This window comes from Hippopotamus amphibius, chromosome 2, assembly GCF_030028045.1.
Source record: "Hippopotamus amphibius kiboko isolate mHipAmp2 chromosome 2, mHipAmp2.hap2, whole genome shotgun sequence".
Taxonomy (NCBI): domain Eukaryota; kingdom Metazoa; phylum Chordata; class Mammalia; order Artiodactyla; family Hippopotamidae; genus Hippopotamus; species Hippopotamus amphibius.
Window position 1 is genome coordinate 113,852,531 of NC_080187.1, and position 72,089 is coordinate 113,924,619.

Genomic DNA, 72,089 nt, shown 5'->3' on the forward strand with positions numbered 1-72,089 from the left:
AATAAAAGGGAATCACCTATAACAACACCATCAAAATGGGTAGGCTCCCTCCCTCTCTCCTTCCTTCCCTCCTTCCTTCCTCTTTTTTCTTCCTTGCCTTTCATGTCTATTCATAAATTTAAATTTGTAATTTGATTAAAAATTAAGATATTGCTGTACATGTATTAAAAACCATTTCTTTATACACCTTTGTGGTTTATTTTACTTTCCTTTTTGATAAATACAAATAGTTACTAAGATCTACTCTTTTGATGATTTCCCAGCTCTCTAACTAATGTGCTATCTTAAACCTAACAGGCCCAAACAATTCATCCTCTAACACCCCACCCCTAGGACTACGTACCATCTTGTCCATTTACAGAGTTCATTTACTAAGCCACTGGCACAGCTAGGAGGTGGATCTGCTCTGGGAGAAGTTTTAGGCACAGGTCAAGGAAAAAAAGAGCTGGAACTGAAGCAGCCAAGAGAGATGCACATGTTTAATGAATGTTACAGGGACATCCCAGGAGTGGACCGACTGCTTGGAATCATCAGAACAGCTGGCCATGCTCAGCCCACTGCTGCCCCCACCCTGGATGCAGGAGTCAGGACTTTTCTGTTAAAGGGAAGCTAACAAGTTGGCATCGGCTGTGTTCTGTCTCAAGGTTTGGGAAAGCAAGACATCCAGATTCCAAAGACAAATGAAGCAGCCCTGCAGAGGGAAGCAGAGGCTTGGGGGCTCCTAGCTGAGGTTTCTGCCCTGTTTTCCAATGGATGGTCTACCTCCTCTGCTTCCTTACAGTGACTTGGCCCTTTCCTCTGGCTATCTCCATTTTGTCCCTTATAACCAAGAGTCCTAAGCATGCCATATTTTAATAAGGCAAAATATCCGCCCATTGGATATACCTAATCATGTAGTAGAGACTGCCCATCAGGAGGGAAGGACTGGCTTTCAAATCCTTTCATCTAATACAGGGTGTTTCACACTTTTATCTTTCAACAAGCCACAGAAAGGAAAAAAAAAATACATTTACACTGGGGTCCATTTTGTATACATACACGACACATGAACAGATGAAACACTGTAATGAAAGTTTGTTAAGACAGTAGGTACCTTTACTGTACGTGATACATCTCAGCTCCCTTCCCTTCTCTTCAATTTACTCTCTCCTGTTAGATTCAAATAGAAAAGGTAGTTGTTAACCTACTAAATTAATTTTAGGATCTGTGGTTGGTTGTGCCCTGTAGACTGAAAAATACTGCTTTGATCATCTCATCTATGCTTACCATCCAATGCGCTGAGTCCAATACCGTGTCTCATAAGGTTTTCTTACATAGCGAGGCAGAAAAGGAACCAACAACCAGTATGAGTATGTCTGCTTGTTTGGGGTCTATTTCCCATCATAGAAGATCAGACTGGGCCTGACTGTGAGCTCATGGCCTCTGTCAGTTTAGTGGTAGAAAGCTCCCCAGGAGACTGGGCATTTACAAAAGTGAATTTCTGACTCTGCAAACCTGAGGGTCCAGCCCTAGACTTGGCATCCTCTCTCAGTCTGGGGACATGCAACCACCAGTACTGTCAATGCTTCATTTTAATATCACCTTCTCTGGGAACTTTCTGTTAGGGGCTGAATTACGTCCCCTCAAATTCATATGTTGAAGTCCTAACCCCTGCCCCCAGCACCCCAGAAAGTTACTGTATTTGGAGGTAAGGCCTTTACAGCCCAGTGCCCTTCTGTCCTCACAGGCAAGTGCCCTTTCATGGTTCCACAGGGTGTTTGGAGGGTGAAGCTGGGATAGTTGGGTCCAGGAATATGGGGTGGGGGCACACTGACAGTGGCCAGTGCAGGACCCTGTCTCAAAATAATGCTTAAACACTTAGGATTATGAGAAAAATCTATTTCATTGAAAATCCTGGTTAGAACGTAAGAAATGAATTTTCGATGTAGTAATATTGATGCTTCTTTATTAACACTGTAAAGAAGCCCTAGAAGTGGGTCTAATGGTCACTGTAATTTTATTTTATTTATTTAACTTATTTTTTTTAATTAATTAATTAATTTATTTAATTTATTGGCTGCATTGGGTCTTCGTTGCTGCAGGCTTTCTCTGGTTGTAGGGCGCAGGGGCCACTCTTCGTTGCTGTGTCCAGGCTTCCCATTGCGGTGGCTTCTCTTGTTGCAGAGCATGGGCTCTAGGCACGTGGGCTTCAGTAGTTGCAGCACGTGGGCTTCAGTAGTCGTGGTGCGTTGGCTCTAGAGCGCAGGCTCAGTAGTCACGGCACACGGGCCTAGCTGCTCCGCGGCATATGGGATCTTCCCGGCCCAGGGCTAGAACCCATGTCCCCTGCATTAGCAGACGGATTCTTAACCACTGCACCACCAGGGAAGCCCAGTCACTGTAATTGTAAATAGTGATGAGCTCAAACAGTAATCCAGGGTGAGACGAGACATCGGAGATTTCTGTTATTGACAAAGCCACTGTGTTGCACGGATGCTGCTGTGGGTTGCTACCGGCATTCATAGTAGAAGGAAATGCTAACTTGTAGTTAGAAGCTAGTGAAAATGAGTGAGTTAGTTAGCTGGTTAGTTAGCTAGTAATTTTTTTCCATCCACATTCTCGGTCCCCTGAATTTTGCCCATGGACTGCATGGTAGAGCCTCTGGCCCACGCAGACATGATCGTACAATGCAAGACACAGCTTACAAGTGGCAGCTTCCCAACACACTTCCCTGCTGGGGAGGGCGTCCCCCAGGGCAGGTGCACCCTTGATGTTTCTCCTGAAGACACAGTTTCCTCCTGACGTCCTACTGGCACCCTCGCCATCTAACCCCTGGACCAAGGTCTCCAGCTTTGATCAAACACACAGATGCCTGGGTCTGCAGAGTCCAGGCTGCATTACATACTGCAGGACAGAAGGAACAGCTCACCGGGCTGAAACCCGGATGGATTGGAAACAGCTGGTTGGAACAGCGTGAGAAGTACCAGGGCGCCGTGGTTGGCCTCACACGCACAGATGCATGCATAATCAAGAATTCCAGAATAGTGGGAAACACTCGCTCTTCAGGCAGCGGCAGCAGCCCACATGGCCAGGGGGCAGAGGGGCCTTCCCTCCACACAGCACAGTTGTGTAGACAAGGCCCCGCTGGGCAGAGGAGGAGTGTGGGGAGGAGCAGTACCTCGGTTCAATCCTGAAAAATGATGGGAAATGACTCAGTCAAGTTCAGAAGAACACATTGACCGCTGCTTGACTGGGGCTCAAGGCAGGACTCACATTTCTAGCAAAGTCTGCAAAAGCATATGAAGTGAAATAATGGAGAACAGATTGAAAACCGGCCCGAGACGAGGGGGAGTGCCAGGGGTCAGAGTTCAGGCAGCGTTTCTGGAAAGAGAATAAAGAGCATGTTTCTCGGTTCTAATTTTCACATGCCTGAACTATGCAACCAGACAAATATTTGTGGATGTCCTCCAGCGTTGCAGAGCCTGTCATGGGAGCCCGAGGAGGAATGCTCCTGCATACCAGTCTCCCTGCCGGCCCCAGATTGCCCTGAGGTTCACCCTAGCTCTCAGGAACCCCAATTTCCCAAAGGAAGCAGCAGTGCAGCCCAGACTGTCTGCTTCCCTGGGTTAGGCTCCTCCCACCTCCCACCACCTCTGAGCCCTCAGCGTGTGCTCCGAGCTGCGGGTCACTAGGCTTTGGGGGAGGGGACATGGGGTCTGGACACTCAGTTAAGGGCTCAGCAGACTCAGGGGGAAGATGGGGGATGAGCACACATTTGCCCACAGTGCATCTGGCTGTCACAGTGCGAGGCTGAGCCTGAGAGAGCTAGCACAGCTGGGCAGATGGCTCACTTTCCTGCCATACGATGTCTGCAGTTGTGTAAACCCAGGAACGTGGGAATTCCACGGACCTGACTTTGGCCCAAAGGGCAGAAGCCCAATATGACGTATCCGTCTATGACTTGATTCAAATAGCTGCTTAATAAAGACACCAGAGAGGCTGCTGCATCCTCCTGGCTATCTACTGATTGGACCACACTGTCCACTCTAAGACACACAATTTTTCACAATCTGACATTTCTGAAACCCAAATGCTGCCACCAGCCAGGAGGTGAATTGTGGCATCATTGAAGGAGCAATAGCTCTGTCATTTGTGTTGGTGATGGCACTAATAGCTAAGGTTTAATTAAATCTGGGTGTCTCTGGTTTTTACTGAAAAGTCACATCGCCATGCACGTTGAAAGGAAAATTTGTTTTCAGCATATAAGGTCACCTGAGGGGTACACTGCCCAACAATGCAATTGAAATTAGAGGACAGAGGCACATCTCTTAGGCCTGACTCTTGTACACTACCTAAGGGTGGAAACTCCCTCTTTAGAAACCTCCAGGGGCTTCCCTGGTGGCGCAGTGGTTAAGAATCCACCTGCCAATTCAAGAGGTACAGGTTCAATCCCTGGTCCAGGAGGATCCCACATGCCATGGAGCAACTAAGCCCATGAGCCGCAACTACTTAGTCTGTGCTCTAGAGCCCATGAGCCACAACTACTGAGCCCTGTGCTGCAGCTAGTGAAGCCCACATGCCTAGAGCCCGTGCTCCACAACAAGAGAAGCCACTACAATAAAAAGCCCACGCACTGCAATGAAAAGTAGCCCCCACTCTCCGCAACTACAGAAAATATACAGCAATGAAGACCCAATTCAGCCAATAATTAATTAAATAAATAAATAAAAGAAACCTCCAGATGATTTCTAGCGATAGCTAATTCAAACAAAAAGATAGCAAGACTTTGGACTCAACTAATCAGAGCTAATTTTCGCAGCCCCAATCAAAAAAATCCTCAGTGAAAAATACTGGATTACAAAATAACGTACAGTTAATGTGGAGTTTTCTTTTTCCCAAACAGATGTTCTTAAGTTGATAATGCACTGGACTTGTTAGAAACAAGGAAATGTCACAGTTCTGGAAGACATGTTTTGAGATATGTTGCATAGCTTCCGGGTGGTTCCTGCTCTGCTTTCTCTCCCAGAGACCTGCCCTCCACTCCACCACCTGGAAAGTGGTTCTGAAGTAAGCATCTGATCATCTCACTCTGGTGTGAATTCCAGCAATGGGTCTGCAGATTTCCAAGTCAGGGGTTCTTTTCTTCACACCCCAGTGCCCTGAAGATGCTTTGAAATTGTAGACACAATTGTATTTTTTAAAAGGTATATTTATTTATTTATTTATTTAATTTATTAGCTGCATTTGGGTCTTCGTTGCTGCACATGGGCTTTCTCTAGTTGCTGAGAATGGGGGTTACTCTTCATTGTGGTATGCGGGCTCCTCATTGCGATGGCTTCTCTTGTTGCGGAGCATGGGCTTCGATAGTTGCGGCTCATGGGCTCTAGAGCACAGTCTCAATTGTTGTGGCATATGGGCTTAGTTGCTCCATCCCCAGCATGTGGGATCTTCCTAGAGCAGGGCTCGAACTCATGTCCCCTGCATTGACAGAGAGATTCTTAACCACTGTGCCACCTAGGAAGTCTGACGCAATTGTATTTATGAACATCATTTCAAGGAATGTAGCCATAGCTTTGTTCAGATTCTCAAAGAGGTTTGGTCCCAGACCTCCAAATGAGGTGCAGAAAAGAATCCTCATTCCTTTACATGCATATGAGACCATCCACAACTTGGACCTTCTGCTGCCTGACTTTCTCCCTTGCATTCTATCAATCCAACCACCATGGAGCACTTGTAATTCTTTGAATGTGCTAGGGTATGTAATGGTTTCATATTACTGTACCTGCAGCACCTTCTGGAATGTTCTCCCCATACAGCTTGCTTGCCCTTGCCAGCTGGCACTCTTCTTCATCCTTCAACGCTCCCTCCAGGTATGACTCCCTCTGTGCAACTTTGGTCAACCGCCTGGAGAGAACCGGCTTCTCCCTGATAGAGCTTCAGCATCATCCACACAGATCTGTTACTGAGCAGGTCACGGCCCCAAAATCCTGCTCTGTCCACCACGACTGTATTTTTCCTCTCTGTGTCCCAGCACACTACTGGCCACACAGCCGGTCTCAATAAACACATGTAGGAGAAATGAATCTTTCCAGTAACTATGAATACTTTTCCCTCTGGAATTCCCAGATTACTTTCTCTTGACTTCATGAAGCCGGTATGATAGTTATTTGCATGCAGTTTTTACCTGTCTCTGCAGAGCAGAGGATATTTGAGGGCAGGCAGTACCTGTGGTCCAGCTTTGTAACCTGTACAGGTTCCCACACAGGATCAGGATCCGTTCTGAGTGGGATTTCTCATGCATCCCTGCACAATACTTCATTATGGTGCTGGAGATGTGTAGCCTACCTGGCTCGACTTTCAATTGCCTTAACCTGCTCGCATCAGAATTTTTTAAGAAAACATGAGGCTAATACATCATTTGTTTTCTGCTAAGATATTTGTTATAACATTTCTCAGCCTTCAGCCATTTCAGAATCAAAGATTTTCTGAAACCTCAAAAAGTTGAATATAAGTACCCATCCTGGCACAGGAAATCCTTGTTTTAAATCTTCATTTTAAAAAAGATCAACAGAAAAGCCAATGACAGGGGAAAGGCATATTTTAAGTTCAGAGACAACCTGCTGTGTTGCACAGCTATCGCTTTACTAATTGTGCCCCCAACAGACATGGCCATTGGACATTCCTTCTTCGAAAAAGGACCAGAAACACTTGAGGCATAAGACCTTAAAATTGCTTCTAGGTCTCCTGTGTTAATTAGCCCAAGACCTTTCCTCCACCCCTCTTAGCATGCCTGCAGAGCAAGACACAAAAAGGTGAGCTTCAGGTCAGACGATACCGGGCTTTGCTCTCAGCAGTCATGGCCAGGCTAGTCTGAAGGCTCGCTCCTGTAGTCAGAACCCTGGCTCCCAGGCTTGAGAGACCAGATGCCCTTTCCTGGAGGTGACCACTCACCAGTACTCACTGGGGTGGGGGTGGGCTGACCAGAAGGCTCTGGGGACCCTGAAGGATTCTCTGGTTCGGAAAATGCAGGGGTATTTCCATCATTTCTACACTGTTGGGAACATGGCTCTGGTAATAACTGATAAATTCTCCAGTCTGGGCAGGCAGCAGGCCACCACCAGAGAACTGGGGCTGATGATGAAGGAGCCACCAGGGTGAATGGTGACTTATGTCTGATTTGCAAAAGGGAGCAAACTCTGATTTTCCTTTACCACTAGCTGGTATACTCTACCTGTCCCTCTTAGCTGAGCATTTCTATGGTATTTGTGGTAGCCAGCTATCATGATGGTCCCCAATGAACCCTACCTCCTGGTTTTCACACCCTTGTCGAGTCGCCTCTAACAGGGTGCCAGGTAGGTCTCTGTGACCACGCATACAGTGTAAGTGATGACATGACACTGATGTGAAGAGGTCAGAGGAGAAACATGACTTCTGTCTTGGGGCTAGCCATCCTGCTGTCTCATCACTTGCACTGCGGGAAGCCAGTGATCATTTCGTGAGCAGCTCTATAGTCTGGCCTGTGTGGGATAGAACTGAAGCCTCGGGCCAACAGTCAGTGAGGAGCTGAGGCATGGGGGCAGCAGTTTACACTCGAATCCTCAGATGACACGGAGGCCTAGCTGGCAGCTGGCAGCATATGTAATTAAGGTCTCTGATCAGTTGACTTTGAATTAATGGAAGGAGATTATTCTGGGTGGGACTGACCTAATCAGGCAAGCCCTTTAGAAGAACTGGGTCCTCCCTGACCTCAGAGAGTTTCTCTGGCTGCCACATTGTGAGGAACCCTCTGGAAGGGTCCACAGGACCAAGCATGGAGTTCAGGATGCTGAAGAAAGTCCCCAGTCAACCGCCAGCAAGGAAACGGGGACCTTGGTCCTATAACTCCAAGGAGCTGAATTCTGGCAACAGCCAGTGAGCTTGGAAAGGGACTCCGAATTTCAGAAAGGCATGCAGCCAGGCGATGCCTAGGTTGCAGACCTGAGAGTAAGAGTGCCTGGCCACACGGTGCCCAGACTCCTGACCCAAGGAAGCTGTGAGATAAGGAACGTGTGCTGTTTTATGTTGCTAAGTTTGTGGCAATTTGTTACACAGTAGAAAATTAACATACCAACCAGGCCAAAGTGCAAGGAAGTTGTAGATGAACTCCTGATGAGCAGAGCATGATGGGGAAAAGTGGAGAGACACCTGGAGAACACCGAGTACAGCACCTTAGGGGACCTGGCTACCCCAAAGACAACACTGCCTACCCCCCTTTCCAAAGATTCCAAGCTGGGGAATCAAGTAGGTTCTATAGTACTTTGGTCACTTTGGTCTTGACCAAGGCCCGGAGGCAGGGCAGGGCATCTGCTAAGGCCACTAGGGTCAATGCCCCTCCTGATATTCTGGCATGTTCCGTCCAGCCCTGTAGATAAAGCCTCAGGAGATAAGTCCTGGAGCAATGTAAGGCTCTGCAGCATCTTGCCCCACTGCTGACTTATGGGGCACCCCTGCCCTTTCCCACCTGGATGTAGGCCTTCTTTATCTTAGGGTCGGTCTTGAGCCTCAGCTCACTCCAGGTACCAAACCCTGTGTGACTCATAACCCTTTCTGGTGACCCAGCTCAAAGCAGCTTACACAAATAAGTGATTCACTTGCTCATACATCTGGGAACATCCAGGGGTGGGTTGGCCCCAGGCCCACAGGCCCAGGGACAGAGGAGGTCTTGGAATGCTCTGTCCCATCTCTGCTTGGCTCTTCTTGGTTTCATTTCCTGACTTCATACAGTGGCGGGGATGTGGCTACAAGCAGATCCAGCATCACGTCCTTCCAACATTGATCTGACATGCAAGACAAAGGTCTTTTTCTCTGTCACCGTATTGAAAAATCCCAATGCTTTAGGTCACATACTGCCCCTGAACCAGGCACTGTGGCCAGGGCAGTGGGATATACAGCCCAGTTATGTACCACCAATATGGCCAGATGTTGAGAACATGTAATTGGCCGTTATCTAAACTCATCTGTCAGCATGGTGGAGGGGAGCTGTTCCCATAGAAACACAGATAACATACGCATTTCTCTGATATATTTTTTAACTTACTGATCTCAGTTTGTCAACATGTGCTCATCGTGCACATTTGCTATCAGTTGGAAGAAGAGCTTCTCTTCATCAGAGTGCTTGCTGGTACCAACGCCATGTACAGCACTCCATTTCTGCTGCCTTTCACTGGGGGTTTGGGATGGGTGTGCTTCTGGGCCTCGAGGAGTTAAGGGTGTATCTCAGTGCCATCCTCTCCTCACTCCTTCATGCCATCAGGCTTACTGCCATCCTTCCACTTGCCTGCCTCTGGGCAGCCCTCGGCCATACCTCATGGGCTCACCAATGCCAGATGCTTGTACGCTCAGTGGTACCCCCAGTGCTGCCCTCCTGTCTCTGTCACGACTTTTGTATGGTCTTCCTCTGACTGGAGCTCCTGTAATGTCTATGGCTCATTGCACCAGCTCCTTGGCAGTGATTATGTGCCAAGTGGCCAGCAGTGACATTGATTCATTTAAATTTTTTCAGTGCCAAGCAGAGTGACTTAAAAAAAAACACTCCTAATCTCCCAATCCATCCCACCTCCCCTTTCCCCTCTTGATGTCCATATGTTTGTCCTCTACATCTTTGTCTCTATTTCTGCTTTGCAAATGGTTCATCTGTACCATTTTTCTAGATTCTACATATATGCATTAATATATGATATTTGTTTTTCTCTTTCTGACTTACTTCACTCTGTATGACAGTCTGTAGGCCCATCCATGTCTCTACAAATGACCCAATTTCGTTCCTTTTTATGGCTGAGTAATATTCCATTGTATATATATATATACACCACATCCTCTTTATCCATTGGGATTGACATAAATACACTACTATGTGTAAAATAGATAACTAATGAGAACCTGCTGTGTAGCACAAGGAACTCTACTCAGTGCTCTGTGGTGACCTAAATGGGAAGGAAATCCAAAAAAGAGGGGATGTATGTATACTTATAGCTGATTTACTTTGCTGTAGAGCAGAAACTATACCCCAATTAAAGCAACTATAAAGCAACTATACCCCAATTTAAAAAACAACAAAAACAAAAACACTGGCAGAAGCCAACACCCACTTGTGAATCTGAATAGCTAAGATGAACGGGAATCTGAGAAACAACCCATAACGAGATCCCCTAAAGGGCAGAAGTCCAGCAAAACTTCTAATTCAGAACATGGTTTATTTCAAGGTTAAAACAATGAACTGTATCCATCTGTGCACAGCCTGCTCTGCCCTATCAGCAATAAGCATTTTCATGTATCATTTATTCAAAAGCTTTATACCTGCGATACAAGCAAAGACAAGTGCTGGTTAGCTGGGGCCTTGCCCACCTATCAAGTCACTCTCATCAGGAAGGCCGGTCCCCCATGCACGGTTTAATTGTCTCAGGGCCGAGGCCCCAGCCTTGCAGTTCTGAGGGCTCTGTAAAGTACACTGGAGTACAGTGGTGTGTTAGTCTGCTAGGGCTGTCCGCAGAAAGGGTGGCTCAAACCACAGATGCTCATTTTCTCATAGTTCTGAAGCCGGACGTCCAGGATCAACGTGCCGGTCTGGCTGGTTTCTTCCGAGGCCTTTTTCCTTGGTTCTTGGCCCATCATCGTCCCATGTTTGGGAACCACTGTCCTACACACCACACCTAGACCTTGTTACCAAAATGATTCAGGGCAATAGCAATGCTTGAAAAAATGATGTAGAAAAAAAAAAAATCCACGGAAAGAGAAGAGAATGGGAAGGAATGTTAATAGTAGATTCAGAAATTTCCATTTATTTTTTGAAGCTGGAGAATAAATCACAGGTTTTGTTGGAGGAGAAGGAGCTGACGGCTACAGGCCCAAATGCAAGTCCAGGGGCTGCATGCGGGGAACCTGCCCGGTGGAGCCCTGAGACTGCAGTGTGAAGGGAGGTGGCAGCAAAGGTAGGGATGGTGGTTAACATCTGGTGGGTGGCTGCAGCAGCTGCGCCCCCCCCATGCCACCCCACAGCTCTGCATCTGTGTGTACATGAGACCTGCAGGGGACCCCTAACATGGCCAGCAAAAGGAAAGTTGTCTATGATAGAAATAGCAACGAGGATATGATCCCAATTTTGAAAAATGAAATATGTGTGTGTACATGTATAGACATCTACACACAGAGATGGAAACATGTCATGTGATTATTTCAGTTTTGGTGGGGTTTCAGGGTTTTTTCTTATGCTTTTAAAAGTTGTTCGGAAATGCGTGATGGGAATATATCCATTGTATAATCAGAAAACAAAGATAAACATGTGACACTTTATGAACACACTGCCACAGGTCTGCAGATGGCCTCCTGGCTGTCTGGTCCACCTACCTGGCACGTCCTTGTCCGTGTAGCATCTCTGAAATCCTGCAGCCAGCACTGTGAGGACTCCGTCTGCATCCTCCCCTGTACTCCTCATCCTGGGATGCTCCCACCTGAGGCGGAAATGAAAGAAAGCCCTGGGCTGACTGGGGGCGCGTGACCACGAGCCCCTGAGATGCCGAATCCACACACTGGCAAGCCCTTAAAATGTTGGTTCTCCTGTAAAACAAACATTGGAATTTTCAAGTGTATTTCTCACTTGTGGCTTCTGGTTTATTTCCAGCCCCCACCTCCCCCCGCCCCCCAGCCTGTCTGCAGGCTTGCTGTCAGTAGGAGTATCTTGGTAGGAATCTTCGAGAAGTACCAAGTAGAATAAACTCATTAAGCCATTTAGGGGCTTCTTATTAGTGTCTGCCCAACCTTGCCTATTTCAGGATATACTCCACATGGCGAAATCATGGTGGCCGTAGATAGTGTATGGCCGTGGAGAGGTAGATGTGTTTCCTGGAATCTGGGCTGGTCTGTGAGTGCTTTGGCCTATAAAGGGTGAGTGAATTAACCCTGTGCCAGGTTGGCAGGGCCACCTCGGTCTCCAGGAGCCCTAAGCTGCACTGTGGGGAGCTACACCACCCTACTGGGGACCACACAACCTCAGGGAGAAGGACTCCACCTTCTAGCATGAGGCATGCAAGGGAGGCCATTTCACGCCCTCTGGACCAGCCCGTCCAGCAACTGGACTCTACCACACGGGCCATGTCAAGGCTGCAATGCAGATGGCCCCATTGAACCCCACCCCAAAGCCTGATGCACAAAATTACACTGTAATAAACTGATGATTGTTTTAAGCCTCTAAGTTTCAGGGTGGTTTGTTGCACAGCAGTAGGTGACCAGAGCACCTCTGTAAGGTGGGCATCCGTGCTGGCCAGGGCATCCCCTGGTGGCTGTGGGCCCATTCCCTGCACCATCCTCAACTGGGCCCATCCTCAGGTGGACCCCATCTGCAGCTCTATTTTTGGGTTCTTGACCCTGCCGATGCACCTTGATTCCAAAGGTCATAATATATTCCAGTGGGTTTAGCGAAGGCTACAGGCGATCCTGCAGCTTGAAAAGGCAAACACTAATCCTGCAGTTGTTACCCATGCTAAAAATACACAGCAATTTAAGAGAAAGCAACGTGCCTTAAATTTGGCGCTGTTTATTTTTTTAATGTTTTGTAGAAGCCAAGGAAAGAATTTCATTAGACACGGTGAACATTTGGATAGCTGAGAGCAGCTATGTACTTAATGCCTTTTTGGAGTAGTGAATCTAGTTAGCCAACAGGTGTTTCCTGAGACCCCACATGTCTGATTTTTGCCAGGAGTGGCACTGAGGAGTTGAGCAGGACATCACTCTGGCCTCAGAGGGCCTTGGTCCAGTGCCAGAGATATACCAAGCAACAAAGACTAAATCCCTTCATGGGTAGAGACGAAAGGCCTCACCGATAAAGAAGAAGACTTACTAGCTCGTGGAGTCAAAACTTCCAGGTGAAGCGCAGCAGATGCAGCTTGACTCACAGCCTTTGTGAACATCTCTGTTCACTACTTTGTTCATCTAGGTGACTTTTCCCCTCCAGGATAGATAAGACGACATGGGTGGCCAGTTAGAGAAGGCTCCCCTTTTCATTCTGATAGACAGCACACACTCTGCATCTAAAGCATTTATAGTTTACTAGTCATTGTATGCCCTCTACTGTGAATTTCCTATTCCCATGCTTCAACCATTTATCTTAGTCTGTCTTTTACTTATTGATTTGTAGAAGCAATTTTTATACTCACTGTTGTTAACTCTGTTTTTTTTAATTAATTAATTCATTGGCTGTGTTGGGTTTTCGTTGCTGTGCGTGGGCTTTCTCTAGTTGGGGTGAGCGGGGACTTCTCATTGCAGTGGCTTCTCTTGCTTCAGAGCATGGGCTCTAGGTGCGTGGGCTTCAGTAGTTGTGGTGCACTGGCTTTGTTGCTCCGCGACATGTGGGATCTTCCCGGTCCAGGGATCAAATCCGTGTTCCCTGCATTAGCAGGCAGATTCTTAACCACTGTGCCACCAGGGAAACACAACCCTTTGTTTTTTTTTTTTTTTGTTTTTGTTTTTTGTTTTTTTTTTTTTTTATTATTTTATTTTATTTTTTTGGGGGGTACACCAGGTTCAATCAACTGTTTTTATACACATATCCCCATATTCCCTCCCTTCCTTGACGCCCCCCCCTCGATTCCCCCCCACCCTCCCTGCCCCAGTCCTCTAAGGCATCTTCCATCCTCGAGTTGGACTCCCTTTGTTATACAACAACTTCCCACTGACTATTTTACAGTTGGTAGTATATATATGTCTGTACTACTCTCCCGCTTCTTCTCAGTTTCCCCTTCACCCCCCGCCCCCTCCCATACCTCGAGTTCTCCAGTCCATTCCCTGTATCTGCTTCCCTGTTCTTGTCACTGAGTTCATCAGTACCATTTTTAGATTCCGTATATGTGAGTTAGCATACAATATTTGTCCTTCTCTTTCTGACTTACTTCACTCTGTATGACAGATTGTAGTTCTATCCACCTCATTATATATAGCTCCATCTCATCCATTTTTACAGCTGAGTAATATTCCATTGTATATATATGCCACATCTTCTGTATCCATTCATTTGTTGATGGGCATTTAGGTTGCTTCCATGTCCTGGCTATTGTAAAGAGTGCTGCAATAAACATTATGGTACAAGTTTCTTTTGGGATTATGGTTTTCTTTGGGTATATGCCCAGGAGTGGGATTACTGGATCATATGGTAGTTCTATTTGTAGTTTTTTAAGGAACCTCCAAATTGTTTTCCATAGTGGCTGTACCAACTTACAGTCCCACCAACAGTGCAGGAGAGTTCCCTTTTCTCCACACCCTCTCCAACATTTGTTGTTTCCAGACTTTGTGATGATGGCCATTCTGATTGGTGTGAGGTGATACCTCATTGTGGCTTTGACTTGCATTTCTCTGATGATGAGTGATGTTGAGCATCTTTTCATGTGTTTGTTGGCCATCTGTATGTCTTCTTTGGAGAAATGTCTATTTAGGTCTTCTGCCCATTTGTGGATTGGGTTATTTGCTTTTTTGGTATGAAGCTGTATGAGCTGCTTGTATATTTTGGAGGTTAATCCTTTGTCCGTTGTTTCATAGGCAATTATTTTTTCCCATTCTGAGGGTTGCCTTTTAGTCTTGTTTATGGTTTCTTTTGCTGTGCAAAAGCTTTTAAGTTTCATGAGGTCCCATTGGTTTATTCTTGATTTTATTTCCATGATTCTAGGAGGTGGGTCAAAAAGGATGTTGCTTTGATGTATGTCAAAGAGTGTTCTGCCTATGTTTTCCTCTAGGAGTTTGATAGTGTCTGGCCTTATATGTAGGTCTTTAATCCATTTGGAGTTTATTTTTGTGTATGGTGTTAGGAAGTGTTCTAATTTCATTCTTTTACATGTTGCTGTCCAATTTTCCCAGCACCACTTATTGAAGAGGCTGTCTTTTTTCCATTGTATACTCGTGCCTCCTTTGTCAAAGATAAGGTGCCCATATGTGTTTGGGCTTACTTCTGAGTTCTCTATTCTGTTCCATTGATCTTCCTTTCTATTTTTGTGCCAGTACCATACTGTCTTGATCACTATGGCCTTGTAGTATAGTTTGAAGTCAGGAAGCCTGATTCCACCAACTCCATTTTTCCTTCTCAAGATTGCTTTGGCTATTCGGGGTCTTTTGCGTTTCCATACAAATCGTAAGATTTCTTGCTCTAGTTCTGTGAAAAATGCCATTGGTAATCTGATCGGGATTGCATTAAATCTGTAAATTGCTTTGGGTAGTACAGTCATTTTCACGATGTTGATTCTTCCAATCCAGGAACATGGTATGTCCCTCCATCTGTTTGTGTCATCTTTGATTTCTTTCATCAATGTCTTAAAGTTTTCTGCATACAGATCTTTTGCCTCCTTAGGCAGGTTTATTCCTAGGTATTTGATTCTTTTGGTTGCAATGGTGAATGGGAGAGTTTCCTTAATTTCTCTTTCTGCTCTTCCATTGTTAGTGTATAGGAATGCAAGAGATTTCTGTGCATTAATTTTGTATCCTGCTACTTTACTAAACTCATCAATGAGTGCTAGCAGTTTTCTGGTAGAGTCTTTAGGGTTTTCTATATATAGTATCATGTCATCTGCAAAGAGTGATAATTTTACTTCTTCTTTTCCAATTTGGATTCCTTTAATTTCTTTTTCTTCTCTGATTGCTGTGGCTAACACTTCCAAAACTATGTTGAATAACAGTGGTGAGAGTGGACACCCTTGTCTTGTTCCTGTTCTTAGAGGGAATTCTTCCAGTTTTTCTCCATTGAGAACAATGTTGGCTTTTGGTTTTGCATATATGGCTTTTATGATGTTGAGGTAATTTCCTTCTATGCCCATTTTCTGGAGAGCTTTTATCATAAATGGATGTTGAACTTTGTCAAAAGCTTTTTCTGCATCTATTGAAATGATCATATGGTTTTTATCCTTCAATTTGTTGATATGATGTATCACGTTGATTGATTTGCGTATATTGAAGAATCCTTGCATGCCAGGGATAAACCCCACTTGATCGTGGTGTATGATTTTTTTAATGTGCTGTTGCAGTCTGTTAGCTAGTATTTTGTTGAGGATTTTTGCATCTATATTCATCAGTGATATTGGTCTGTAGTTTTCTTTTTTTGTGACATCTTTGCCTGGTTTTGGTATCAGGGTGATGGTAGCCTCATAGAATGAGTTTGGGAGTGCTCCGCCTTCTGCAATATTTTGGAAGAGTTTGAGAAGGATAGGTGTTAACTCTTCTCGAAATGTTTGATAGAATTCGCCTGTGAATCCATCTGGTCCTGGGCTTTTGTGTGTTGGGAGATTTTTAATCACTGCCTCAATTTCTGTACTTGTGATTGGTCTGTTCATGGTTTCTATTTCTTCCTGGTTCAGTCTTGGAAGATTGTATTTTTCTAAGAATGTATCCATTTCTTCCAGGTTATCCAATTGATTGGCATATAGTTGCTTGTAGTAGTCTCTCATGATGTTTTGTATTTCTGAGGTGTCCGTTGTGACTTCTCCTTTTTCATTTCTAATTCTGTTGATTTGCATCTTCTCCCTTTTTTTTTTGATGAGTCTGGCTAATGGTTTATCAATTTTGTTAATCTTCTCAAAGAACCAGCTTTTAGTTTTATTTATTTTTCTTATGGTTTCTTTCCTTTCTTTTTCATTTATTTCTGCTCTGATCTTTACGATTTCTTTCCTTCTGCTCACTTTGGGGTTTCTTTGTTCTTCTTTCTCTAGTTGTTTGAGGTGTAAGGTTAGGTTGTTTATTCGATCATTTTCTTGTTTCTTAAGGTAGGACTGTATTGCTATAAACTTCCCTCTTAGAACTGCTTTTGCTGCGTCCCATAGGTTTTGGGTTGTTGTGTTTTCATTGTCATTTGTTTCTAGATACTTTTTGATTTCCTCTTTGATTTCTGTAGTGATTCCTTGGTTGTTTAATAGTGAATTGTTTAGCCTCCATGTGTTTGTATTTTTTGCAGTTTTTTTCCTGTAATTGATATCTAGTCTCATGGCTTTGTGGTCTGAGAAGATGCTTGATATGATTTCAATTTTCTTGAATTTGCTGAGGTTTGATTTGTGCCCCAAGATGTGATCTATCCTGGAAAATGTTCCGTGTGCACTTGAGAAGAACGTGTAGTCTGTCTTTTTTGGATGGAATGTCCTATAAATATCAATGAAGTCGAGATGGTCTAATGTGTCATTTAAAGCTTGTGTGTCTTTATTTATTTTCTGTTTGGATGATCTGTCCATTGATGTAAGTGGGGTGTTCAAGTCTCCCACTATAATTGTGTTACTGTCGATGTCCCCTTTTATAGCTGTTAGCATTTGCCTTATGTATTGAGGTGCTCCTATATTGGGGGCATAGATATTTACCATTGTGATATGTTCTTCTTGGATGGATCCCTTGATCATTATGTAGTGTCCTTCCTTGTCTCTTTTAATAGTCTTTACTTTCAAGTCTAATTTGTCTGATATGAGTATTGCTACTCCAGCTTTCTTTTGACTTCCATTTGCATGGAATATCTTTTTCCATCCCTTCACTTTCAGTCTATATGTATCCCTTGGTCTGAAGTGGGTTTCTTGTAGGCAGCATATAGAAGGGTCTTGTTTTTGTATCCATTCAGCCAGTCTGTGTCTTTTGGTTGGAGCATTTAATCCATTTACATTTAAAGTGATTATTGACATGTGTGTTCCAATTACCATTTTCTTAATTGTTTTGGGTTTGTATTTGTAGGTGTTTTCCTTTTCTTGTGTTTCCTACTTAGAGAAGTTCCTTTAGCACTTGTTGTAAGGCTGGTTTGGTGGTGCTGAATTCTCTTAACTTTTGCTTGTCTGGGAAGCTTTTGATTTCTCCCTCAAATCTGAATGAGATTCTTGCTGGGTAAAGTATTCTTGGCTGTAGGTTTCTCTCTTTCAGGACTTTCAGTATATCCTGCCATTCCCTTCTGGCCTGCAGAGTTTCTGTAGAGAGGTCAGCTGTTATCCTGATGGGTTTTCCCTTATATGTTGTTTGTTGCTTTTCTCTTGCTGCTTTTAATATTTTTTCTTTGTGTTGAATTGTCGTTAGTTTGATTAGTATGTGTCTTGGTGTATTTCTCCTTGGGTTTATTCTGTATGGGACTCTCTGTGCTTCTTGGACTTGGTTCATTATTTCCTTTCCCATGTTGGGGAAGTTTTCCACTAGAACCTCTTCAAATATTTTCTCAGACCCTTTCTTGTTTTCTTCTTCTTCTGGGATGCCTATAATTCGAATGTTGGTACGTTTAAGGTTATCACTGAGGTCTCTGAGGCTGTCTTCTAGTCTTTTTATTTTTTTATCTTTTTCCTGCTCTGTGGCGTTTATTTCTTCCATTCTATCTTCCAACTCACTTATTCGTTCTTCTGCCTCAGTCATTCTGCTGGTTAGAGCATCTAGAGTATTTTTAATTTCAGTTATTTTGTTATCCATTGCTGTTTGTTTTTCTGAGTTCTTATGAACTGTTTCTTGTACTTTCTCTAATTTGTTATCGAGATTTTGTATCATTTTTACTATCATTACTCTAAATTCTTTTTCAGGCATTTTTCCTATTTCCTCCTCATTTATTTGGTCTTGTGGGTTTTTTTCCTGCTCCTTTGCCTGCATGGTGTTTCTTTGTTTCCTCATGGTTGTCCAAGCTTTTGGGGTTGCTTGTCCTGGTGATAGAGGTGTTTATAGAAGACTGTCCAAGCCTCAGACTAATGTCCAAGTATTGGATTAGACGAATATTCAGTCTAGGAAACACATACATGTATAAGACACACAATTATTGAATCCGTTAGGACATAAGGCTCTAGAAAGACCTGACAGAACCCCAGTGTGCTATCAGATATTCAGAGAGAAACCCAGCAGAAATTGACAACTGAAACAGAACAAATCAGAGACAAAAGCAAAAGCAAACAAACAACAAATAACACCCTACACATACAAACATCAATCCAGGGAGATTTTGTAAGCTAGGATCAAATATAGAAATGAGCTGGAGTACCACCAGAGAGAATGGAGATTCTCAGAATGTAATTAGACAACTGTACTAAGAACTAAGATAAAGACAAAAGCCTAATATTAGTACCAAGGCAGTGCATCATCTGGAGAATAGAGCAAGGAGTCTGAGCAGACCGATAGTGTTGCTTATAAGTATGTTAAGATAAAATACACTTAAAATGGCTGGAAGAAAGGGGAACAGAAGAGCGTAATGTGGTTGGAAATATGCAAAGAAAAAGAAAGGAATAGAAGTGTATAAAAGAAAGGGATGAAAGGAAAGTATGAAAGATATTTTGTCCGTACTACCAAAAACTTAGCTAGATATAGAAGTATTTTAAAAGGCAAAAAAAAAAAAAAAAAAAAGAGTAAAAAATATCCTTATAAAATTATGTTGTAAAACTTTTAGATCCCTTAGGGCTAAGATCGTATTTAATAAATCAAAAAAAAAAAAAAAAAAAGAGAGAAAGGAAAAAAAAAAAAAAAAAAAAAAAAATCCAGAGCTGATCCCCGAATGGACCAGTTCAATAGGTATTGATACTACTATTTCTGTTTCCTTAGCGTCTCAGCTGTAAGTGTCCTTTTCCTTGCCTTGGGTTTTTTTTTTTTTTGCGTTATTCTGTGACCAGCAGAGGTTCCTTTATTGTTCGTCTGTAAGCCTCGGTGTGTGGGGAGGGAGAGGGTGCAATAGTGGCTCCTTCTCCTGGGAGGGAGTGAGCAGTGGCGCACTGTTGCTTCAGTCAGGCTTGGAGGTGCCTGTTGCAGAGGGCGCTGGTGGCTCAGGCGTACACAGAAAGTCTTAGAGTTGGGCCTCTCTCGGGGTTTTTTCTTTTTGATGCTGGTTTTTTTTTTTTTTTTTTTCTCTCGGCAGCCTCCCTGCTGCTGGCGTTGCAAGGAGTTTTAATCTAGCTCCGCCCGAGCGCCTGAGGGTGCTTGTTATCCCTGAGCGCCTTATGTGGCCCTGCAGGGCGTCTCTCCGCTGCCTGTTGCAGAGGCGCAGAAAGAGAGAGAGAGGCTATGCGCGCGGCTCCTCCCCCCCGCCCTGGAGCCTGCAGCCTCCAGCCGCCATCATGGCTGGGCAGCTCTCAGGGACGGGCACTCCTCTCCGCGGACCTCCTCCCTCCTGTCCTCTCGGTCCGTCACCCTACCGGCAACAATGTTTCTCCCCCTGAACCAGCTCTCCGGTTCCCACGCTCCCGCTCCTGGACCCTCCGTTCAGCCGCGGATCGATGTCTCGGTCCGGGAACGCTGAGCTGCGCTGCGGACCCTCCGTATGTTTCTCACTCCCTCCCGTCTGCCACAGCTCCGCCGCTTCACCCTCTTTGAGCCCTCGTAGATGCCTCCCTACCGGCTATGTCAGGTTCTCCGCAGCCCTTTCCGGTGTCCAAGGCCGTCTGCTGGTGTTCAGCTGGTTCTCTGTGGGAATGACTGTGTCCTTCTGTGCATTCCCAATGCATCTGTGGAGAGGGATGCACTCCACGTCTCTCTACTTCGCCGCCATCTTTTTTTCTCCCCACCCTTTGTTTTTTATTGCAGTTGAAAACACTTTTTTCCAAGCTATTGCATGTCTTTAAATTTTTTAAACTTTTTATTGTGAAATAATTATAGATTCACAGGAAGTTGCAAAAATAATACAGAGAGACCGCATTGTAGCTTTACCCAGTTTTACCCAGGGTGACATTTTACAAAACTATAGTACAAAATTATCAAAATCAGGACATTGGCATTTCTAGGGACATTTCTGCACAGAACTATGCACACATTGACATTTGTGTGCATAGTTCTGTGCAGCTTTATCTCGTACCACAATTCCTGTAACCACCACCGCAACCGAGATACAGAATTGTGACACCACAACAAAGATCTCCCTCCGGCTGCCCTTTCGTAGTCCCACCCACACTCCTTAATCCATGAACCCTAACCCTGGCACCCTAATGTGTTCTCCAGCTCTGTAATTTCTCATTTTGAGAATGTTCCATAGTGGGGTCGTACAGTATATGACATTTTGAGATTAGCTTTTTAACTCAGCATAATGCCCTTGCGATCCATTCAAGTGGATAAGTGCATCAATAGTTCATGCCTTTTTATTGCCAGGTAGTAGTCCATGGGACAAATGGACCACAGTTTGTTTAACCATTCACCCTTGGAGGGACATTTTGGTTGTTTCCAATTTTAAGCTATCACAAGTGAAGCTGCTGTGACTTTCATGGACAGGTTTTGTGTAGACATAGGTTTTCATTTCTCTAGGATAAATGCTTGGGAATACAAGGGCTTGGTCTTATGGTTAGTGTATGTTTAGTTTTTTAGGGAACTGCTGTACTATTTTCCAAAGTGGTGATAACCTTTGATACATTCCCCCAGGTGTAGGTGAGAGATTCATCCTAGTCCTCACCAGCCTGTGGTCTTTCATTACTTGTTATGTTAGCTGTTCTGATAGTGTCTTGCAATGTCTCCTTGTGGTTTTAATTTCCCTGATGGCTAGTGAGGTTGAACATCTTTTCCTGTGCTTAATTTGTCATCTATATCCTCTTCAGTGACTGTTTCTTCATGTCTTTTGCTCATTTTCTAATTGGATTATTTATATTTTTACTGTTGAGTTTTGGGTTCTTTACATATTCCAGATATGAATCCTTTGTCACATGCATGTTTTGCAAATACAGTTGATCTTTACTGTTCACGTGTTCTATATTTGCAAATTTACTGACTCACTAAAATGTATTTTTCAGCCCCCAAACAATACACAAGGTGCTTTCATGGTCATTTGTGAACATGCACAAGACAGTGAAAAATGTCAGTTGTGTGGTGCACACAGTCCCAGCTGAGGCTCTGCCTTCCTATAAACAAGTGTCCTTTTCATGGTGTGTGTAGTGCCACATTTTTCACACCTCTGTGCTTTCTGTTGGCTGTTTCACTGTTTAAAATGACCCCAAATGCAGTGCAGAAATGCTGTCTAACGTTCCTAAGCACAAGAATGCTGTGATATGCCTTAGAAGAAAATATGTGCATAAGATAAGCTTCATCCAGGTGTGAGTTATGGTGCTGTTGGTCCTGAGTTCGATGTCACTGAATGAAAATATGGTACATCCAGAAAAAGGAAGAGGAAATTTGCCAAACTGTAAGTGAGGCTGCTGTGGAAAAAACTAGAGTAACATCTCTAGTGCATGAAGAAACTATGGGAAAGCATTTAAGTTTGTGGATTCATGAGATGACAACTGATAAAGGAATGAATGATGACGGCCTGGTTGTGAGGAAAGCTGAAGCAATTGATGGTCACATTGCCCGTGTCAGGAAAACATAAACCCTTCTCAGCTGTGCTGGCCAGCTCACACATTTGAAAAAGTGAGGCCGTGTGAAAGTGTTAAACTTGCAGGTGAGGCAGCTTCTGAGTATGGAGGCTTCTGGGGAAGAACTTTAAAAATACCTGCTAATTATTATGCAGGAAAAGGTTATGTGGAAGAGCAGGTTTTCGATGCTGATGAGACAGGCTTAATTATCAAGGACATTGGCAAACGAACCTATATAACGTAAATGGTGTTTGGGTTAATGAAAACGGAGTGCCCAGAGGCTCACAGGAACCTCACCCTGTATTTCCCTAGGAGCAGTGTATCAGTATTTGCTACCTCAGTGCTCATAGCAACATTATAGAACATAACTTCTGCAAATAACGAGACTCAACGCATTTATTTCCCTTTCTTGCCTTTTGCTCTGGCTAGAACTCCCAGCACTCTGTGGGACATTAGTGGTGAGAGTGGGCACCCTTGTCTTTTCCCCAATGGTAGGGGAAAAACATTCTGTCTTCACCATTATGTTGCTATTAGCTGTAAGCTTTGGGCAGGTGTTCTTTACCAAGTTGAAGGAGTTCCTCTCTATTCCTAGTTTCCTGAGCATTTTAAAAGTCATGAATGGATTCTGTTTTTCTGCATCAATTGATACAATCCTGTGAAATTTGTTCTTCATTATGTTAATATGATTGATGATACTGATTTTTGAATATTGAACTAGCTTTTGTCCCTAAAATAAACCCCATTTGGTCATGGGGTGTAATTCCTTTTCTATATTGCTGAATTTTATTTGCTAATACTGTTAGATTTTTATGTCTCTGTTCATGAGGGCTATTGGTCTCTAGTTTCCCTTTTTATACTTTGTCTGGTTTTGGTGTCACTGTAATGCTGGTCTCATAAAATGAGATGGGAAAATATTCTTCCCCTTTATGTTTTCAGGAAGAGATTGTGTATTGTTGGTGTTGATTCTTCTTTAAACAGTTGATAGAATTCTTCAGTGAAAGCATCTGTCTTGGAGATTTCTTTTTGAAGAATAACAGTTTTAATTTTTAAAATCACAATACACATTTTTAAAAATTGAAATATTATATTAAAATATATACACACCATATCTTCTTTATCTGTTCATCCATTTATGGACATTTAGGTTATTTCCATATCTTAGCTATTGTGAATAATGCTGCAGTGAACACAGGGGTGCATATATCTTTTAAATTAGTGTTTTTGTATTCTTTGGATAAACACCCAGAAGTGGAACAGCTGGATTATCTGGTAGTTCTACTCAATTTTTTGAGGAATCTCCATACTGCACCAATTTACATTTCCACAAACAGTGTATGAGAGTTTTTTTCTCCACATTCTTTCCAACACTTATTTCTCATCTTCTTGCTAATAGCCATTCTAACAGGTATGAGGTAATATCTCACTGTGGTTTTGATTTGCATTTTCCTAATAATTAGCGCTGTTGAACACCTCTTCATGTGCCTATTTGGCCATCTGTTTGTCTTCTTGGGAAAAATGTCTATTCAGATCCTCTGCCCATTTTTTAACTGGGTTCTGTGTTTTATGTTGTTGAGTTGTATGAGTTCTTTATATATTTTAGATGTTAACCGTTTAACAGATATATGGTTTGCAAATATCTTCTCACATTCAGTAGGCTGCCTTTTCATTTTGATTATGGTTTCCTTCACTGTGAAGAAACTTTTTTGTTTGATGTAGTTCCATTTGTTTATTTTTGCTTTTGTTTCCCTTGCCTTTGGAGTCAGACGCACAAAACCATTACTAAGACCAATGTCAAGGAGATTATGTACCACTTGTGCTTTCTTCTAGGACTTTTATGGTTTCAGGTCTTGCATTCAAGTATCTAAGCCATTTTGAGTTCATTTTTGTGGATTAAAGAGGTCTAGTTGCATACTTTTTGGATGTGGCTGTCCAGTTTTCCCAAGACCATTTATTGAAGATACTGTCCTTTCTCCATTGTATGTTCTTCGTTACTTTGTCATAAATTAATTTTACATATATGTATGGGGTTATTTCTGGGCTCTCAATTCCATTCCATCCATGTGTGTGCATCAGCTTTTTTACTAATACCATACTCCTTTGACTACTGTAGCTTTGTAGTATAGTTTAAAATCAAGGAACATGATACCTCCAGCTTTGTTCTTCTTTTTCAAGATTGCTTTAGCTTTTGAGCTCTTTTTGGTTTCATACATTTTAGAACTATTTGTTCTAGTTCTGTGAAAAATGTCACTGGTATTTTGATAGGGATTGCATTAAAGCTATAGATTGCTTTGTGTGGTATGAACATTTTAACAATACTAGTTCTTCCAATCCAGGAGCATGAAATATCTTTTCACTTATTTGTGTCTTATTCAATTTCTTCCATCAATGTCTTATAGTTTTCAGTGTACAGGTCTTTTACCTCCTTGGCTAAATTTATTCCTAGGTATTTTATTCTATTTATTTATTTTTTCCTCTCTCAACTTCTTTACTTTTTAAATTTTTATACATTTTTTAAATGTTACTCTCCATTTACAGTTATTACAAAATATTGGTTATATTCCCCATGTTGTATAATACACCTTTGAGCTTATCTTACACCCAATATCCTACACTCTCTACCTTTATATTGTCCTCCTCACTGGTAACCACCAGTTTATTCTCTATATCTGAGTCTGCTTCTTTTTTTTATATTCACTAGTTTCTTGTATTTTTTAGATCCCAAATATAAGTGATATGATACAGTATTTGTCTTTCTCTGTCTGACTTATTTCATTTAGAATAATGCCTGCCAAGTCCATCCATCTTGCTGCAAATGTCAACATTTCATTCCTTTTTTATGGCTGAGTAGTATTGCAGTATGTGTGTGTGTGTGTGTGTGTGTGTGTGTGTGTATCACATCTTCTTTATCCATTCACCTGTTGATGGGCATTTAGATTGCTTCCATATCTTGGCAATTGTAAATAATGTTGCTAGGAACATTGGGGTGCATGTATCTTTTCAACTTAGTGTTTTTGTTTTTTTGTTTTTGGATATATACCAAAGAATGGAATTGCTGGGTCATATGGTATTTCTATTTTTAGTTTTTTGAGAAACCTCCATACTGTTTTCCACAGTGGCTGCACCAATAATTTACGAGGGTTCCCTTTTTTCCACATCCTAGCTACATTTGTTACCTGTGTTATTTTTGATGACAGCCATTCTGACAGGAGTGAGGTAATATCTCATTGTGGTTTTGATTTGCATTTCCCTGATGATTAGCAATGTTGAGCATCTTTTCATGTGCCTGTTGGCCATCTGTACTTCCTCTTTGGAAAACTATCTATTTAGGTCTTCTGCCCATTTTTTAATTCTTTTTTCTTTTTTTTGATGTTGAGTTGTATGAGCTGTTTATATATGCTGGATATTAATCCCTTATTGGTCATATCATTTGCAAATATTTTTTTCCCATTGAGTAGGTTGTCTTTTCATATTATCAATGGTTTCCTTTGCTGTGCAAGAGCTTTTAAGTTTAATCAGGTCCCATTTGTTTATTTTTGCTTTTGATTTTATTTCCTTTACTTTAGGAGATGGATCCAAAGAATATGTTAGAATGTACTGTCTGTTTTCCTTCAGGAATTTTATAGTACCTGGACTTATGGTATTTTAGTTTTTTGATACAGTTGTAAATGGGATTATTGTTTTAATTTCTCTTCCTGATAGTTCATTATTAGCATATAGAAATGCCACAGATTTCTGCATATTGATTTTGTATCCTGTAATTTTACTGAATTATTTATTATTTTTAACAGTTTTTTGGTGGAGTCTTTGGGGTTTTCTATGTATAGTATATCATCTGCAAATACTGACAGTTTTACTTTTCCTTTGTGATCTGGATTCCTTTTATTTCTTTTTCTTCATTAATTGCTGTGGCTAGGACTTCCAATACTATGATGAATAAAAGTGGCAAGAGTGAGTATCCTTGTCTAGTTTCTGATCTGAGGGAAAACTTTCAGCTTTTCACCATTGTGTATAATGTTAGCTGTGGGTTGTCATAAATGGCCTTTATTATGTTGAGGTATATTTCCTCTATACCCACTTTGTTGAGAGGTTTTCTTTTTTATCATAAATAGGTGTTGAATTTTATCAAATGCCTTCTCTGAATTTATTGAGATAATCATATGATTTTTACCCTTCATTTTGTTAATGCGGTATATCACATTGATTAGTCTATGAATTTTGAACTATCCTTGCATCTCTGGAATAAATATCACTTGATCAAGATGTGTGATCCCATTAATGTATTGTTGAATTTGGTTTACTAATATTTGTTTAGGATTTTTGCATCTATGTTCATCAAGGATATAGACCTGCAATTTTCTTTTTAGTGGGGTCCTTGTCTGGTTTGGTATCAGGGTAAAGCTGGCTTCATAAAATGAGTTTGGAAACATTCTCTCCTCTTCATTTTCTGGGAAGAGTTTGAGGAGGAGAGGTATTAAATCTTTTTTAAAGTGTTCGGTAAAAATCACCAGTGAAGTCTGGTTCTGATTTTTGTCTATTAAGAGGTTTTTGGTTATTGATTCAACCTCTTTACTAGTAATTGGTCATTTCGAGTTTTCTATTTCTTCATGATTCAGTCTTGGAAAATTGTATGTTTCTAGGAATTTGTCCATTTCTTCTAGGTTGTCCAATTTGTTGGCATATAATTGTTTTTAATATTGTTTTATGATTTTTGTATTCTTGTGGTATCAATTGAAACTTCTCGTCTTTCATTTCTGATTTTATTTGACCCTTTCCCTTTTTTTCTTGGTTAGTCTAACTAACCAAGGTTTGTCAATTGTCTGTCTTTTCAAAGAACCAGTTCTTAGTTCTACTTCATTTATTTCCACTCTGAACTTTATTATTTCCTTTCTTCTACTAACTGTGGGTTTTGTTTGTTCTTTTTCTAACTCCTTTAGGTGTAAAGTTAGAGTCCAGTAACTTTACACCTAAAGGAATCTGGTATTATTAACTATAAATACCATGCTGTACATCATATCCCAGGGGTTGTCTATTTTATAACTGAAAATTTGTACATTTTGACCTTTTTCACCCATTTCATCCAACTCCTAGTCCCCAATTCTGGCAACAACCAACATGTTCTCTGTATTTGTGAGTTCAGTTTGGGGGTGTTGTTTGTTTTTTAGATTCCACATAGAAGTGACATCATACAGTATTTGGCTTTGTCTGATTCATTTGGCATAATGCCTTTGAGGTCCCTCTATGTTATTGTACATGGCAAGGTTTCATTCTTTTTTATGGCTGAATAATATTGCAGCGTGTGTGTATGTGTATCTCCACTCATCAGCTGGACAGTTAGGTGGACAGTAGGTTGTTTCATATCTTGACTATTGTAAATAATGCTGCAATGAACCTGGAGGTACATATATCTTTTTGAGTTAGTGTTTCCATTTTTTTTTTTTCAGATAAACACCTATAAATGGCATTGTTGGATTATATGGTAGTTCTATTTTTAATTTTTTGAGGAGAGTTCACACTGTTTTTCATAGTGGCTGCATCATCTTACATTCCCACCAACAGTGCACTGGAGTTCCTCTTTCTCCACATCCTCACCAACACTTGTTGTTTCTTGTCTTTTTGGTAATAATTTTTCTCCCTGTTTTTAATTTATGGCCATTATGTTCTATTTTCTGCGAGAGTGCTATATTTTCATCTTCCAAACTTTCCAGTAAGTTTTATAAGGTAACTTTTAATTGAAGTATTTTATCCAAATAGGAAAGTGCAAATATCAAAAGTATCCAACTCTATAAATTTTCACAAAGTGGAAACAACTTGTGTAGCTCTGGAAAGAACATTTACCAGCACTGTGGATGCCTCCCTTGTACCTTGCTCATTCACTGCCCTTACTAAGGGAAAAAACTATCCTCTATTCCAAACATTACAAATTAGTTTTGCCTGTTTTGTACTTCACATAAATGGAAGCACAGAATCATATTATTTCGTGTCTGGCTTCTTTCACTTACCTCTATGTTTATGCAACTCATTTCTCTTGTGTACATTTTCATTTCTGCATGGTATTCCATTGTAAGAATATACTACAATTTGCCCATTTTACACTACTGGTAGATGATTGTTTCCAGTTTTGATGGATAGTGCTGCCGTGATCATTCTTGTACATGTCTTCTGGGGAATATATGCATGTATTTCTGTTGGATATATACCTAGGAGTAGAATTATTGGGTCATAGGACATTCATATTTTCAGCATTAGTAGATGTTGCTAACCAGTTTTCCAAAGGGGTTTTACCAATTGACATTCCCTTCAGCAGTGTATGAGAGCTCCAGTTGCTTTACATTGTCACTAATACTTGGAATGTGTGTGTGTGTGTGTGTACGTTTGTGTGTGTGTTATTCATTTTAGCCATTCTGGTGGATGGCATATCATTGTGGTTTTAATTTGTTTTGTTTTGTTTTTTTCCTGAAGTTGAGCATCTTTTCATACCCATTTTAGTACTCACTTTTGCTGAGTGACTGTTCGGACCTTTTGCCCAATTTTCTGTTTGTTTTCTAACTTTCTTCTTATTTATTTGTAGATGTTCTCTATATATTCTGGATACAAGTGTTTTGTTGGAAATAAAGTTGCAAATATTGTCTGTTATCCTGTGGCTTGCCTTTTCACCCCTGTGATGGTGTGCTTTGGTGAACAGAAGTTCTTAATTTTAATGTTTTCAAATAGATGAATCCAGTGTGATTTTTGATATCCTATTTTAAATTTATGGTTCTCTAGCTGTTTCTTTGTTATTGCCTGTTCCTGAGATAGAATATTTTCTCTCAGCCATCTGAGAATATTGATGCTTTTTAAAAGCTTTCTATTTCCTGCACAGCCTCTGCATCCTCCCAAGTCTGTTTGCTCCCATCCCTGTCATTCACTTGGTGGATTTCTTCAAGTGTCTGTGACTTTTGGCTGTTTGCTGATGTGTGAGTCCCTTGTGCTCAGTGGGCTTCATTGTGGGGTGAGCTGTCTTGTGGGAAGGGGGAAGTCACTGTTTCTAATGAAGTTAGGTTACTCCTCTTGGGTTGGCTCAAATGCACCAAAAAATAGCTTTCAGTCTTCTGCCTGGAGGATTAAAGCCTGGCTCCAGAGTCCTGGGGCTACACTGGGGAAGAGTCTCTAGTCAGAGCAGCTGGAGTCCACCAAAGTGGATACATTTTGCTTTACCCTCTCTGGAGTATAAACCTCCAGCATTCTGTTAGAGAGGGGGTGGCATTTCATGTGTGAGGAGCAGTGGATAGGATCTGAGTGTCCAACAGCTTATTGAACAGGTTTGAAAGCAATCATTTAATTTATAGCTCACTCCTCTCCTTTCCTCCTGAGATCCAGGATGCTTCCAGTTTCTGAGCCGTTGGGGATTTTGTACTGTAAATCAGCACTTCCCCACTGCTGGCTCACAATCCAGCTTTCCAAGTTCTGCTAAGTCCATTTCTAGTCATCACTCTGCTTTCTAGCTTCCATGCATTTGTTGTTTCCTCTTTTCCTGTTCCCTTTGTAGGTTTATGTCTTCAAAAATCCCTCCCCATGATTTTATTGAGATTGGGGGTAAGAGCAAATGTAAATGGAGATACTACTTTACTATCTTTAACTGGAAATCACTACTTTTAGTTCCTTAATCCATTCAGAATTTATTTTTGTGTGTGTATTATATGTACTAGAAATTTATATGTGTATATTCCAAAGAGATATTCATCTGTTCCAAAACCACTTATTGAATAATTCATTCTCTCTCCCATGTCATGGAATGCTCTACTCCCAAACATCTGCTCAGTGTACTCTCTCTCTTCCTTCAAGTCTTCGTACAATGTCTTCTGACCAGGGAAGGCCATGCACACCACGCTATTAAAAATGCACATCCACTCTTCTTGTTTTCTTTCTCCTCCCCAATTTTTATAGTATTTCCCACCCTCTATGTGCTGTGTTTAACTATGTCTTTAATTTTTTATATTCTTATGCTCTGACATCTGGAGACTTGCTGACCCTCCTAAGGTTAACCAAACACTAGAGAGGTAAACAATTCACCCAAGACCATGCTTTTCAAATACACCAACCAATGCAGAGCCCTCACCCCACCTGCCTCCTCTATCCAGCTCTCACACTCCAGGCTGCTGTCTACCTGCCCTAATCACCCCAGGCCAGGTGCCAGACAACTAAGGACAGGCCCTCTGCCCCAGAACCCACTGAAATTATCCAGACTAGCCATCCTAAACCTGCTTGCCCTGCCTTATCCGTTCCTTCTGTGCAAACCACAATAAAGGCTCTTGCCCATAGTTCTGGAAACTCACTCCTGCCTCCTCACCAACCCAGGCGCTTCCCCATGTGGCCTGCATGGTGTGGCATGCCCTCCTCCTTTTGGGATCTGTGAGTGACAAATAATCTTTTCAATGGGCATCATCTCCTGATCTGTTGGCCTTACTGTGCCTCACTAAATTTCGAAACATTTACTTTTCTATTTTGGCTGATTTTTTTCTCTCTCTAGACTACCACCTCTGTGAACTCAAGGATCTTGAATGTTTTGGTTGCTGCCTTATGCAAGATACCTATCATTCAACAAACACACACAGAATGAATTAATACATGTACTACATTTTCAAACAAACATGGCTGTATTTCTGTACTCTCTATTTTGTTCCGTTTATTGATTTACTTATTCCAACACCAGTTCTACTCCGTGTTATTTTCAATAGTTTTGTAGTTCACCTTAATACTAAGAGAGCAAATTGCCATTCATTGTCCCTCTTTTTCAAAATATCTGTGCCTATTATTATTCTTACCTATTATTGGGCATTTTTTCAATCAGCTAATATTTAGGTAGAATTTTTATATCGTGATTCATTTCAGTTAATCATTTATTAACCAGATTTAAAAAGTATCAAAGGGTAAAATATGAAGGTAATTGTCCCCATTACACTAGCCCCCCTTTACAGTGGCAATCACTTTGTAGAAATCTTTGTTTCCTAGAAATACTCCAAGTGTGTGCCCTTGTGTATATGTACATATATATGTATGTTTCTAATCTATCTGTTTATATATCTAACACACCCATACATATAAAATATAGATATATATAGTCACATAACTGGGCATATACTATAGTGTTTTATACCTTGTTTCTTCCAATTTAACATATTTTGAAGAATATTCCATATTTGTCCACCCAGGTCTATGTTACCTTTCCTCCGTATGTGTTCCACTTTATGGATGTAGTGCAATCTAGTTACCTCATTCACATGTTAATGTTTGCTTAGGATTTTCCCAATTTTTTGTTATAATTATACCATGCTCATCTTAACACGTATAAGTAAAAGTAAAATCACGAGGTCATTTATACTTTATTGGAATTAGAGAGATTTTTTTTTTAAGTTGATAGTAAACACAGATGGAGGAGACCTGAAAAAACAGATATTCTCTCCAACTGCTATGCCCTTGGAAAGCATTTGACAATGTCTCTCAAAGTTAATGCTGCATCCATTCACTTACAAACTTCACTGACACACATATCACACATGTAGTCAGAGACTTGTTAGAATTTTGACTGAGATTTCATTAAATTTACCATTTAATTTAGGGGCAGTTAATTATCATGTGAGTGACTTTCCATCCAGAAAGACACAATATCATTTTCCATCTCTTTAAGTTTTCTTTTGTAGTTTTCAGTAGAGGGGATATATGTCTTTCATATTTCTTAGGTTTATTTTTAGACATTGCATAGCTTTTCTGCCATTATAAGTGGAAATATTACTCTAAAATTTTGAATTCGCTAGTGATGGTGTTTGGGAAAAGTATTTTTTAATACATCTATCTGGGCTCTTAATACACATTTACTTCTCTATTCAATCTCTTCCGACGTCCTGCCCTATTGAGATCCAAAGCAATTTTAGTTCCAGATTATCATTCATTCATTCATTTGAATAATTGACAATTATTTACCCTTCACTATATCTTAACTATGTTTTTTTACTGTTTTTCCTGTACTGCTCTTTCTTGTGTTATAAAATTTCTCTTGGATTCATTATTTTGCTAAAGTACTTACTGTCTCTTTAATTTTTTAATAGAAATTTGTGGGGATAAAATTTTCTGAGTCCTTGCAAGTCTGAAAGTGTCCCTCATACTTAAGTCAACATTGGCCAGGAATAAAATTCTAGTTTCAAAACCTTTACTTTCAGAACTTTAAGGTTATTGTTGTATGGGTTTTCTACCTAATTCTTATGTTTTTATAAGTAAGCTGCTGCTTTCTCTCGGAAAGCTTTGAGAATTTTTTTCCCCTTCAGTCTTGGAGTCTTAGAAGTCTCATCATAAAGTCACTAAGACTAAAGTTGTTTTGAGTTGGAAAACTTGCATCATTTGCCTCTTCTTAATTCATTGATTATTTTGTGCCCTCCATTCTCATGATTCTTATTCCATGGATGTAGGGAGACCTGCAATATTGTATATTGATATTTTACCATTACATTTTCATCTCTTGGTCTTTGGTTCTTAAATACTTTCAACGAATGAATGATTGTCCCCTCCTCAATTTGTAAACTTCTTAGAGAGGTAATAATTTAAATTGATTTTGGTTGTTTATACCCTAGTATGAATAAATTAGTGATAACAGACTAAGTATTTCAGCATAAGCAACCTATAAAATGGAAATTTGGCAAAGTACAGAGGCTCCTGCAAAAGCATCAACCTCAGATATATTCAGTAAAACTTAAAGACTAGATAATTGTTCCCTGGGCAACATGGGAAATTTCTCTTAAAAAAGCAAAATACAGATGCCCTCATATGTAGTCTTCCAAGCCAATTTCAGATGTTGAAGTTTGAGGAAAACCAGAGTGGCCACATGAGAGGTACATTCCAGGCTACAGGGCAGGATGGCAGGCCTGAGCTGAGAGGTGCTTGGTCACGGTCTTGTTTTCTCTAAAGGAAAAAAGTGTTTCTGTCTTTCAGATGACGTAACATTATTATTATTTCTAAGCTGAAAGAATCTCACATTTGCTCCAGGGGATATTAGACTTCCTCTCTAAATTGGCTTTCCGTTTTCTAATTTCAAATAAAGAATTTGATCTTTTAAAGTAACAATAAAACCTTAGGTTTCAAACTTTTTATTCTTATTTTATCTGAATGGTAGTTATAGATCTCTCTGATATATCAGAGACTCAAGAGAGGATGTCTGGTTAATCTCTTAGGTAGATTTCTTAAATCTTCTGGCTTTTCCCATGAGCGGAAAAAAAAAAAGTGATAAAATAGATTAGATCCAGTTACATGTTGTTGTGATAGATTTTCTTTTTTACCTTAAGCTTTAAAATTTACGGGTGTTTTTAACAGGCAAAATTAACGTTTTGAGAAATTGAAGCTTCAGGATTAGAAAACTACTAGAGAAATTGATTGTAGTCACAAAGGTGAACTATGTCCAGCCTTCACTGATTCCAGCAGCAGTTGGCATTCTGTTATGTCACTGCCATAATGGGCAAACTCACTTTCATTGGTATTGATCAGAATTTATTGATCTAGTTCAAGGACCATAAAATTACTTTGCCAAAAGTTCAATATGTAGGAAGAGAAACATTTCAAAATAAGACTAATTATTTTTAATACAGGCTGGGGTTCATGAAGGACTATAACATGATTCATTAAATTTCTTTTTTTTTAACATTCCTTCTATTGAAATGACCTTACAAGCACCCTCTGAGCAGGTCCTGATGGAATGAAGATTTCCACATAGCTTGACTGGATTTCTAAGAAAAACACCACATTTGCCACAATTTCTCCAAAGCCGATTGATAACATCAGGTTGGAGTTCTGCTTATGTAGAAGTAAACATTTCTCAACGAAATTGTTAACATTCAGACTACCTCTGAAACAGTCATGCCAAAATACTGGAATACTTTTTGGGAGCTACCCGAATGGCAGAAACACTGGGCTGAGAAGCATGCCCACAGACTGGAGCCAGTACATCAGGAGACCGAGAGGGCATCTGGAGGGACCTCTAGTTTCCATCCTCTGGCCGTGCATGTGTGGGTGACCTCAGGGCTGCTGGCCCTCCTTTCCCATGGCCAGTGCTAGCATCTTCTCCACAAGTGCCTGAGGTTGGACTGGCCATCTCTCATTTTCTTAAGCACCTTAAGAGTGATAAGAAATTATTAAATATTTATATAACAGAGCAGCAAAAGTGATTGCTTTTCCTGCTTGTGAAAGGAAGCAGGAAGATTTCTTCCATTGATTGTAGGATAACTGGCACTTTTTCCTTCTCCCTGAATCAAAGGAATCTCTTCTTAGTGCCCCATCACCTCTTGATGAGTTTATCACATTCTTTTCCTGCATTTTTAACTCCCTAAAACATCATTGAAAGTCATTACTCTAAAATGCATGTGCTGTTGCTTCTCAGTCTTTTGATCAAATGTAGTATCTGCTGTTCTCATCAGTTTAAATCTGATTTCTTTCTATTGCTTTATAGGGTGTGGCAATGCACGCAGACAGTGTTAAGAAGAAACTTAAAACCGGACTGACTTTGAGTTTTTTTTTTTAAATCTTTGTTATAATGTTTCATTTCCATATAATAAAGACTGCTGATTGTTTCATAGTTAAAAGATGATATTATCTCTCAACTTTGCATGAATCTATTGAAGCGTCATGATGACAAGCGATTCCGCTAAACTAAAAGGTGTTTCTGGATATTTAACCATAAAGACTATATTAGAAATTAAAACAACCACTATCACGTTCACATTTGGGATGTGACAATCCTATTGGCTAAAAAGAATCTAGGCTCTTCACACCTATTAGAATGACCAAAATCCAGAACACTGACAGCACCAAATGCTTGCAAGGATGTCAAGCAGCAGAAACTCTTATCATTGCTGGTGGGAATGCAAAATGTACAACCACTTTAGAAGACAGTTTTTGACAGTTGCTTATAAAACTAAACATACTCTTATCATAGGAGTCAGCAATCATGATCCTTAGTATTTACCCAAAGGAGTTAAAAACTTACGTCCACACAAACACCTGCACATGGATGTTTATAGCAGCTTTACTCATAAACGCCAAAAACTGGAGGCAACCTAGGTGTCCTTCAGTAGGTGAATGGGTAAACAAGCTGCGGCATATCCAGATAATGGAATATTACTCAGTGCTAAAAAGAAATGAGCTGTCAAGCCATGCAAAGACATGGAAGAAGTTTGAATGCATGTTATAAGTGAAAGAAGCCAATCTGAGAAGGCTACATACTGTGTGATTCCCACTCTATGACTTTCTGGAAGAAGCAAAACTATGGCGACAGCAAAGATCAGAGGTTTCCAGGGGTTTGAGAGGCAAGATAGGAATAAATAGAACACAGAGGATTTTTAGGGCAGTGAAATACTCTGTATGAAACCATGACGTTGAATGTGTGTCATTATACATTTGTCCAAACCAACAGAATGTACAATACTGAGTGTGAACACATGAACCCATGAACTGTGAGCCTGAATATGAAAACTATGGACTTAGGTGATTATGATGTGTCAATGTAAGTTCACCAATGGTATCAAACCTACCTCTCTGATGGGGGATGCTGATAATGAGGGAATCTGTGGAAATCTCTGTATCTTCCCCTCAATTTTGCTGTGAACCTAAACCTAAAACTCTAAAAAAGTCTATTTTCAAAACAACAATAGTCAGTTTTTTACCCCAATCATTGTTAATATTTTAGCATCTCAAGACACAGAAATTCCCTTTTCTTAAAAAAATTGTTCCTCCCTCTGATGTTTTTTCTCATTCTTCCTCAGTTCTGGTCTTTTCCTTCTAATAAGTGTACATTTATTTGTTTACTAAATTTTAAAAATTCCTGGTTAAGTTCTATGTGGGCACAATTTTACTTGGCTGCATATTTAATTTAGGTCTTAACAAAACTTGCAAAAGAAAGGAGGAATATTAAATGTAAATATGATAAGAAATAAGTAAAAAAATTGCCCAAGTTCTGTTGAAAACAGCTGAAGAGACACCAGGCTGTGTAAATGGCTCTCAAGCCACCCAAGTTCCAGGATGCTCAGCGTGGACATCCTCTAGTGTCTGTCCACTTGAGGGCAGTCCCTGAGTCCTCGCCAGCCCACACGCTCTCACCCACCCTGTCCTAAATCCCACTGTCTCTCCTGCAGGGTTTCTCCAGACTCAGAGCATCCCTCCCATGTCTGGCTACCACCCCAGTCCCATTAGCTCATCTCTCCTGGGAGGCCAGGAGCTTCCCCACTGGGGTCCCCACAGTCTGGTCTCCAGGCTGCAGTCAAGTGGTCCTTCCAATGCCTGAGTCAGAATTTTTCATTCCTCCTGGGTCCCACTCTCCTAACTGCCTCAGAGAGTCTCTACAAGCTGGCCACCCCCTCTCTGGCTGGCAATCCAAGAAGGATGGGTCAGAAATCCCTAAGGACCTCTCCAGCCCTGAGACTGGAATGAATCTGAGCACTCACTTACCTTTCTCTGTACCTAGCAAGCCCAGCAAACTGAGGGAGGGCTGGAGAGTGGAGAGCCCAAGGTTGGTGGTACAGAAGGCCCCCGAGGAACCGGCAGCTCCATGTTAAAATGTTACTGGCTACCATGTTAAAATGGTGCAGTGGACAGTTTTGCTTTTGTTTTACCTGCCCAGTAACTCTCTCTCTTTCCCTATTAGCATCCTTCTTTCCATTTGGGGAATTCCTTTTCTCCTCTGGATAAGTCTTGGTGGGACTGGAAATCGAAGTGCTCTGCTCTCCCTTCTTCAGAAGCCAATGGGCTCTTCTTGTCGAGCAGTCGAATGGGGGCATGTGCCTTACAGTGGCCTGTCAGACCCTCCCCTGGGAGTCTGCTTCCAATGGACTAATTCTGAATACAGGAAGAGGGGTTGGGGTCCAAGCATCCCAAAAGGGACTCACTCTTGGTGCCCTGGTCCCCACAAGGTTTCTGATCCTGGTTTTCCAGCCTTCTGTGGAGGGTCTGGAATGCTCCAAACCGGTCCCTATTCCTAACTCAGTTGGTGGTGGTTCCTGTGCTTGTAAAGGAGGCACATGCACTGCGCCCACAGGTGTGGAGGATGGGGGGCACAGCCTGTATGCTCCCGGGCACCTGGCCATCTACTGGGTAAACCTTCTCCCCGCTATCGATCCAGGAAGCCCATTCAGTACAGCTCCGTCCACTGCTCTACCCCATGTCAACTCTAGAAACAGAGGAAAGGCCAAAGAAATTCAAACATCCTTTTTAATGGGTCATGTTTAATGAAATCTGTGAACCTTCCCAGAGACCTCTGTTACAATGAGCAGATGTGTGGAGGTGTGGGCTCAGGGCCCATGCCAGGAACAAGTCTCTAGTGCATTCCTTTCCGGTAAAAATCTTCAGTTAGCAGGCCTGTGGGTATCATCCCATGGAGGGAGGAAGCAGGCCACGTGTGGCACCTGACCAGCCTTTGCAGTGTCCTCCAATCTGAATCTGCCCCTGAGGAGACTTGACAGGCGCTGGTGGCGTAGCTCTGCTTCTGTGTCCTACTTCATGCCAACTGCCTGATGCTTTGTGTCTAAACAGCCAGCCCAAGGCAAGACCTCACGAAGTTGCTGCCTTCCATTTGATGGGCAGGGACTATACCTCAGACAGAGCCTCACTGGGGCATTGGGGGTGTGACAGGAGACAGACTGGGGTAGCACTGCCCTGGAAGAAAATGATTTAGAGGAAATGTGACTTTTCTCTTGATTCGGTCCTCCTAGGAGCTACTCTGACAAAGGGGTCAGTGTCTGCTGCGGTCACTAACAGTCAGAGCACCACTACTGCAGCTGGTAGAAAGTTTGGGTTGTACAGCTGCGTCTGAGACAGAGAAAGCCCTGTTCCACCCTCCCCGCCCCCCTCGCCCCCTGCACCCCACCGGCCACTGATCCCAGCTGAGTGCATGTGACGCACCTCCATCCCTTCCCAGCTCTGGTCTCCCTCTGCACGCTTCCGTACTTCCAGCTCATGTGTAAATGGGAAGAGACCCATCTTGATTTCAATCCTGGGAAGGACCCAGTGTGAACCAACAGGGGCCCAGAGGGCGACCGCTGAGCTAGCCCTCCGCGGCTGCCCTGAGACGCCCACCTGTGCCCACTCTCGGGTCAGCACGATCAGCCCTGGGTCTGGAGCCTGAGTGCGGGCCACGGCTCTGCTCCCCACCAGCTCTTTGACTTGGTAAATTGGGTCCCCTCTCCAGACCTGAGCGGCTCACCTGTAACTGAGGAAGCCGACTCGGCTTTCACCTGAGGAGCAGGTTTGCTGGGGTGAACAGCCACCAACTGTGCCACCAGTGCTTAGCACTGATCGTTCTCTTGGTATGTCATGCCCCCTCACGCCCAGCCCACCCTGGCAATTCTATTAGTTGAATGAGTCCGTTGGTTCACTGCAGACAATTTCTTCTCAAGTGCCGTTCTCCTTCCAGATTCTGTGAGTGTCTGGTCAGCAGGTAAAGGTGGGGAGCGCTGCTTATACCCCGGTTCTGAACGTCTCTTTTCCATCAGGAGCCATTTTTCAGGGATAAAAGGCAGCTCTCCCTGCAATTGACTTCGATGCTGCTGGAGAGCACATGATGGACAGGAACAAATTGTCTCTTATAAAGAAACAGACTTCATTTTCTCAACCCAACAGACACGGCAGTTCAGTGATTTTGTGTCATAAACACATTGATCCCAAACACGGAGAAACCTGTGATTATTCCGTTACAGACCAGGAGCTTTGGCTCCAAACCAGCCCCATCTATCCTAGGACATGAAGCCAGGGAGGAAAAGGCAGTACCGACCTTGGTTTTACTACGCCCTGGCCCCCAATCTGCTCGTGGAGGGGGCTGGGTGAGAAATGCCCTCAGCTAGGCCTTTGGTGGTGAAAAACAGACAAATAAAAGCTATCATCTTAGAAACATCTGTCAGTTTGACAAAATTTTGTTAACTGTTTCCAAACTGAAGCTATAACAGTAATGCCATGAACTGTGGCAAACTTCGTTTGTCTTGAAATACTATGCAAATTTGGTCTTTCCTCAGATGCAATTTCAGGTACAAAGTATATCTCTCAAATCCTAGGTTTTCATGTTTAAAGGTATTGCCATAGCTTTTAATATGCTTCCATATATTTCCATTTCACTTAATTGAATCTTCCTTGATAATATCATTTGAAGAACATTGCTGGAAATGTTATCATTTCCTTGTTATCATTTAATAATAATTTTTAATAAAAATTGTCACCTCAAATTGCCACGTCTGCTTGAGAGCTTTAGAGGACACAAAAAGTATTTCTATCTACAGCTTGTACTTAGTGTGGAGAATATTTACGAAAATACAATTTTCAGAAAACTATGCTCGCTCCTGCCCAGGCCAATGCTTTGATATTGGCTTGGCCATCAGTTGGTTGGTGACTTCTAAGTCATTAAGGGAAAGACGATCAATTACCAATTTTGTCTCATTATCCAATACTGTCCTTTCGTTGCCACACATACTTGAGATGCATTAATTTTAAAAATTAATTAAATTTTAAAATTTACCTAGTGATCTTTTTTCGGGTCTATACTTCTATGACTTTTAACTCGTGCATATATTTGTGTAAGCACCACCACAATCAGGATATAAAATAGCTCCATCATCTAAGGAAAAAACTCCCGAGTGTTGATCCTTTGAAGTCACACCCTCCTCCTCCTGGGCCCCTAGGAACTCTACTCACTTCTCCATTCCTTGTGGGTTTGCCTTTCCAAGTCACATATAATGGATCATGTAGAATGTAACCTTTTGAGACTGGCTTCTTTCACTTGGCATAGCACTTTAGGGATTCACTGGTGGTGTTACCTGTATTGATAGTTCGTTCTTATTTGTTGCTGAGTAGTATTCCCACCTTATGGATAGAAAACAGTTTATCTATTCACCTCTTGAAGGGCATTTGCATTGTTTCCAGTTCTTGATGGTTATAAATAAAGCTATTATGATTATTTGGGCAAAAGTTTTGTGTGAACACACATTTTCATTTCTCTTGGGTAATTACCAGGGACTGGGATTGATGGTAGCTCTATGTTTACCTTCACAAGAAACTTCCAGGCTGTTTTTCAAGTGTGGCCCTACCATTTTGCACTCTGTCACTGTATTTTGCATTTCCCCTACCTCCCTTCCCCTAGGTAACAAATGATCTGCTTTCTTTTTATTTATCTGTGAATTTTTCCCTCTCTGGCTATCTTTCAGGATTTTTTGTTATCGTTAAAGTTCTGGAGTTTTACTATGATGCGTCTGGTTAGGAATTTGCTATTTATTCAACATTAGGTAGAATTTTCAATGTAAGGACTCATGTCCTTCAATTTTGGAAAAATCTTTCATCTCTTCAATTATCACCTCTCCAACATTCACTTCTGTGATGGTTAATTATGTGTAAACTTGGCAGGTAATGGGGTGCCCTGATTAAACAGTATTTTGGGGTGTGTCTGTGAGGGTGTTTCTAGAGGAGATTAGCATTTGAATCGATGGACTCAGTGAAGCTGACTGCCCTCCCCGGAGTGGGTGGGCACCATCCAATCCATTGGGGGCCTAAATAGAACAAAAGGTGGAGGAAGGAGGATTTCCCCTTTTCCCTGCCTCACCGTTGAGCTGGGACATCTCATTTCATTTTTTCCTGCCATCAGACTGGGATGTACACCGTCAGCTCCCTGGCTCTCAAGCCCTCAGACTCTGAATTTCACCACTGGCTTTCCTGGGTCTCCAGTTTGCCGACAGCAGATCTCAGGACTTCTCAGCCTCCGTAACCAAGGGAGCCAAGTCCTCATACTAAATCTCCTTTATAACTATATCTGTATCTGTATCTATCTATCATCTATCTGCCTCTGACTGCTTCTATTTCTCCGGAGAACCCTAAATAATACAGCTTTATTCTTTCATTCAGATACTTCTTTAAATATATATATATATATAAACTTTATTTTTTCTAATTTCCATTTATCTCTGCTCTGATCTGGGAGGTTTTCTTAGGAAAGAAACTTTAAAAAAATTTTTTTAAAGAAACCTTTAATATGGAAATCTTCAAACATATACAAAAGTAGTGAATTGTATAATGAAACTCCCATATGCCCATCTCCGAAATGCAACAATTATCAGCCTCTGACCAATCTCATTTTATTTGCACTCTCATTAACTTTCCAACCCAAACTGGACTATTTTGAAATAACTTCAAAATATCACATTATTTATTTATTCTTCAGTTTATATCTCTCAATTAGGATAGGTAATAGGTATCATTTCTAAAACACAACCAACTATATGGTGCCTAAAATAGTGAGAATAATTCCTTAATTTAATCAAATGCCAAATCCATTTTTAATTTCTGCTGCTGTGTCATAAGTATGTTCTATAGTTGGGTTATTTGAATCAGTACCATTGGGTTTAGTAAATCTCTTAAATTGCTTTTAATTATAGATTCTTTCTTCTGTCTTTTTTGCAATTTATTCATTGAACAGACTAGGTCTTTTTCCTCTACAGTTTCCTGTATTTTGGATTCTGCTGGTAACATCCCAGCAGTATTATTTAACATATGTCCCTGTCCCCAATATTTCTTGTAAACTGGTAGTTAAATCTAGAAGTTTGATCAGATTTAGATTTGAAATTTTTTCAAGAAAATTTCATAGTTGGTATTTTTCTTTACTATTGCATCATACCAAGAGGTACATATATCTGTTTGTTCTTTTGTTTTTAATGTTGAAATTGAACTGTGGGGTCTGGAAGTTGTCAGCCTGATTACAAATTTCTCATAACCTTTTCACTTAATGGTTTTAGAAGCCATTCATGATCATTGTGTAAGTCTATTATTTCATAACAAATTACAAAATCTTAATTCTACAAATCCTTTTTTAAAAATTTTCCACCAAATAAAGTTTTTCCTCATCAACTGTATTGTTACTCTGAAGTATAGTTATTTCCCTTTATTTCAGTTTTCAGTACAATGAATTGGTTACCTAGTGACAAATGAGTTTATGTGTATAGGAGGGTGTTGGTATCATTCTGAACTCACGAATTATTTTAAAACACTATCTATATGCTGTGATTCACTACAATTATTATTTTGATGATGCTCAAAATGCTCCATCTTTGTCTAGTATTTTATTTTTCTGTGGTTTCTGTACCAAATTATTACAAACTCTGTGGCTTAAACAATTGAAATTTGTTTTCACAGTTTTGGAGGCCTGAAACCCAAAATCAGTTTCACCAGATCAAAATTAAGGTGTTGTCAGGGCCTTGCTCCCTCTGGACTGGTTTTCTGTTTTAATTTACTAAATCTCTTGCTTGGTGGATAGGTCCTGTATTAAATCTGTATTCTGATGCTTTTAATTATCAAGATATCTGAATTTTTCTCATAATCACCTGTTCTTTTGCCATAGTGGCATGTTTTTATTTTGAATGTTCTTGTTTCATGGATGCAATTCCCTCTTTTATCAGCCTGAGGATTTAATCTTTGTCAGATTGCCCTAGAATATTTATTCTAAGGTTTTGCACTGTGTGTGTGTGTGTGTGTGAGAGAGAGAGAGAGATTGTGGTCAATGCGAATGACACACCTATAATTGTGTGGTGCACAATCTATAATTATGTAAGCAGTATACAGCAGACCTGACTATTTTTCATAACACTGGACTTTCTCATAGGCTTTGTAATTCTTGTGTGTGAGCTCATCTTCTGTGGGAATTTTACTTCTTGTGTGTCCCAAGGCATGGTTGTCTCCCTGTGAAACAATTTCACCCTGACCCACAGATACATGGCTCACAGTCAGACCACGGGTTAATGACCTGGCTCTGGGTTCCTGTTGGTGAAACTCACATGCATGCTGATGACTTCCACCTAGGACCCTGGTGCAGAGGGATTCCAGCTCCTTCTAACAGGCAGCCATGAGCCTGTTTGGTGCCCTGAATACATAAATCTTGTCTCAAGAAGCTGCTGTTTCTGTGTGACACTGGGCCCTACCTTTCTCCTGCTTCAACTTCTAAAGGGGAATTTTTTAAAGGTATAGGAAAAATAAAGGGAGAAATGAACCCATAGATTTCAATCCCAGGTTTGCTAAAGATATACATATATATTTTAAAAAGATACATATATATATTTTTAAAAAATATGTATCCCACTTAAAAAATATTTATACATGACTAAACCAAAAAGAACATGCTACTCTCCCACACATACTAACTTCTGAGCAAATAAATCTTTGGCAGGTTAGTAAGTTTTGAAAGTGAACAGAGAGCATTCATCACAGAAGATGACAAGCACAGGCATGGAAGAGGTCAGTTTCCAAATAAGAGTCTAAATTGTTTGAGTAAACTACTAACTTCATATATTTAGTTTAAGATTCTCACAATTTAAGAAATGTTAAACCTTTAAAGAACTTTTTCTTGCTTTAATTTCCTTTTATGAGAAAAAGATGAGACAGAAAGGACTAGAGCTAGGTTGAGCTGATCAAAATTGGCAAAGGTCATAAGATAAAACTTTTACAACATACAGAGTATATTAATAAAATCTGGGGCCTCTCAGTTGAGAATAATAGATTTGTATATGAAGTCCTGAGAATCTGGCTTTCATCAGCTGCTTTGATTAAGTAAACACATTTGAACCTGACTCTGAGTGAGATGCTGTGTTGGCAATAGGGACAGACATGCCTGCCGTGCACCCCCTGATCCCACGCCCCCACTCCTTAACTGGCTCCTCTTACTTTAAGGTCCAACTCAGATCAGTTTCTCCTGCCAGGTTTAGGGAAAGGCAGCTGGGGTTCAGGGACATGTACGTGCAAGATAAAGGCAGGATTAAAACTTGCTTTTCACCTATTAGCTATGACCTTGAGCAAATCATTTCATGTTTTTCAATTCCCCACTTTAGGATAGAATTCTACCCCTGGGACTGTGGTACTGTGGGGAATTAAATGAAAGAAGCGTGCAGGCAGGCATATTATTAACTCTGAAAAATGAACTTCTCCTGCCTGGTTTTCTCCATGTTTCCCCAAAACAAGTAGCACAGACCCAAACACTGAGAACTGAGGCCACTTCAAGTGAGCTGCAAACATGTGATTGCATCATCATCACTGGGAAAATTCAGGATTAATGCCATAGCCAATACTCCAAAACACCTTTTTAAACAATGAATTAATATTTTCTAAGAGTAGTTGTCAGTGCTTATAATTAAGTGCAAGTCATTCTATTTATTAAGCAACAGACAGTAAAATATATCATTATAAACTTAATTCCTAAACAAGTCAAGGGTATTCACTTTGTTTATTAAAAACACTTTATTTATTTATTTATTTATTTAGGCTGTGCTGGGTCTTAGTTGCAGCACGTGGAATCTTATTGTGGCACGCAAGATCTTTAGTTGTGGCATGCAGGCTCTTAGTTGCGACATGTGGGATCTAGTTCCCTGACCAGGGATCAAACCTGCCCCCCCCCCCCCCTTGGGAACGTGGAGTTTTACCCTCTGGACCACCAGGGAAGTCCTGGGCTATTCACTTTAAATATAATTGAGTATGCCAGAGTGAATTCCCTTTTCCTGGACATGAGACCTTGGGCATATTGTGAACAACATCAGGGTAAGATGAAACATAGCTGGCAGGAGGGAAAATAAACAGAACATCTCCGGGGAAGGTCTTAAAAAGCAAGAGTATGAATTGGCTTGACTTTTTACTGTGATTATTAGGCTGATAATCTCTAAAGATAACTCATGCTGAGTTTGAGAGAAGTGAAGAAGCTTAGAGAAAAGTGAGGGAAATTGTAAAAGTTACAATCATTTTTTCAGTTTCACTTCTTTCATGCCACCCCTAGGTCCAAGTCAAAAGGAAGGAGTTACAGACCTACAAATAGGAGTTAAAATCAAGACAGTCAACATATTCTCTGTAAATCCTCCTAGAAGTGTAAAGTAGATGAAAAGATCTTTCCATTACTTCTTACCTAAGACCCTGGATGCCAATAACTGTCTATTGTTAAACATCCTTAGTGGTGAGACTCCTCTAAGAACATGGTTTCAGAGTTTTAGTTTCAGAGCAATCTCACAGTCAGGCAAGTACATACACCTAAACCCTCTTTTAAACTAAATCTTCTTGATTTTGTCATTGTCATTGAAACTCCTCCCAAAAAGTCTTCAATGCTCTTCAGGTGAGTTGTCATCACTATGGCTTCTTGCTATTCAGTTCACAAAGTTTTCTTTCATCATACATTTTTACTTTTAATAGTAATACTGACATTGTTATTTGAACTATCCACATAAACAAATATACATATAAATGTATATATGTACATGTGTATACACACACACATACACAGAGAGAGAGGGATCAAGATTGAGCAAATAAATAATTACGTAAAATTCCTTAGAAACTAAGATTTTCAACATAAGAAAAGGAATGCATCCTTATAATCTGGCTTAAGTAAAACCCTATAAACTTACTTTGACTTGAGTAAGTATAAGCTCATAATGTGATCTTAAAAACAGCAACAACTTCACAGAAGGAGCCTAGATTCAAAGACAAGACAGTCTCAACAAGCACATGCACATACTCTCCACACCCAGTTCCCAGACTATGGTCTCCAAATGCTATTTTTCACTAAAGGGCACCAGGAGTCCTGGAGAAATGGCTGTTGTGGGGCAGGTACAGTACAGGATGATCCTGGGACATCGTATTGTGGCCAAAAATAGGGATGTTGCCAAAGACCAAAAGAGCTGTGTCCAGGAGCCAACCTGGAGGAGCCCCTACAGGCAAAAGATGGGACAACTGATGCACCACAGACAATAAATGACTAAAATGTATTGAAATAAAATGGACACATAAAGTTCTATGCATTTATAAGCATAACAATAAAAGAGAAAGTCTTATTGATTTCCTTGTAGGTTCCCAATTATTCTGAAAATTCACAGAGAAAGCATCATGTATTTATTCCACCATCCCTCTACAAACTGTATCTCAGGTTAACCAAATAGTTATAGAAGAACTTTAGCTAATAAATGCAGAACAAAAAATCAAAATAGAATTCCACCATTTTGCAATCACTAATGAAAGAGACAGATCTGGGCGATAAATAAATGTTAATAACATGAGGTTGATAGGAAACCGTTGATGAGTGGATCAGGATGACAGCACCTCAACTTACTACTGATTAATCTCAAATTCACTAAACCTGGGGTAACACGATATTAGGGGTACAAAAGGGACTACCAGCACCACTTATGGACTATTCACATGAAAAAGTTCAAACCCCAGTCTAAACAAGCCTCCAAATCCAAACACTAGCTTATAGGAACTATGGGAGCAAAGGAATGTGTTAGTTACATGGTACTCAAATCAAACACAAACAGAGACCAGACTTGAAAATTCCCTGAGCAGACAAAACCAATTTAGTCATACAAGCAAAGCTTAATTTAGCTGATTTTGCAGGACAAGTGAAGCTAACTTGACCTGGGTCACTTGTTACTTATACCTCTGAAAATCATAAGCAAAACTTAAACTGTTCCCCTAAATTGATATGAGGTAACCACTAACCAATTCCCTTTCATTTAAGAAAATTCTAAAATTCTAATCAATTAAAATTACTCTGAAAAATAAACAGAACTGCCTTCACACTATATAAGCTGCTTTAAAACAATATATCTCCGAGCCTCGTTCATGTTTTGGTTTGAGAGCTTCCAGTTTGAAAACTGTCTTTTTGGTCTCTGCACAGTAAACTTTTACTAATTACTACTTCAGGGAGTCATTGGTTTTACTTCTGGTTTTTTTTTTTTTCTTTCTTTCTGAACTTTTGACAACTTTTGTGAGGATGCAATTCAGCAAGACCTAAACTGGGAAACTGAGCAGGCCAGACACCAGGCATGAAAAAAGAAAGAAGGGAAGTATCACATGATGAAAGAGCTTGAGAAACTTCTCAGCCAAATGCACCATGTAGACTTTGATTGGAGCCTATCTGAACAAAATGACTATAAAAATATGTTTTTGAGAAATTTAAAAATAAACTGTTTATTAGACGATGTCAAGGAATTACTGCTAATTTTGAAAAGTATGATAATGTATTTTGTGGTTAGGTTTTTTAAGAGTACTTTTGTTTTAGAGAGTCACAGTGACGTATTTAAGAGTGACATTTTGGGATCTGCTTTAAAATGCTGCAGGAAAACACTGGGTGGCAGGTGGAGTTGGGGTGGAGAGCTGGGGTAGAGAGCTGGGGGAGCAAGGCTGGCACAAAGATGATATATCTGAAGCAGGTGATAGCTACCTAGGGGTTTGTTACGTGCTTCTTGTTCCTTTTGTGCATGTTTGAAAATCTCTATAACAGAAAGTCTGAAGAAAGAACACATGCTTGGATTTGACCTGCTTAAGGAAGGAAGGAAGGAAAGGAGGGAGGGAGGTAGGGAAGAATGGAGAGGAAGGGAGGGAAGGAGGGAGGAAGGAAGGAAAGATAGAGCATGTGCTGGAGCGGGAAGAGGAAAGAATGGTGTGGGGAGTTCCTGGAGTTTCTTGTGAGGACAGGCTGCCTTCTCCATGCCCTAGTGGGTAGAAATAACACTACTGGATGTGAGAAGTAGCAGGAAGGCTAGCAGTCTGACACATGATCTTCTCCCTTTCTGTTCCCTTTGTCCAATCTTTGCATCCATAGTTTGGGACTGGCTCCTTGCCTTTAGTTGTATTATTGAGGTGTGCTTCTCACTGCAGAAGTCCAGCTGGATAAACACCATCTCCGAGTGATTTTTGCACTTTATGAGTCCCTTACTTGTAAGTGCCCCCCTTTGCTGCTATAAGAAGCAAAGGCAAAAATTTACAGTAAATTCCAGGGCTCTCAGTGGAAACATTAACATGTTATAAGAGGAAGAACATTACCAAGAGATTGCCTGTGTGTTGGTTGGGTTTCCGTTGGTCATTCTGTTTGTATACACTAGCCCCTACCCAAAAACTTCAGATCCGAGATGTAGACTCTCCTGGGTTCCAGTGAGGATCATTACCGTGAAATTACTTCCATTCCACAACAGTCTATCCACATCATGACTGAAAAAGCTGATGAAGACATGAGTTTTACTTTGTCTGTTCTCGTTCTCTCTCCTTTCTTGGAGATGCAGGCTATTTGGGGGAAATGGCAGAGAGGGGCTGGGAATACACAAATATGAACACCAGACAACCTGGGGTGTCCAGAACTTTCTTTCTATACAATACACTGCCTGTGGCTCTTATAACCCCTAGCACTGTTTGGGGAATCACAGATCTTCCGAAAGCCTCTTATTGCCAGTAGTGGCCTGAGTATCTATCACTCCTGTTCTAAATTTCAGGTGGAAAAATGTGATCACTGAAGGCATAGACTAACCTGAGAAGATTCCATAGTAGTTTTTAAAAATTTTATTATCATTTTTTAATGAGAGCTTTGAAGATCTACTGTCTTAACAACTTTCAAATATACAATAAAGTAGTATTAACTATAGTCACCGTGCTGTACATTACACCCCCAGGACTTATTTATTTCATAACTGGAAGTTTGAACCTTTTGACTCCCTCACCATTTCACCCACCCCCATTTCTCTGTTTCTATGAATTTGGTTTTTGTTTTGTTTTGTTGTTGATGTTGTTACTGTTTTAGATTCTATATACAGGTGAGATCCTTACAGTATTTGTCTTTGTCTGTCTGACTTATTTCACTTAGCATAACACCCTGAAGATCAATCTATGTTGTTGCAAATGGCAGGATTTCCTTGTTTTTATGGCCGAATAATATTCCGTTGTAGATAGACACCACATTTTCTTCTTTTTTTAATTAATTAATTAATGTATTTATTTATTTATTGGCTGTGTTGGGTCTCTGTTGCTGCGCACAGGCTTTGTTAAGTTGCATTGAGCGGGGGCTACTCTTCATTGTGGTGGGTGGGCTCCTCATTGCGGTGGCTTCTCTTGTTGTGGAGCATGGGCTTTAGGCACGTGGGCTTCAGTAGCTGCGGCATATGGGCTCAATAGCTGTGGCACATGGGCTTAGTTCCTCCGCGGCATGTGGGATCTTCCTAGAGCTGGGATCGAACCCATGTCCCCTGCATTGGCAGGCAGATTCTTAACCACTGTGCCACCTAGGAAGCCCAGACACCACATTTTCTTTATTCATTTATCCATTGAGGTCACTTAGGGTGTTTCTATATCTTGGCTATTGTGAATAATGCTGCAATGAACATGGGGGTACAGACATCTCTTTGAGATCTTGTTTTCTTTTTTTCTTTTTTTTTGAATAAATACCCAGAAGTGGAACTGATGGATCATATGGTAGCTCTATTTTTAGTTCTTTGAGGAATCTCTATACTGTTTTCCATAGTGGCTGCACCAATTTACATTTCTCTACTAGTGTTTTGTTTTGTTTTGTTTTGTTTTGTTTAACAAACACTTACTGTGTGCCAGGTGCTGTTTTGAAGACTTGACTCTTGAAAGCAGACAGGATTATTTTGGTACCCGTTCTACAGAGAAAGAAACTGAGCACCCAAGTCCACACGGGCATCAAGGACGCAGCTGGGACTAAAAGCCAGGCACCCCCTTTCCCACTGCCCATCTCATGGCTATCTCTGTTGTTTTAACTTCTGTGTCTGACACTTTTTAGCTGAGCATTAATTGTATTGGTTTTCCCAGTAGTAATTAATAAATCACTCATGCTGAAACTATTAATCACTTAGAAACAAGCTATGGTAAAAAAATAACTTTTTTGTATAATAACTAAAATAATTAATCTAACAACTTGATGCCTGTTAACGACATTGAAAATTACCCAGCTTTATACTTTCCCCATTGGTTTTATTCACCGATGATGCAGGCTGACTTAGGAACACACAACGAGCTCCCTTTCACCTCTTGTGGGTTCTTCACTGCATCTCTGATTATGCCTTAGAACACTGATGGATAGGACATTTCTATGACACACCTTTTAAATCCAGAAATTCAATACTAATGAAGCCATACTATTGAACAGCTCTCTGCAAGTCACTGTGTTGGATACTGTGTGGAATGAAAGACTGGTGGACACAGACCTGCTTCCGAGGGGCCTAGACCGTGGGTCTACTCCAGACCTCTGGTTCTCAAAGTGTTTCTTTGGACCAAAAGCAGCACCACCAACTGAGCACATGACAGAAGCTCTTGGACCCTAGATGCTCTGGGAGTGAGGCCAGGCACTCTGTTTTCGCAAGCTTTTCAGGTGATTTTGATGCACACTAAAATGAGAATTGCCTCTCCAGATGCAAAAAAACAAAGACTCTAAAGCAGTAGGGTGACTGTGGTCTAAGGGGACACAAGAGAAGTCTCTTTCGCCAAAGGCAGAGCTGTCCCTGCAGCCTTCTGGAGCTGCTGGAACCCTCCACCTCCCTCCCGCCCAGCCTGTCGTGCCATCAGAGAAAGTTTTCAAACAGCCCTGAACCTTCCAACAAAGAGTAACAGCTGTCCAACTTATCTGAGAGTGGCATCCTACCAAAATCCTGGTAATAAAAGAACGATACAAAGGTGAGAAGCAGCTTCCAGTCCTGGATAAAACAAAGTTCCTGGTGCCTGATCATGTCAACATGATCTAATTAACTCAAACTAATCAGAAGGCGCTTACAGTTCAATACTAGTCAAGGCTTCTCCCTGCTAGAGAATGGACAGAGTATGGTGAGTGTGTCCACACCGATGTGTGAAGTGTTTGAAAGAGAAAAGGATGAAGATGGATTCCTGTATATGGCATACGCCTCTCAGGAGACTTTGGGAATGAAATTGTCTGTGTAAGACTAGACAAATGTGCCTGTTCTAGAATTTTTTAAACCCTTACCAAGGAATGAAAAAGGGATGTTATCAACTGGGATTGATCAGTTTATCTAATCACAGGTCCTCCAAAATAAAATACACCTTCAAGTTATTTTGATGTTTTTCTTCAAAAGGAACTTGCAATTTGAACATTCAGAGAGACATGAAGTCTTCTCTCTAGGTTCACAGAACCTGCCAACTTTTTATAGGAGGGTTTCTACTCAACTAGAGAAATCTCCTTAAGAGAATCTTTAAGCATGAATGGTCAGGCACAGCGAACACCACCTCCGCCCCCACCACCATGCATCTGCCGTCATAGTTGGTGAAAAGCAGGGTGAACGGGGGCGTGTAGGAAATAAGAAAACTGAGCTGCTGCCCAGGGTTCCTGATTGCTAATAAGTGTATTCCGAGTCAGCGCTCTCCTTACGAAGTTCTCATTTGGTTTGTTCTCTAGAGAGTAACACAGAAAAACATCATGGTCAACAGGAACCTTGAATGAGTTATGACTTTGGTCAGGTTCCTGAAAAGGCCCAGAGAAAGAGAATGACATTTTTGTTTTGAATTTTCTCTTAGGAGCCCAAAATAGTGCCTGCTTTGGTAAGTAAACAAGCAGTTACATGGGTTTCATTCTTTGAGACAAACGTAGAAAACTATAGGATACTGAAACTAAAAGCATTAAAATTCAGATACACTTCCTCTACCTTTGGTTTAAAGCTGGAGATGCGCCATGTTTTATGTTAAGTGTGTGACTAAATTATGTTATTAAAAAGTATTTTTAAGAGTATTTCAGTTATCACTGCTAGGTCAAGCAACCATCAAAATTCCCCACTCCTTGTGCATGTCAATTTTGAAAACAGCAAAAGAAAACATATTGTTCACAGATATTAATGTCAAAACTTAAACATTTTCAAAGTCAACTACAGTAAATAACCAGTGCTTCCTACTACCTGCATGGGGTTTACTATGTACTGTTTTTGTGAGAGCTAGCATAGAAGGATCACGGACCCACTTGAGACTGTACACGTAGCAGGTCACCATTGACCCTTGTGTATTTAGATGTATGTGGAAAACCTGTATCTGTTAGTGGAGTTATTTACTGTAGTTGAGGAAGAAAAATATTACTGCACATGGGTCTTCAACTCTGATCAACTACTCTTCCCGCTGCATGCACCTATCCCCCTGGCTAACTTTTAATACGTATATTTTTACATTATATAAATTCTTCATATAAGAAACTCTGTTTTTTAAAGACAAAGTACCGTGCTGAGAGGGGTGACTATATTCCACATTAGTGGGTGGTCACTCTATTTATGGGATCTTTAAAACAAGTACATTTTTAATGAACTAAGGTGAATAAAGGTGCAACTAAAAACTGTCAAAAAAAAAAAAAAAAAACCACCACAGTGGAGTTTCCAGAGGAAAAGCTGAGTTGAGGCCAAGAGAATGGAAAAGTTTTGTGGATTTAGTATTGGGACAGGCTTTCTAAGGAAGGGTGAAATGAGAGGTGCACCTTGGGGAAGGGGCAGAAGCTCATCTAGGAGAGGAAGAGAGCATGGATCTGGGGGCCATCAAGTGTAGCTGCGAGGGGGTCTTGGAACCCTCCACTGGGGTGGATCAGAAAGCATGGCATAGTCAGTAGTGGCTCAGTCATGACAATCCTTAAATGTACCTTATTAATCCAAAACCTGAAACTTTACCAAAAAGACGAAGGATACACCATTTCTATAGTGGAGGAGAATAATGGAATATAAGCCTACACAATTCTAATAATGGGAACTGTTGTTATATTTGTTTGGTCTTCAAGAATCCTGGAGAGTAATGATGCATACTTTTTTGGTACGTTATTGTGCGAATTTTAAAAATACTAAACTACTCATTACTTCATTTTTGAAAACACTAGTATGGAAAATTCAATCACAATATTGATAATAACACTTTTGCTTTATAAAGAAGTATGAAAGTGATACTCTCTTACAATAACAAAGCCATAGTCCTAGCTCTCCATCCTTACTAGGTAGTTCCATGATTCACCTCTAAGAGTAGCTTCACAGCAAGTTTTGAGAAAAATTGAAATATGAGTAAGTTTAAGGTAGAAAATAACATTGTTATTGAAAAGAAAGCTTGATATTGACATACAAAAATGAATTTCTATTATAATAACTCTAGAGTAATCTTCCAGGTATTTAAAGATAGGTAGCTATTTAGATTTACTATTCAAAGAGGGATCACAAGAATTCAAAGGAATTTTTGGCAGATGCCTCTGAAAACAGAGAAGACAATATAAAACTAATGGGAATTTAAAATAGACTTAAATCTGCTTGAAATGGAATAACAGTGGCCAGATTTACTCTATGGACTGAATTTTTAAAAATGGACAAAATACATGAAACAAAAACATTTAAGACGTTGAACATCAGACAACAAAAGACAATGATCCCCATGAAGCAGGAAAAAATGAGGGAAGCCCCATGATTGCCCAGTTTATGGCCCTCAGAGAGGTTCTAAGCCATGGTGCCAAGCAGGGCAACAGGAATGCTGGTGGTCTCTCTGAGTTTGACAGAGCTGAGAACCTGAGAAAATCAACACAGCAAGAGTTTTGGATAAGAGAGAGCTGCACAGGAAGAACCTTGGAGACTTACAGAGGCTCCCTTGAATATTCAGCAAAGTACTGCCTAGGATATAAATGTGAGGAAACCATCCAAGGATTGGGAAAGGGTGACCTTAAATATTAAAGAGAACAGTGCCTTGCAGAACACACAGTGCCTGTTCCCCAAAGTCAGAGGGAAAAACCTTATAATTCAAAGGGCATTTGTTAGTGTACTAAGAGGGGCCTTGCCCCTATAGGGAGGAATTAATCCTAGACTAAACTCAGATCTGGTTCTGCTGAACAAATCTTAAAACAAAGCCCCCAAAATGATCAGACTGTTTGCAGGTAGCTTAACCACATCCCAGAAGAAAACTTACAAATATTTGTAGGAATACAAAAATATTCAACAACCTATGAGGTAAATTCACAATATCTAGCATCCAGTAAAAAATTACCAGATATGCATAGAAGCAGGAAAATACAACCCATAATAAGGAGACGAATCAATGAATCAAAACTGACTCCAAGGGACTTCTCTGGTGGCACAGTGGTTAAGAATCCACCTGCCAATGCAGGGGACACAGGTTCGATCCCTGGTCTGGGAAGATCTGCATGCTGTGGAGCAACTAAGTCCATGAGCCACAACTACTGAGCCCACGTGCTGCAACTACTGAAGCCCATGCACCTAGAAACTGTGTCCCACAACAAGAGAAGCCACTGCAATGAGAAGCCCATGCACTGCAACAAAGAGTAGCTCCCGCTTACAGCAACTAGAGAAAGCCCACGTGCAGCAACAAAGACCCAACATTGCCAAAAGAGAAAAATTTTAATTAAAAAAAAAACTGACTCCAAAATGACACAGATAGAATGAAGAGCAGGGACTTTAAAACAGTTATTTTGACTGTATTCCATATGTTCAAGAAGCTAGAGAACAGATTGAAAATGCTAAGTAGAGACATAGAAGACCCAAATCAAACTTCTAGAGACAAAAGTTACAATAACTGAGTTGAAAAATATACCGGATGACCATTGCAGCAGATTAGACCTTTCAGAAGAAAATATTAGTGAGCTAAAAGACATAGCATTAGAAGCTATCCAAAATAAAACACAAGAGAAAAAAGATTTCAAAAAATTAACAGAGTGACCAAACATGTGTAATTGGAGTCCCCAAAGAAGGGGAGAAGTGAGAAACTGAAAAATATTAGAAAAAGTGATAGCAATGCCAGGAGTGACCCATGATGTAAACTATGGTCTTGGGGGATAATGATGTGTCAATGTAGGGCCATTGATTGTAAGAGAAGTACCACTCTGCTGGGGGATGTCTGTAATGGGGGAGACTGTACATGTGGGGCAGGGGATATATGGGAAATTTCTGTACCTGCCCTACAATTTTGCTGTGAATCTAAAACTTCTTTAAAAACAATAAACTCTTTTAAAAACAGCATCTAGCCAAGAAATATCCTCAAACATATAAATAAAATCTTTCTGTAAATTAAAAAATATATAAATGGCTAAAATTTTTCCAAATTTGATGAAAATTATAAATAACTAGATCCAAGAATCTCACTGAACCCCAGGAGCCAGAAATATGAAACCCACATCAAAGCACATCATGATCAAATAATGAGGGGAAAATATGGGCAGGAGCCTTTATGTGGTTTCCATGGGAATGAATGCAAGACAGCAGGTTTATGCTTGGCTAGTTTGAGTAATTTCATCAGGCTCTGAAATGTAGGTGTCATCTTGGTTGTCTGGCACCTGGCCCTGGAGTGATTAGGGCAGGGGAATAATGGGTCTGCTTGTGAAAGCTGATCAAGTAGGTGGTTGGGGTGTGGACTCTGGATTGTTTGGCTTGCAAATGAAAGGAGCGCTTGCAGAGGAGTCCTATAATACCTCCAGGAGTTGACTAGCCCTGGCAAGGACATCCCTCCAGGGTTGGCAAGGCCCCAAGATATCAGAGGGTCAAATACAGAAACTAGAAAATGTAGTTATTACAGCAAGTGGTCTCTAGAAGCTTTTCCAAGCAAGGAAACAGATTTTTTCCCTGGTTTCCAGAAGGAACACCGGCCTGTGGTCCCATTTTGGACCTCTACCTCCAGAAGTGTAAGGTAATAAATTTGTATTGTTTTAAGCCACTAAGTTTGTGGTGATTGATTTTTTATATATGTCTTTTTCTTCTCTCTCTCTTTTTTAAATAAATTTATTTATTTACTTGTTTATTTATTGGCTGCATTGCATCTTCGTTGCTGCACACAGGCCTTCTCTAGTTGTGGCGAGCAGGGGCTACTCTTTATTGTGGTGCATGGGCTCCTCATTGCAGTGCCTTCTCTTGTTGCAGAGCACAGGCTCTAGGCACGCGGGCTTCAGTAGTTGTAGCACGTGGGCTCAATAGTTGTGGCTCATGGGCTCTAGAACAAAGGCTCGATAGTTGTGGCTCATGGTCTTAGTTGCTCTGTGGCATGTGGGATCTTCCTGGAGCAGGCATCGAACCCGTGTCCCATGAATTGGCAGGCAGATTCTTAACCACTGTGCCATGTAGGAAGTCCTGTGGTGATTGATCATAGCAGAACATATCTCCAGATTCCAAAATCTATATGTTTCCTACTACTGCTATAATATATTACCTTAAGAAACTAAAGAGAAAGAGGAAATGAAGTCCAAGTAAGCAGAAGAAAAAATAATAAAGATGATTTTTGAAATAGAAAATTTTAAAAAAGAGTAAAAATAATGTATTCAAAAGTTGGTTCTTTGAGAAAATCAGTAACACCGCTAAACTTCTGAGAGATTGAATAGAAAAAAAAGAGAGAAAATAAAAATTACTAATATCAGGAATGAAAGAGGTGACATTATACTAGTTTATACAGATACTAAAAAGATAATTGGGGAACATTTTGATCACCTTTTGGTCAATAATTTTGACAATTTAGATGAAATGAACAAAATCTTGGAAAGACACAAACTATCAAAGCTCACTTAAGAAGAAACAGATGATCTGGGTAGGCATATATAAAAGAATTTTAATTTCCAGTTAATAATTTTCCAACAAAGAAAACTTGAGGCACAGATGGCTTCACTCATGAATTCTACAAAACATTTATGGAGAAAGAAATATCACTTCTACACAATCTGCTTCAGAAAATACAAGAGGTGGTAGTATCTTCTAACTCATCCTATAAAGCCAGCATTATTCCATAATCAAAAGCAGACAAAGATACTACAAAAAAAAGAAAACTGCAGCCCAATATCCCTCATGAATAGAGGTGCAAAAATTCTTAATAAAAGGGTAACAGATAGACTCCAACATATATAAGAAGGATTAAACAATGAAACCAAGTAGGGTTTATCCTAAGAATGCCAGGTTGGTTAACATTCAAAAATCAATTTATTTAACACACTTTTAAGACCAAAATGATACATCATATGATTATGTCGATAGATGCAGAAAAATTGTTCAAAAGAATCCACTATCCATTGCTGATAAAAAAAATAATAAACTAGGAATAGAAGGAAAACTGAACCTGATGAGGAGCATCTACAAACACCTACTTCTAACCTCATACTTAGCAGTGAAAGACTGAATGCTCTCCCCTGAGATCAGGGACAAGATAAGGACGTCTGTTCTCATCCTTCTACTTACCATTGCTCTGGTGTTTCCAGGCAGTGCAAGAAGACAAGAGTGGAAAGGAAGAAACTGTCTTTATTTCCAGATGACATGTCCATTTATGTAGAAAATTTTATGGAATCTACAAGAAAAATGAAGTGTATCCGTGACTCTGCACTCTTACCCCTTCTTCCTATTCTCTTCCAACCACTACTCTCTCATCAATCAACTAAAATAACAAAGAGGGAGAAGATGCTGTCTGCTCTTTGTTGCCTACACAAACAGAGAAACAGAGACACTATGGGCAATCTTCCATATTCTGACCCTGTTCTCCTCCTTAAAGACTGAAATGTAAGGCAAAGAAAGTGATGACTGAGTAAAGAAGCCTTGTTTGGAATTAGCTAGCTGGAGTTAAAGGCAAAGTTTGTTTAACTCAAAGACAAACACCTGAGGCACAGACCATCAATCGCTTCACGCTCAGTGAATTTCATGGGGCCAGGTCCTTCTTGTCTTCTCATCCTTTCCACCCCTGTCTTTCTTGTTCTTTTGCCATGGTTTATGGCAGGGGTCCCCAACCCCTGGAATCTAATGCCTGTTGGTCTGAGGTGGAGCTGATGTAATAATAATACAAATAAAGTGCACAATAAATGTAATGCACTTCAGTTATCCTGAAACCATCCTCCCACTCCCATCCCAGTCCTTGGAAAAATTGTCTTCCATGAAAACAGTCCCTGGTGCCAAAAAGGTTGGCGACCGCTGATCTCAACTCATAAAAGATGACTCCTCCTATTCTTTCTACCACTGATCAACACACCAAAGTAGCTGTCAAGCCAGTCAACTGCATTTTTAAAATTCTCTGCACTCACCTCTACACAGTGCCCTAGCAATGTGTTCACTAGGTCATATGTCCTTATAAAATTCAAAACAATATGATATTTTAATCTCCACCTGTTCAGGAAGCTGTCACACTTCCCCTTGTGTTGGGTGAGGGTAGAGAGTCCATTGGGTATTTTGGGGAGCCACTTAGGGAGCTGTTGAGTTGAGGATATTAGTTTAGGGATATAATTTACTTATGTTGTCCACTATCATTTCTGTGTGAAATTGCTACTTGCAATTCTGGGTATACAAATGACTTGAAGAATAATTCTACTTCTCACTATAATGAGAGACTAGTCCCTTTTAATGTGAAGGTTCAGGGCCAGAGGTCATATTGAAAGATGAGTGTGTCCTGCAGACCAGGTTCAGTGGAACTAAAGGAGAAACATGCTGGAGGAAAGCAGTCCCTCTATAGAAAATCATTGTCCTATAAAGACATGAACAAAGAGAGTGCAGCCCAATTTGAAGGAAAATTAATATTGTAATTTTAATATTTTATAATATAAATTATATTATAGTATTCATGTGTCATGTCAGAAAAGCTAATTAATAAAAATATTGACTTTGGATTTTTTTGATGTTTGTGGTATTTGTTGGTATGTGTAATTTGTTTTTTCCCTCTAAATTAATTGTCACTTTCATATCAAATTTTGTGTTTGGTAATTCTGCAACCCTTTTTTCAGCTAGTTAGTGGCAGTGTTGGGAATCCATACCCAGGAAGTCAGGGGCCAGAGGCCCTTCTCTTAGTCACTGGACTTGCCCACTGAGCTTGTGACTGAAGGACACTGTCAGGGAAGCTGTTGTTATGAGAGGACAAGCTTCAGCCCGAGATGACTTCTCCATCTCTACACTGCTCTGTCGATAGCAATTTAGGGGTGTTAACTGCTCCATGTACGTAATGCAGTCAAGTTATTTATCGGAGAAGAAGAGTACCATGAAAGCATGTGTTTACTATTAAGTAATGATTTTTAAACGTTAGGAAAGCAGTAAAATGCACGTTTTGAAACTAGTGCAGCCTGTCATAGTGGGAGGAGAGGAACCTGACGTGCATTTGTCCAATGACACCATCACAGTCAAGCTCCTGCTCTGACTAGAAGCAAGACACCACCTATATTTAAGAAGGAAGCTTAAAAGACTCCATCTAACAAAGTTTGAACATCCAAGTCATTTTTTGAGGGGAAAAAACCATCAAATATACCACTGCTGAAAGGTCTAAAGCGTACATTCTTCATCTTTGGTCACAGACTTGCTGAAAATCCGATGAAGGTTATGGACATTCTCTTTGGAAAAATTCACACACACACACACACACAATATTGCATTCAATTTCAGTGTATGAATGAATGTCCTGATTCTCTATGTATTTTATTTTAAGAAATTCCAGAAATAAAACTTCCATAAAAAAGAATCCAAGCATTCCAATGACAGATTTTGTTAACAAAAATTGTCACAGCTAAAAATAGTTTGACTACTAGTTGATTAAATATAAAGTTGTATTCCTATGTACACATATGCACACTAACATATACACATGAATACGCTTCTTCATTATCTCCAATAACCCAGACATGGCACTGGATGCTTTATGTCCATCACCTTATTTAATGCTTACAACTACTCTGCAAGGTAATTACTATTATAACAATTTAGTGCTTTTAAAGACTGAGACTGACAGCACTTCCAAAATGGCAAAGTAAAGACCTTGAAAAATCTGTTCCTCTATAAATGCAATGAGAACACTGGCAAAAATTGTCAAAATAAACTTTTTTCATAGCTCTTGGAATTAACCAAAGACTTTCAACAATTTGAGGAGCTTTTATTCAAGAAAAAAGATGATTGAATCACAGTAAGAATAGTGAGCTTTGTGACTTTTTAAAAAAATTTATTTATTTTATTGGCTGTGTTGGGTCTTTTTTTTTTTTTTTTTTTTTTTTTTTTTGCTATGCGAGGACTTTCTTTAGTTGCAGTGAGTGGGGGCTACTCTTCGTTGTGGTGCGCAGGCTCCTCATTGCCGTGGCTTCTCTTGTTGCAGAGCTTGGGCTCTAGGCACATGGCCTTCAGTAGTTGCAGCACATAGGCTCAATAGTTGTGGCTCATGGGCTTAGTTGCTCTGCGACATGTGGGATCTTCCTAGAGCAGGGATCGAACCCGGGTCCCCTGCAACGGCAGGCAGATTCTTAACCACTGTGCCACCTAGGAAGCTCAAGCTTTGTAACATTTTAACTTATCCCATCCCCATCACCTTCTCTGCAACTCTGAAGTAGTTTTATCTTTTTTAATATACATCTTTATTGGAGTATAATTGCTTTACAATGTTGTGTTAGTTTCTGCTGTACAACAAAGCAAATAAACTATATGTATACATATATCCCCATATTCCTGCAGTAGCTTTAAAAGCCTACAGTCCTGCAGACACTGTAAAACTGTTACAGCCTTGTAGCTGTGAAAACCAGCAGCCTAACAGACATGGGAAGAGGTAGAATTGGTTTGGTATTCCTTCGAAAGCCCCATCCCCAGATAATTGACGTTATTTGACCTGTCTGTCAATTCCATGGAAACCCCTACTCATAGAGTTTGACTTTATTTGATCTCAATCAGAACTCATTCACCTCAAACACCTTTTTCTTCTCGGAAATTTGTCAAAAACAATCAACAACAAATATTTAACATCACATTTTCCTGAAGTGGCAATAAAAGTTGAAGCAAACAAGAAGACGGCCTATTAACTTAAAAGGAATGACTGATTAATGAGATGTCCATAGAGAGCTTTGAGAAACTCCAACACAATCCTGGAATTATGGAAGGCCACACACATGTTCAGGGTCATGCACAAGCACAAGAAAGACCTGGAAAGGCCCTAATCTGTCACTCTGATTGATGTCAAGACACTGTGTAAGCAAGAAGTGAAGGCCAAAGCAGAATTTTAAACTCCCAGCTGGGGCATTTAAGGGACACCCTAATGCACACAAGGCCTCACAGAAAAGCCTGGGGGATTAAGTGGTTCAAGACATTTAAGAAACTCTTTGTCCAATTGACCATTACGATAACTAAGCAGAGAATTCTGTGACCATACATGACAAAGGATACAGACTTTAGAGAATTTTTTCAAGTAAGTCACTAAACAAATAGCAATAATAAAATCTGACAAAAACAACAAACCACAAAGGGAAGGGGGTCTGATTACCAGACTTACCATGTTATATTATTAAAATGTCCAGTTTTCAACAAATATTAGATAACATGCAAAGAACTAGGTGAATGTAGCCCATACATTGGAAATAAAGCAGCCAGTAAAAACTATCCATGATAAATTCCAGAGGTTGGGCTTACTGGACAAAAACAAAAACTTTAAGTCAGATATATATATGTGTGTATATACATTATTCAAAGACTAAAGGAAACCATGTCTGAAGAACTAAAAGAGATTGAGAACAATGTGTTACCAAATATAGAACATAAAAAAAAATTTAATGCAAGGAAAAGAACAAATAAAATTTATGGAGCTGAAATTATAATAACTGAAATGAAAAATTTATCACAGGATTCCAACAAATAATTTGAGCAGCTAGAAGAAAGATCCAGCAAACTTGAAGGCAGGTTAATTGAGATTATCCAGTCTGAGAAAAAGGGAAAAAAATGAATAAAACCTTAGAAACCTCTGGGATAGCATTAGATGTACCAACATTCACATAATGGGAGTTCCAGAAGAAGAAGAGGAGGGAGAAGAAAGGGAATGAAGGAATATTTGAAGAAAAATGACCAAAGCTTCTCAAGTTGGGTAGAAAATGTATTAATCAACATATCCAGGAAACTATAAAAGAAACTCCAAGTAAGATAAACTTAAAGAGATACATATCTAGAAACATCATAATCAAACTGTCAAAAGGCAAAGAGAGAATCTTCAAAGAATCTAGAGAGAAGAAACTTATCATGTACAAGTGATCTTCAAAAACATGAACTGATTTCTCATCAGAAACCATGGATATTAGACAGTAGTGGGATGGCATATTCACAGTGCTTAAAGATTGCCACCAAAAATTGTGTATCCAACAAAACTATCCTTTTAAAAAAACGAAAGATCAGTTAAAACAATCCCATTAAATAAACAGAGAATTTGTTGCTAGTAGATCTGCTCCTCCACAAGAATGCTAAAGCAAGTCAATTAGACGGAAATGAAAGACACTAGACAGTAACTCACATTCATAAAGAAATAAAGAGAACTAGCAAAGATAATTACATATGTGAATATAAAAGACAGTGTAAATATATTTGAGAGGGCTGTAATTCTTTTTTTCTCCTATATTATTTGAGACATCTACATAAAGCAACAGTTACATTGTTGGTGGACATATAATATATAAATATGTAATTTGTATGACAGTAACAGCACACACACACACACAGGCCAGAGATGATAAACAAAAAAAAAAAGGAGAATTACAAACAAAAATAAAAAGGAATGTTATTGAACTCTTGGATGACTCAGGAAAAGATATGAAGACTGAAGCACAGAGAGGAAAAAGATGAAATATGAAGATGAAAATGTAAGAAGCATATTAGGACATGGTGAAAACTTCTAGCATAGATATAATTGGAGTCTGAAAAGAGAGGAACCATCCAATCTCCTGACGAGTTTCAAACTCCAGCTGCTGACATTCTGCAGTTGTTGGCGGGGAGAAGATTAGTGGTCTCAACATTCAGGGGGACCTTTAAGATGGAGGAGGAGTAAGACGTGCAGATCACCTTCCTCTCCACAAATATATCAAGAATACATCTACATGTGGAACAGCTCCTATAGAACATTTACCAAACACTGGCAGGAGACCTCAGACTTCCAAAAAAGCAGGAAAATCCCCATATAAGTGGGTAGGGCCAAAGAAAAAAGAAAAAAAAAGAGGGAGATGAAGGAATCAGGATGGGACCTGCCCCTCTTGGAGAGAGCTGTGATGGAGGAAAAGTTTCCACACACTAGGAAGCCCCCTCACTGGTAGGGATGGAGGGTGGGGGAGCTTTGAAGCCTCAGAGGAAAAGGCAGCAACAAGGGCATGGAAGGCAGAGTGGAGAGATTCCTGCATGGAGGATCAGTGCCAACCAGCACTCACCAGCCTGAGACGCTTGTCTGCTCACCCACTGGAGCAGGTGGGGGCTGGGCACTGAGGCTTGAGCTTCAGAGATCAGAACCTAGGGAGAGGACTGGGGTTGGCTGTGTGAGGACAGCTTGGGGGGCTAGTGTGCCACAGCTAGCTGAGGGGGGAGTCCAGGGAAAAAACCTGGGCCTGCTAGAGAGGCAGGAGAACTTTGTTTTTCCTGGCTCCCTGTGCTTACAGATGGCAGGGCAGGGCCTACGCAAGCATGAACCACAACTGTTACCTTGGACCCCAGAGGGTGCCACTGTGGCCACCAAGTGTTCTGTGTGCAAGGCAGGTCAATGCCCACACCCTCCCAGCAGACTGTGCAGCCTGCCACTGCCAAGTGTCCCACAATCCGGGGCCAACTTCCCCAGGGTAATGCACAACACATCTCAGGCTTTTGCCACTTCACACTGTCCTCTGCTGCTGCAGGCTCTTCCCGCACATTTAAACTATGACTGCCATATTCCTCCCTACCCTCTGGCCTGAGAGCAAGTGAGCCCTAAACAGCCATGGCTTTCGCCCCCTCTTGCCTGGGTAGGGAAGTGATGCCTGAGAGTGGAGTACACACAGAAGCAGGACCAAAACCAAAACTGAACCCCAGGGGCTGTGGGACCAATGAAGAGAAAGGGAAACCTCTCTGCACAGCTGCAAGAGGAGCAGATTAAATACCCACAATAGGCTTGGTAGACCGTGCATCTGTAGAATACCCGAATAGACAATGAGTGTTCCTACAATTGAGGCTGTGGATTTTGTGGGCAAGTACACATGGGAGTAAGGCCAGAGCAGAGCCTGGGCTGACACCACAGTGCCCACAGCAGGTGGAGAGACCGATCTAGAAGTATTGGAGGATTTCCTGGTTTGCTTTCTGCATTTGACTTGTTTCTGGTTCTGTTTTTGTTAGTTTAGTTTTTAGTGTTTGTTTTCAGATTTGGGTTTGTTTATGGTTTTGTTGCTCTCTTCTTTGTTTTCTCTCTTTTTTTTCTGTTTATTTTTTTTTCTTTTCTTTCCTTTTCTTTTTGTTAGTGTGTGTGAGTACATCTCTTTGTGTGATTTTGTTGGTTTAGTTTTGCTTTCACCATTTGTCTTGGGGGTTTCTCTGTTCCTTTTTTTTCTTTCTTCTGCTTCTTCTTCCTTTTCTTACACACTGTGCAGCTTGCAGGGTCTTTGTGCCCCGGCTGGGTGTTGGACCTAAGACTCCAAGGTGGGAGAGCTGAGTCCAGGATGATGGGCCACCAGAGAACTCCAAGACCCATGGAATATTAATTGACAGGACCTCTCCCAGAGGTCTTCATCTCAATGCTAAGATCCAGCTCCACCCAAAGGCCAGCAAGTTCCAGTGCTGGACGCCTCATGCCAAACAACTAGCAAGACAGGAATATAACCCCACTCATTAGCAGACAGGCTGTAGATTGTCATACTAAGCTCACAGACACCCCAAACATACCACCAGATGAGACCCTGCCCATCAGAAGGACAAGAGCCATCTCTACCCACCAGAACCAAGTACCAATCCCCCCTGCCAGGAAGCCTACATAGGCCACTGGGCCAATTTCACCCACTGGGGACAGACAACAAAAGTAAGAGGAACTACAACCGTGCAGCCTGAGGAAAGGAGGCCCCAAACACAGTAAATTAAACATGAGAAGACAGAGAAAGATGAAGCAGATGAAGGAACAAGGTAAAAACCCACAAGACTAAACAAATGAAGAAGAGATAGGCAGTCTAGCTGAAAAAGAATTCAGAGTAATGATGGTGAAGATGATCCAAGATCTTAGAAACAGAATGCAGCCACAAATGGAGAAAATAAAAGAAATGTTTAACAAGGAGCTAGAGAGCAAGCAAACAGTGATGTACAACACAATAACTGAAATTGAAAATACTGTAGAAGGAAACAATAGCAAAATAACTGAGGCAGAAGAATGATAAGTGGCCTGGATAAAATGGTGGAAATAACTGCCATGGAACAGAATACAGAAAAAAGAATTCAAAGAATTGAGGACAGCCTCAGAGATGTCTGGGACAATATTAAACATACTAACATTTGAATTATAGGGTCCCAAAAGAAGAAGAGAAAAAGAAAGGCTCTGAGAAAATAGTTGAAGATATTATAGTAAAAAAACTTGCCTGAAAAAGAATTCAGAGTAATGATAGTAAAGATGATCCAAAATCTCAGAAAAAGAATAGAGAAAATACAAGAAACACATTTAACAAGGACCTAGAAGAACTAAAGAACAAACAGTAATGAACAACACAATAACTGAAAATAAAAATACTCTAGAGAGAATCAATAGGAGATTACCTGAGGCAGAGGAACAAATAAGTGAGCTGGAAGATAGAATGGTAGAAATAATTGCTACAGAGCAGAATAAAGAAAAAAGAATGAAAAGAATGGAAGACAGTCTCAGAGACATCAGTGACAACAATAAGTGCACCAACATTCGAATTATAGGCATCCAAGAAGAAGAAAAAAAGAAAGGGTCTGAGAAAATATTTGAAGAGATTATAGTCAAAAACTTCCCTAACATGGGAAAGGAAATAATCAGTCAAGCACAAGAAGTGCAAAGAGTCCCATATAGAATAAACCCAAGGAGAAACATGCCAAGACACATATTACTCAAACTAACAAAAATTAAACACAAAGGAAAAATATTAAAAGCAGCAAGGGAAAAGCAACAAATAACATACAAGGGAATCCCTATAAGGTTAACAGCTGATTTTTCAGCAGAAACTCTTCAGGCCAGAAGGGATTGCCATGATATATTTAAAGTGATGAAAGGAAAAAACCTACAAATAAGATTATTCTACCCAGCAAGGAGCTCATTCAGATTCCATGGAGAAATCAAAAGCTTCACAGACACAGGAAAGATAAGAGAATTCAGCACCACCAGACCAGCTTGACAACAAATTCTAAATGAACTTCTCTAGGCAGGAAACACAAGAGAAGGAAAAGACCTACAAAAACAAACCCAAAACAATTAAGAAAATGGTAATAGGAACGTGCATAATGATAATTACCTTAAATGTGAATGGATTAAATGTTCCAACCAAAAGACACAGACTGGCTGAATGGATACAAAAACAAGATCCATATATATGCTGTCTACAAGAGACCCACTTCAGACCTAGGGACACATACAGACTGAAAGTGATGGGATGGAAAAAGCTATTCCATGCAAAGTGGAAATCAAAAGAAAGCTGGAGTAGCAATACTCATATCAGATAAAATAGACTGTAAAATAAAGAATGTTACAAGAGACAAGGAAGGACACTACATAATGATAAAGGGCTCAATCCAAGAAGAAGATATAACAATTGTAAATATCTATGCACCCAACATAGGAGCACCTCAATATCTAAGGCAAAACTAACAGCCATAAAAGGGGAAATCAAAGGTAACACAATAATAGTAGGGGACTTTAGCATTGCATGTGCACCAATGGACAGATTATCCAAATAGAAAATAAATAAGGAAACACAAGCTTTAAATGACACATTAGACCAGACGAACTTAATTGATATTTATAGAACAGTCTGTCTAAAAACACAGAATACACTTTCTTCTCAAGTGCACATGGAACATTTTCCAGGATATATCACAACTTGGGTCACAAATCAAGCCTTGGTAAATTTAAGAAAATTGAAATCATATCAAGCATCTTTTCTGACCACAAGGCTGTGAGACTAGATATCAATCACATGGAAAAAACTGCAAAAAATACAAACACATGGCAGTTAAACAACACACTACTAAGTAACCAAACAGATCACTGAAGAAATCAAAAAGGAAATAAAAAATACCTAGAAACAAATGAGAATGAAAACATGATCATCCAAAACCTATGGGATGCAACAAAAGCAGTTCTAAGACAGAAGTTCATAGCAATACAATCCTACCTCAAGAAACAAGAAAAATCTCAAATGAACAACCTAACCTTACCTCTAAAGCAATTAGGGAAAAAAGAACAACAACAACAACAACAACAAAAAAAAAAAAACCCCAAAGTCAGCAGAAGGAAAGAAATCATAAAGATCAGATCAGAAATAAATGAAAAAGAAATGAAAACAATAGCAAAGATCAATAAAACTAAAAGCTGGATCTTTGAGAAGACAAACAAAATTGATAAACCAGTAGCCAGACTCATCAGGAAAAAAAGGGAGAAGATGCAAATTCACAGAATCAGAAATGAAAAAGGAGAAGTAACAATTGACACCACAGAAATACAAAGGATCATGAGAAACTACTACAAGCAACTAAATGTCAACAAAATGGACAACCTGCAAGAAACTGACAAATTCTTAGGAAAGTACAAACTTCCAAGACTGAACCAGGAAGGAATAGAAACTATGAACAGACCAATGACAAGCACTGAAATTGAAACTGCGATTAAAAATCTTCCAACAAACAAAAGCCCAGGGCCAGATGGCTTCACAAGCAAATTCTATCAAACATTTAGAAAAGAGCTAACACATATCCTTCTCAAACTCTTTCAAAATATGGTACAGGGAGGAACACTCCCAAATGCATTCCACAAGGCCACCATCACCCTGATACCAAAATCAGACAAAGATGTTACAAAAAAAAAAAAGAAAAGAAAAGAAAATTACAGGAAGCAATAGAAAAATTAATAAAACTAAAAGCTGGTTCTTTGAGAAGATTAACAAAATTGATAAACCATTAGCCAGACTCATCAAGAAAAAAAGGGAGAAGATGCAAATCAACAGAATTAGAAATGAAAAAGGAGAAGTCACAACGGACACCTCAGAAATACAAAACATCATGAGAGACTACTACAAGCAACTATATGCCAATCAATTGGATAACCTGGAAGGAATGGATACATTCTTAGAAAAATACAATCTTCCAAGGCTGAACCAGGAAGAAATAGAAACTATGAACAGACCAATCACAAGTACAGAAATTGAGGCAATGATTAAAAATCTCCCAATACACAAAAGCCCAGGACCAGATGGATTCACAGGCGAATTCTATCAAACATTTCGAGAAGAGTTAACACCTATCCTTCTCAAACTCTTCCAAAATATTGCAGAAGGCAGAACACTCTCAAACTCATTCTACGAGGCCACCATCACCCTGATACCAAAACCAGGCAAACATTTCATACACAAAAAAATTACAGACCAATATCACTGATGAATATAGATGACAAAATCCTCAACAAAATACTAGCTAACAGACTCCAACAGCACATTAAAAAAATCATACACCGTGATCAAGGGGGATTTATCCCTGGGATGCAAGGATTTTACAATATATGCAAATCAATCAACGTGATATATCATATCAACAAATTGAAGGATAAAAACCATATGATCATCTCAATAGATGCAGAAAAAGCTTTTGACAAAGTTCAGCATCCATTTATGATAAAAGCTCTCCAGAAAATGGGCATAGAAGGAAATTACCTCAATATAATAAAAGCCATATAGGAAAAACCAAAAGCCAACATCATTCGAAATGGGGAAAAACTGGAAGAATTCCCTCTAAGAACAGGAACAAGACAAGGGTGTCCACTCTCACCACTATTATTCAACATAGTTTTGGAAGTTTTAGCCACAGCAATCAGAGAAGAAAAAGAAATCAAAGGAATCCAAATTGGAAAAGAAGAAGTAAAATTGTCACTCTTTGCAGATGACATGATATTATATATAGAAAACCGTAAAGACTCTACCAGAAAACTGCTAGCACTAATTGATGAGTTTCATAAAGTAGCAGGATACAAAATTAATGCACAGAAATCTCTTGCATTCCTATACACTAACAACAGAAGAGCAGAAAGAGAAATTAAGGAAACTCTCCCATTCACCATTGCAACAAAAAGAATCAAATACCTAGGAATAAACCTGCCTAAGGAGGCAAAAGATCTGTATGCAGAAAACTTTAAGACACTGATGAAAGAAATCAAAGATGACACAAACAGATGGAGGGACATACAATGTTCCTGGATTGGAAGAATCAACATCGTGAAAATGACTGTACTACCCAAAGCTATTTACAGATTCAATGCAATCCTGATCAAATCACCAATGGCATTTTTCACAGAACTAGAGCAAGAAATCTTACGATTTGTATGGAAATGCAAAAGATCCCAAATAGCCAAAGCAATCTTGAGAAGGAAAAATGGAGTTGGTGGAATCAGGCTTCCTGACTTCAAACTATACTACAAGGCCATAGTGATCAAGGCAGTATGGTACTGGCACAAAAATAGAAAGGCAGATCAATGGAATAGAACAGAGAACTCAGAAGTAAGCTCAAACACATATGGGCACCTTATCTTTGACAATGGAGGCACGAGTATACAATGGCAAAAAGACAGCCTCTTCAATAAGTGGTGCTGGGAAAATTGGACAGCAACATGTAAAAGAATGAAATTAGAACACTTCCTAACACCATACACAAAAATAAACTCCAAATGGATTAAAGACCTACATGTAAGGCCAGACACTATCAAACTCCTAGAGGAAAACATAGGCAGAACACTCTATGACATCCATCAAAGCAAGATCCTCTTTGACCCACCTCCTAGAATCATGGAAATAAAATCAAGAATAAACAAATGGGACCTCATGAAACTTAAAAGCTTTTGCACAGCAAAAGAAACCATAAACAAGACTAGAAGGCAACCCTCAGAATGGGAAAAAATAGTTGCCAACGAAACAATGGACAAAGGATTAACCTCCAAAATATACAAGTAGCTCATGCATCTTAATACCAAAAAAGGAAATAACCCAATCCACAAATGGGCAGAAGACCTAAATAGACATTTCTCCAAAGAAGACATACAGATGGCCAACAAACACATGAAAAGATGCTCAACATCACTAATCATCAGAGAAATGCAAGTCAAAGCCACAATGAGGTATCACCTCACACCAATCAGAATGGCCATCATCACAAAATCTGGAAACCACAAATGTTGGAGAGGGTGTGGAGAAAAGGGAAGTCTCCTGCACTGTTGGTGGGACTGTAAGTTGGTACAGCCACTATGGAAAACAATTTGGAGGTTCCTTCAAAAACTACAAATAGAACTACCATATGATCCAGTAATCCCACTACTGGGCATATACCCAAAGAAAACCATAATCCCAAAAGAAACATGTACCATAATGTTTATTGCAGCACTATTTACAATAGCCAGGACATAGAAGCAACCTAAATGCCCATCAACAAATGAATGGATAAAGAAGATGTGGCATATATATACAATGGAATATTTCTCAGCTATAAAAAGGGATGAGATGGAGCTATATGTAATGAGGTGGATAGAACTACAGTCTGTCACACAGAGTGAAGTAAGTCAGAAAGAGAAAGACAAATATTGTATGCTAACTCACATATACGGAATCTAAAAATGGTACTGATGAACTCAGTGACAAGAACAAGGAGGCAGATGCAGAGAATGGACTGGAGAACTCGAGGTTTGGGGGGGGGCGGGAGGTGAAGGGGAAGCTGAAATGAAGCGAGAGAGTAGCACAGACATATATATACTACCAACTGTAAAATAGACAGCCAGTGGGAAGTTGTTGTATAACAAAGGGAGTTCAACTCAAGGATGGAAGATGCCTTAGAGGACTGGGACGGGGAGGGTGGGGGGGACTCCAGGGGGCGGGGAGTCAAGGGAGGGAGGGAATACAGGGATATGTGTATAAAAACAGATGAATGAACTTGGTGTACCCCCCCAAAAAATAAATAAATAAATAAATAAATAAATAAATAAATAAACCAACATAAAAAAAAAAGAAAAGAAAATTACAGGCCAATATCACTGATGAACATAGATGCAAATATACTCAACAAAATACTAGCAAACAGAATCCAACAGCACATTAAAAAGATCATACACCATGATCAATTGGGCCTATCCCAGGAATGCAAGGATTCTTCAATATATGCAAATCAATCAATGTGATACACCACAGCAACAAATTGAAGGGAAAAATAAGATAATCTCAATAGATGCAGAAAAATCTTTCAACAAAATGCAACCCCCATTTATGATAAAAGCTCTCCAGAAAGTGGGCATCGAAGGAAATTACCTCAACATAATAAAGGTCATATATGACAAACCCACAGCCAACATCATTCTCAATGGTGAAAAAGTCAAAGCATTTTCTCTAAGATCAGAACAAGACAAGGGTGCTCATTCTCATTGCTATTATTCACCATAGTTTTGGAAGTTTTAGCCACAGCAATTAGAGAAGAAAAAGAAATAAAAGGAATCCAAATTGGAAAAGAAGTAAAACTGTTACTGTTTCCAGATGACATGATACTATACCTGGAAAATCCTAAAGATGCCATCAGAAAACTACTGCAGCTGACTTATGAATTTGGTAAAGTTGCAGGATACAAAATTAATGCACAGAAATCTCTTGCATTCCTATATACTAACAATGAAAAATCAGAAAGAGAAATTAAGGAAACACTCCCTTTTACCATTGAAACAAAAAGAATAAAATATTCAGGAATAAACCTACCTAAGGAGGCAAAAGACCTATATGCAGAAAACTATAAGGCACTGATGAAAGAAATCAAAGACAATACAAACAGAGATATACCACGTTCTTGGATTGGAAGAATCAACATTGTGAAGTGGACTGTACTACCCAAAACAATCTACAGATTCAATGCAATCCCTATCAAATTACCAATGGCATTTTTCACAGAACTAAACAAGAAATTTTACAAGTTGTAAAATATACCCCAAATAGCCAAAGCAATGTTGAGAAGGAAAAAAAGAGCTGAAGTAATCAGGCTCCCTGACTTCAGACTATACTACAAAGCTACAGTCATCAAGACAGTATGGTACTGGCACAAAAACAGAAATATAGATCAATGGAACAGGGTACAAAGCCCAGAGAGAAACCCAACCACCTATGGTCACCTAATCTGTGAC

General features: G+C 40.3%; 1 pseudogene; it reads left to right on the forward strand.

Annotated features, from left to right (window-relative positions):
* Positions 1–11,809: 11,809 nt before the first annotated feature.
* Positions 11,810–50,963, forward strand: LOC130844416 (microtubule-associated proteins 1A/1B light chain 3B-like; annotated as a pseudogene).
* The last annotated feature ends 21,126 nt before the right edge of the window (positions 50,964–72,089 follow it).